Raw genomic sequence first — 72,089 nt, 5'->3', positions numbered from 1 at the left:
AAAATATTGTAGCAAAAGACTGGTCTAGAATCATGTCTTTATGTGAGACATCATGAATCGTGTACCATTTGCTTTGGGTACAGGATCGATTGCATGTGCTATAATATTTGTCATTTCTAAATTTTTCCAAATGCCCAGAGGCATTAAGAAGGGAAAAGGTCTAGAATTGGATATGACTAAAATGATTAAGCAATTGTTGAGGACAATCTGAGGTTTACCAAAGATTGGTTGCTCAGGGACAGTTGGAAGTATAGTGCTAATTTTGGAAGGACCATATTGACATATTCTGAAAAGAGGCATCTCTTATTCAGAAGTGATAGTCAAAATGAGAATATGGAGTTGTCTCCATAGGTGGAAGTTATTTGTGTAATATTAGAAAACTTAATGCAAGAAGCATGTCCAAAGCAATGTACTTTGAATATGAGACTTAGTTTCCATGGATTTGATCTCCATTGGAATACCTTATAATGACTGTTGACAAGTCTTTGTGACTTTGTACATATTCATTACAGGAGGGTCAGTGCATATAAGTTTAAAATCTAAACAGATTTCGATAAATGATAGGAATATGAAATTCTCACATTTTTCGATAAGGATTTGGGAGTGTGAAATTAGAATCATTGAAATTATGTTCAATTGGACTATCCATTGATCCTATGTAAATGAAAGGTCATGGGTATTAGGGTTTACATGGATGTAACCCTAATCCTCCATAATATATAAAGGGGTCCTTGACTCACAAAATTGACACAAGTGTGTGAAAATAAGAGTGGGCCGATTTTAGTGTGCATACATATTCTCTCAAGTTCTTCCAAGGTGTTTTGGTGATTTGTGATTCCATTTGAGGCTTCCACACTATTGGGGCTAAGCTCTTAAAGCTTGAAGACATCAAGGTACATCAAAAGGTATGTCATCTAACTAGAACTTTGTAGTATAGGTGCTTCATAATATGCTAGTTAGGATGAAACCTTGGAATAGTTAATATTTGCATGTATAATAGAGAAAACAGAGATCCAAGGTTTATAGGGTTGCATGTACACCATAAGAGTGTTAGAATGCTCAAAACCCAACACCCAGTACGCTGCGCGTACCAGGATGGTACGCTAAGCGTACACATCACAATTGGGCTTGGTTCTGTTTTGGGCTTTTGGATTGTCGGGCCTCATTTGGTTTATGGACTTGGTTGCATTTTGAGAATAGTGGGCCATTTTATCTGTTTGGTCCATTGGTGTTATGATTGGGTCTTATTGGGCCAAGAGGCCCATTAATGATTTTTGGTCATAGACTTTGGGCCCATTAGCAAAGAAAGGATATTTGGGCCTTCATGAAGGGACTTGGGGTTTGGGTTTTCCCTTTGATTGTGATGTCCTAACATGGGTTAATATTATTATTTAGCACGGGAGGTTACCGACTGTTAGGAGAGCAGCTTTCACATTCAGCAAACTTAGGTGAGTCTTCTCACCATACCGATGGGTCTAAGGCACCAAGGCCGGCCTATTTTATGTAGATTATGGATTGAATAGGCGATATGATAGTATGAAATTTGCATGAAAGACCATGTGGGGGTTCCCATGGCATTTGGTATTAGACCTTGGAGGGTTTCCATGCCATCCTAGTATATCTGCTTGTATAATTTGCATTATGTCTTGTTTGGTAAGAAGACCTTGTGGGGGTTCCCAAAGTAGGAAGACCTTGTGGGGGTTCCCAAGGCAAGAAGACCATGTGGGGTTTCCCATGGCAGATAAGACCACGTGGGGGTTCCTGTGGCACTAGGTGTAAGATCCTGGAGGGTTTCCAGGTCTTCCTTATATGTTGTATGCATGGCTTATGTGATATGTGTAGCTTTATAGCTAATTTGATATGTTTTATGTGGTTTGTGTGTGGGGTATGCTCTGGGGACTCACTAAGCATTAGCTTACAGTTTGTGGATTTGTTTCAGGTACATCTGAGCCCAAGGGCAAGGGCAAGGCGTGATGGCACGGCGTGCACTCTCTCACCGATATTTTATGGGACACTCTGATATTTTGGAAATAAAGTTGTAATGAATATGGTTTTGAAAACAATTGTAACTGGTTTTGTGGATGATGAGCACACATTTTGGATAATTAAAAATGAAAAATTTCTTTTGAAAATTTGGTCGTTACAACTTGGTATCAGAGCCTTGCTTTGAGGGATTCGGGCACACCCTCGGGTGTGTCAGGACTCAAACTGAGGAAATGGTAAAACTGTTTTAAAAAATAACATTAAAAGTTTTTTTTTAAGAAATGAAAAGATGAACGTACAACGCGCGTGATCAGCCGAGCCAAGTAAGTAGTTTCCCCAATATGTTAGCCATGTTATACTGATATTTGAGCTTTGTTGAACCTGCTATGTGTATGCTTTGAAAATTATATACGGTTAGGAGCTTATAGCCTCAGAATGATCGATTTGGCCTTATTTCCTGTTCCTTGTTTGGTTGTGGTCCTAGGGTAGAATCTTTTATTCGAAAGTCTATTTGATCCTTTTCTGTGTATAATTTGCATGCACAAAGGCAACCTGTCATGATTGGTTTTATTGATATGAGTAGAGTAAATCTTAGGACAGCCTGAGATTTGATGTATGCGGTAGCTTGTGAGATATGGTTTGGTTATGGAACAAATTGGAGTTATCAGGTAGAGAATTAGGGAAAGGTACAGGTAGGTGTGGAAGGTAGTATTAGGCCCGTACTACTGAAAGCTCAGGACCTGTACCCGAACCAATGTTAGACCTGACAGCTCTAAGGAGGACTGGTGTGGGAAGATCCCCTATATATATGTCCTGATTATTATGGTTTATGTCATTTCAATTCATCATGGTGATGACACGATTTGGGACAGGGGGATCAGGATCCGGATCCGGATCGGGCAGCAGTGTCGAGCCCATGGATGAGAGGCTGCGCGAGATCATTGCAGCAGAGGTTATGAAGGGCATCCTTGACGCTACCCCAATGATCTTTGGGACGGTCAATGAGGGTATTGTGGAGATCACGGAGGAGAGGCTCAGGTCATTCAGGACCGAGATTGCTGCGGGCCATATCGGGGCCCGAACTCCCTCATTCCGGGAGTTCAAGGCGTGTGGAGCGTCGGAGTTTTTCGGGGTCAGGGACCCGATCGTTAGCCGACGTTGGGTGGAGGACATGGAAAACGCCCAGCGCATGAGTTCTTGCCCTGAAGCGGCAAATGTGGATTTTGCTTCCTGTATGTTGAAGGACAGAGCCCGGGATTGGTGGGGAGAGGTGACCAGCCAGGTGGGAGCAGCCGGTGTGGCTGAGATGACATGGGTCGAGTTTGTTCGGCGATTTTACTTGGAGTTTGCACTAGCTATTGAGGTGCAACGGCTTGTGAGGGAGTTTCATGACCTTCAGCAGACCACCGAGACTGTGGCGGAGATCACCGCCAAGTTCCGGGAACGAGCCTTGTTGATCCCACAGTACGCTACCGATGAGGACATGAGGAGGACACAGTATCATTCCATGCTGAGGGATGATATCCGGGAGTTTGTGAACTTCACAGGGTGTAAAACCCTGAACGAGAAGGTGGAGAAGGCCCGTGAGCGGGAGATGGAGTTAGACCTCTACACCAAGCGCAAGCCTAAACAGGCACATGCAGCAGTAGGTCAGGCTAAAAAGCCTAAGACCTCGGATTCATCTAGTAGGGGTCAGCAGGGCCGCGGCCGGTGTGCCAAGTGTGGGAGGTGTCATTGGGGAGCTTTCCGGGGGTCGAACCCGGTGTGTTATACATGTGGTCGGCCAGGCCACGTGAGCAGGGACTGCCCCAAGAAGGGCTTGATATGTTTTCACTGCAACCAGAAGGGCCATAAAAAGCCCGACTGTCTGAAGTTGCAGGGAGGTGGAGGAGCAGTGGAGGTGCCTGCACCTGCCACTCTGAGGATCACCGATAGCCACCCGCCCGACGTTGTGACTGGTACGTGTCTATTATTCTATGTTCTCATTAATTTTATGACTTATGTTTACTATATGCTTGTATAGGGACCTTTTTGGTCAATGGTGTTGGATTAATGTCTAAGTCCATAACTATAATTGGTAAGACTTGACCCGACTCGACATGGTCCATTTGGGTTGCATGGCATCATGCATTTGGATATACTATAATGAGAGAAATAACACTTAAGGTTGGTTAATATATTATAAGTTATAATATATTAATAAGGTTATTTAATTAGTATTGATCAAGAATTAATTAAGTGATCAAAAGGAGACTAATTAAATATATGGGTTGATTGTGTAAATCATTCATTCTTATATATGTGGGCTTGTGATCCAAGATTCCTTATGTTGGACTAAGTCCATGGGGTGACCCATGGATACTCCATGGAGGTTAAAATCCATGGAGCATAAGGAATGGGTAAAGTTATGAGTTACATGGGGTAACCCTAATAGCCACCATATAAAAGAATCCCATGGCTCAAGAAATTATGCACTAATGTGTGAGTGTGAGGGCTAGACGATTTCAAGGAGTGTTCAAGTTTCTCTCAAGTTATTCCAAGTGTATTTGGTGTTGTGTGAACCATTTGAGGTGTCACACTTGGGGCACTAGGCACTCAAGCTTCATGAAGACATTCTACGTCAAAGAGGTATGTATTCTATCTTGTTATATTTATTATTTTGTATGCTAGATTAGGATAATACCTTGGATGTTCATAATTGTATGTATAATAGAGAAAACATAGATCCAAGGTATTTAGGGTTGCATGTACACTTAGGAGTGTTAGAATGCTCATAACCCAACAGTGGTATCAGAGACTAGGCTTGTTTTCTTGTTATACTTGCAAAAGTAGCTGAAAAATCGAGTTGGATGCATATATTCGATTGTTTTGGCTGGAATTGGACTAGGAACATAACCCTAAGATGTTTTTGGACTTATAAACTTGTTTTTGATGTGGTAATGTTCATGCTAATCCAATTTCTAAGATAATTGTCATAATTTCAAGATTTGTATTAGTTTGTATGTTCATGCTAATTTCTTGAAGATTGATGATTTAAATTATCTTGTTCTTATGAGGTTCTTAGATTAATAGAAAAGTTGTGTGAAATAGTTGTTTTCAATCCATTTTAATCCAAGAGTTGATTCCAAAGTGTGTTTTTGTAACTTGTCCTCAAGTTATATGAAAAGTCACATTTAAGAATCATAAAACTCATAAAAGTTGGCAAAGGTTACAAAATGAAGAGTCTAGTTCTAATTAAATGGTTTTATGACTCCATAACTTGTCCTCAAGTTATGGAGGTTCAAGAGTCTCTTCATTAAATTAAAAAAAAAGTGTAACCTTAATTAGTTCCATAAGTTACAATAAAAAAAAAGTTATTTTTTTTTATTAATTAGTTTAAAGTCTTCCATAATAGAAGGGTAACTGCCTATCTCATTCTCTGGTTGTGTGCGACCATGTATTCGTCTGATTTTGCATTGGTAGAAGCCTGTACTATGAAAGGAATTATGCATGATAGAAGGGTATGACCCATATTTGTGTTCGGTTAGCGTTGAGAGGGATGTTGATTGGGTTCCTGCAAGTTAGTGGATTGATGGTTGGGTATCTTTAGGACCATGTGGTGCTGGTTGTGAGTCTTCAGGCCATTTATGGGATGACGGCAAGATCGGCATAGTACCCTAAACTTATCGTTTAGTGTTTAGAATGTGTCACGATGTATCGCGAATTAGTGGTTGTATGATTCCTATTGGTGGGACCTGGTAGTTATTTGATTGAGGCTCTTAGGTCTAATATCGTTAGTCTTCTTGGCATGTTTGGGTGTTAGTGCATTGTTGGGAGTCAGGAGACTTAATGACCAGCTGGTTTGGATCATGTAGGCAGAAAAAGGTTGTTGGGAGTAATAGTTATGCATCAGAAGTCTAGTGTGGAGTGATTGCATTATGAACCTCATTTTCTTGCGGGGTGATTATTAGGATTTTGGTTACCAATGTCTAGTATCAGTTCTGAAATCTCAAGTCATGAAGTTCGTCGTAAATGTCTCGAGTGTTTTTTTAGGTGGGGATACACTAGATCTGATGAGGGATTTGGATACAACGTGATATTCTTGGATTGACCATCTTTATACTCGTGGGAGTAGCAGGTCGGTGATAACTTGTCGGAAAGTCAAGTGTGTATATAAGGTTTTCGGGCATAATTTCCGGAATTTGGAATTTGGTGAAATTCACGATCAAGATGTTTTGAGTATTCTTTCTGCATGGTTGGGTGGTTTTCCTAGTCAAGGAACTGGGGGCAGGTGCGACAGTTGGATGATCATCAACCCTAGGGTATGGTTTCGTAAGTTTAGACTGACGGGTTCCCAGTTTCGGGGAATATATTATTAGATTTGGTTAGTAATTGTAGTACTGAGAGTTCTTGTTTAAGTGGTTTTCTCTAGAAGTGGGGTCATGCAGTTAGGGAGAGAAGGGAAATTTTGGGGTTGAGCGTTTTCAAGTTATTGGGTTGTTCGTTGATAGTTGTGGGTTCCCAAGTGGTCTCTCAAGTTTCTTTATAAGATAGCTTCGTGTAAAGGTGGTTAGAGGGAGCTTATGTAATATATTGACGTTATTTCAGAGATCCTAACCAAGATGGATTTCGAGGACGAAATCCAGTTTAAGTGGGGGAGAATTGTAACATCCTGTTTCGAGAAGTTTCTTATTTCAGTATTATAGACAATAAATGGATCAAGTAAAGGATTTGGGATTCAAGGTAATAGGTTTTAGACCCTATTGGATGTTGATAATACTGTTTAAGCGATCCAAGCCCTTAGTTGGTGTTTTGGAGTCAAAGGGTAAAACGGGAAAAGTGATGTTTCAGACTTATTTCTTGGAATAAGGATTTTATTTCGGTATGTTTTGAGTTAAAATTAATTAGGTAGGGTTGTAGGGCTCTTCATTACATTTCCGTGCATATAAAGAACGCTGAAAACGGAGTAGAAACGAAGAAGTTATGGTTGTTTGAAGTTAAGCTATAAAAGGGAGTCTTGCAATACGTTGGACATACACGAGGTAGCATGTTGGGCGTACTAGGCTAAAGGAATGCGTTTTTAGGGTGTTATGTTGGGCATAACTTATGGTACGTTGGGCGTACTGCCGCAGATTTAAAACCCTAATTTCTTGGTTTTGAGTAGAGCCGGCAAAAATCGACCCAACCTGCCAACCCAACCCAAAATTAGCGGGTTGGGTTGATATTTTCAACCCATTTAACGTAAATGGGTCAACACGTCTAACCCATTTAATTAAATAGGTTGGGTTGGGTAAAAATTATGAACCCGTTTTCAACTCGTCAACCCATTTAACTTTAATATATATATATATATATATATATATATATATATATATATATATATATATATATATATATATATATATATACTCTCCAAAATCACTATGAAACTAAACATTTTTAATGTTATTTGAACAATTTATTTGTATTTATGAATTAGGATTGTGCTTTTGTCATAATTATGAAGTTTTATTTACGTTTTATAATTTAAGTGGTACAATATTTAATTATATAATTTATTTAATTGATTTTAAATGGGTTAACCCAAGTTTAAACCATTTATTTAATAGGTTGGGTCGGGAACTACATAAACAGGTCAACCCGGTGACAACCCAATTATCTAAAGGTTGGGTTGGGTTGGAAATATCAACCCATTTAAATTAACAGGTTGGGTTGGGTTGAAATTTTCAACCCAATTATTAAATGGGTTGAACCCGAACCCCACCCAGGTCGACCCATTGCTACCTCTTGTTTTGAGCACTATTTAAGGTCTCTAACCCCTTGGGGGTCCTTCCTATCATGAGCCTCCACCCTTTAGATCCTCTAACTCGAAACCCTATGTAACACCCCAAGTCCATGTATTCCTTGTGAACCTTAGTCTATTGAACATTTGTTTCATTTGGCCCTTGGTAGAGAAAAAGTGATTAATGGGTACGCGGGGTGTACTAGAGTGTACGCTCAGCGTACTCATGTGCATGCTTTGGACGCGGAGGCCACCTAGTACGCTGGGTGTACCGGAGGGTACGCTGGGCGTACTAGGCCCAGAATGGAAACCCTAATTTGAGGTGTGGCCCTATATAAAGGAAGTGATGGCCTCATTCTTGGCCACCATTCCCAGACTCCAAACCTTCCTAACCCTAAATATTCGTCTTCTTAGCTGGAGAGTGCATTGGAGAGCTTGTGAGCATATTCTTGTGATCTTGAAAAGGAGAAGGAGCTTTGGATAAGAAGAGTGAGAGTCCAGGCTTTTGGATCTGAGCTTAGCAGTGAGGAAAGCTTCACATAGAGGTATAAAGCTCCAAGCTTTCTCACTATTTCGTTTTGTGCATTTTCATGGAGTATTTTAGGGTTTTGTCCCAAAATATGGAGACTTTATGTGATAATGAGCTCCAAAGACCTTGATCTACCCCTTTTCAGTGTATGTTGTGGACTTGAGTGATAAAAATCCAATCTTGGACGTTAGGAGTAAGCCATGCATGAGATATGAGCTTCATGAGAAAAGATGATGGATGTTTTGAGTGTTAGAGACCCAATCAGCCATGCAAAGGCTTAAAGTCACTGACTTTATGGATTAAGAGACATTAGAGAGTCCAGATCTAAGATATGAGCCTATGTCTTAACTGGTTAAGACCAAAAATGTGAGAAGAGTGGAACTGGGGCGTACGCTGGGCGTAAACCCTGTACGTGCGGCGTAGGGGTCGAGCATCCCCGATGCCTGCATGGCAGTCGAGTACGCACAGCGTAGAGATCGAGTACGCGTAGCGTACTCCCTGCCGTTGACTTTTGTTGACTTTTAGGGTTTGGTCAAAAGTGTGGACTATTAAGCCTATGGAGGGGTAAAATGGTCTTTTCACCCTTTTATGAGTGTAAAAGGGTTAGTCTAGTTCTTGAGAGCCAATATTGATTAGGGATAATTATTATGTGCTAGGCGGAGGTTAGACTGGTGGGCAGAGTTCGAGATTCCGAGTTTGAGGTTTTCTTTTGCTAGCTTACGAGGTAAGTCTTCTCACTATACTTACCTTGAGTGGTAATTTGATGTGTGACCAGAGGGTCTTATGTGAATGAGCTGTATATTGAGTTATCCTGATATTTGTTATGTGATATATTTACTGTGTATTATATTGAGCTGCTGAGCTGAAGGACCAGATGGTCCATCTAAGTTGTGGGACCGGAGGGTCCCACTGAGGCACATTGACCGGAGGGTCTTATTGAGTTATAGCCTCGAGTGGCTAATATGTTGTGTGTGGTATTTTGGGGAACTCACTAAGCTTTATGCTTACCGTGTTATGTGTTATGTGTTTCAGGTAGTTCAGAGGATCGCGGCAAGGCACCGGCATGATTGTACACACTGGCGGGAGATTGTTTTTATGATTCTGTGATTGTGTTTTACTTGTTGACATTTGAGACATATGTGATTTTGAGAATTATGAAATGAGTTTTATTGTGTTTGATAATGAAAAATTTGTTGAAAATTCACGTCGTTACACCCTAGCCTCCTCGCACTTATTTTGAGCCTTAACATCATTTATGAGGTTATTTCTCCATTAGAAGGTGGAATCTTGAAGAACAAGGTGGTGGCAAAGTGTATGGAAGAAGGATTCAAGCATAAATCCAACAAGATTACATCATTCATGGACCTTTGTGAGTAAACATCATATTGATTCACATCTAAAGGTTGGAGACTTGGACTTAGTGGATTAAGTTGAGAAAGATGCATTTTTGGTCTCTTTGAGACTTACAGACTAGATCTTTGTTGTTTGTGTTGGATTAATGTCTAAGTCCATAACTATAATTGGTAAGACTTGACCCGACCCGGCATGGTCCATTTGGGTTGCATGGCATCATGCATTTGGATAGACTATAATGAGAGAAATAACACTTAAGGTTGGTTAATATATTATAAGTTCTAATATATTAATAAGGCTATTTAATTAGTATTGATCAAGAATTAATTTGGAATTAATTAAGTGATGAAAAGGAGACTAATTAAATATATGGGTTGATTGTGTATATCATTCATTCTTATATATGTGGGCTTGTGATCCAAGATTCCTTATGTTGGACTAAGTCATGGGGTGACCCATGGATACTCCATGGAGGTTAAAATCCATGGAGCATAAGGAATGGGTAAAGTTATGAGTTACATGGTGTAACCCTAATAGCCACCATATAAAAGAATCCCATGGCTCAAGAAATCGTGCACTAATGTGTGAGGGTGAGGGCTAGACGATTTCAAGGAGTGTTCAAGTTTCTCTCAAGTTATTCCAAGTGTATTTGGTGTTGTGTGAACCATTTGAGGTGTCACACTTGGGGCACTAGGCACTCAAGCTTCATGAAGACATTCTACATCAAAGAGGTATGTATTCTATCTTGTTATATTTATTATTTTGTATGCTAGATTAGGATAATACCTTGGATGTTCATAATTGTATGTATAATAGAGAAAACATAGATCCAAGGTATTTAGGGTTGCATGTACACTTAGGAGTGTTAGAATGCTCATAACCCAACAGTGGTATCAAAGCCTGGTTTTTTTCTTGTTATACTTGCAAAAGTAGCTGAAAAAATCGAGTTGGATGCATATATTCGATTGTTTTGGCTGGAATTGCACTAGGAACATTACCCTAAGATGTTTTTGGACTTATAAACTTGTTTTTGATGTGGTAATGTTCATGCTAATCCAATTTCTAAGATAATTGTCATAATTTCAAGATTTGTATTAGTTTGTATGTTCATGCTAATTTCTTGAAGATTGATGATTTGAATTATCTTGTTCTTATGAGGTTCTTAGATTAATAGAAAAGTTGTGTGAAATAGTTGTTTTCAATCCATTTTAATCTAAGAGTTGATTCCAAAGTGTGTTTTTGTAACTTGTCCTCAAGTTATATGAAAAGTCACATTTAAGAATCATAAAACTCATAAAAGTTGGCAAAGGTTACAAAATGAATAGTCTAGTTCTAATTAAATGGTGTTATGACTCCATAACTTGTCCTCAAGTTATGGAGGTTCAAGAGTCTCTTCATTAAATTAAAAAAAAAGTGTAACCTTAATTAGTTCCATAAGTTACAATAAAAAAAGTTATTTTTTTTATTAATTAGTTTAAAGTAGTTTTAATTAAAACTACTTTAAACTCATAAGTTATGGAATTAATTAGTTTTGAATAGTTTCAAAACTTGCCCTCAAGTTTTGGAATTTGAAAAGTTTTCACTTATGAATACTTTAATTCCAAGTTAGCCCTTAGAATTTTAAAAGTTAAAATTCAACCCTTATACTTTATAATATTATAAGTTAATAATATTTATATATATGTATAAGAGTAAAGTCAGTCTTACCGTTAGTAGGCCTCATTCACGAAGCCGGTCTATAAGGGGGGTATAAGGTTACTGCCTATAAAATGGCAGTTTAATGGGTGTCCACTCTCACCCACCGCTTCCTTGACTGGTGGAGGGTCGTTAGCCGAACGGGTAGGACAAGGACTATAACTCTCCTTTCATTAAAAGTATTAATGATAAATACTAAGTAACTAAACTCTTATTAATACCCAATCTTAGTTACTTAGGAAAATGTGAATTTGGTGCTAACCCATGAAATTACACTTTGCACTTTGCTTAAGTCGTTAGTGGAGCGTGTGTGGTTAACCGGCCACTAACCTGGACTTAACAAGGTAGGCAAAGGGTAACTTAATATTTATCATAGTATCGGTGGAGCGTGTGTGGTTAACCGGTACACTGATTAAGGGGTAAATATTAAGGGTACCAAGTATATTTGCATGGTTATTCACACCTTGTTTTGTGATCCTCGGCATCCCAGTCACAAAACCTGAAGGGCACACTCGAGATTGAAACATGCCTTTGAACAGTTCAATGAATCTCAAAGATCTAGGACTTTCAAATCCAATTAAAACCTAATAAATTATTTCGTTTTTCATGGTGGAAATTGGTGAATCGTCATTCACCTACCTTCAAATATTTTATAGCTTGGATTACGGCATCCCTCTTCTAAGTTATAAAATAGTTTGTTGGGTCCTAGCCTTAATATTTCATATTGGGTGTCATATTAAGGACTTTAAATCAACTATCTTGAATATCTCCCAAAAAGATGTCTGGTCTAGACATTTATGATCTTCCCAAATCTCTTGAAACAAGCTTTCCTAAATGAAGATGATGTCCCATGGATATCATACTTCTTTCACCTCCTCCAGTTATTCTCCCTAACCCACAAGTTCCTAAAAAGTTTAAGGTCACTCAAGCCCTATTGGCAAGGCAAGGTCTAGGTGTGATCACATCTTGGAGATGTAGTCACATATTGACAAGTCGGGAGAGTTGGGTGTCAAAGTCTTGAGAAAGTTGGTGGCTCAACTACTTTCTAAGTCACATAGTGAGTTCTTTTGGGAATCCTATGAAACAGACTAAGACAAGACCCTTAATGATCTTATCTATTTGCTAAGATCAACTTCCTAAAACGCTATGGACATTGACAATGATGACATTGGATATCCAGTAAAGCTCTCTCTTCCCAATGGAAAGGGATCGGCCATAGTCAACTCGGTTGACCCAATGGTAAAGAGAGAGGCGAAGTCTGAGATAGTCCCATTATCAAGGGTCCATAGGTAACTATTGCCAAAGGAAGGGGCATTGGTTACGAAGCTGCCAAATTTACCTAAGGATGTTAAAGTCAATAAGTTTGGCTCTACTTCAGGTAAAGTCCATTGTCTAACTCTATTAAGTACATGCTGATTCTGATCGCGAAGATGGATTTCAATCGCATGGTTCGGTGATCAGAATTTTGGGCTATTACTTAAGAGTTATGATATTTATATTGCTTAGGAATAGATAACAACAAGGTTTTCATATGGATTGTAAGGATAAGTTTTTCCGCAAAGTTTTAAAATAAAAGAAAAAGGTTTTGATTTTATTTATTTTAAGTATCCTTACAATGGTATTTGTGAAAAGTTGTTGCTTATAAGATTCCATTGATAGCAATATTGGAAAAATGGATTTGATTCTTTCGGTTGTGGTAGTGTCTAATATTACCAAATAAGGAAAGATTCTCATCACCTAAGGTTCAATTGGACCGAAACTTGGAATCATGCAAGTTGTATAGTATGATGAATGAGAACTTTCAGCTTGGAAAATTAAGACTAATTCCTTATGTGAATAAGGAAAGGACTAAGGGATCGAGTACATATTCTTGTGCACTGGTCAAGTCCACCACAAAAGATCAAGAAGACTATTCGTCATGATTTACTTAAGTTCAGTAAATATGGTTATACTTATAAGTTTAAGTATAAGTCTGTAGCATTGGAGAAGTTTCAATGTGAGACAGAACGAATAAGAAGAATCAAAGTATGGCAGAAAGATAAAAGTTTCTCAAATCTGAAAAGATGGGAGAGTACTTTAGTATCATGTTTATGATCATCTTAATGATTAAGATACCATATCACAATTGGTCCTCTAAAGTCATCTTAGTGCATTCTTATGACTAAGAAGAGGAGTCATGAATTGTTGAAATGGTTAAATCAAAAAGATGAGTCATACTTCGTTCCAAAACAATTCTTAGAGTCATACTCCAAGATTGTAACTTGAGTGACATATCTTAAAGAGGGTTTGTTAACACTAGTCAAATGTAAGAGTAAAAGGTTATCTACTCTTGTACATTTGAAATTGGTAAGTTGTGATGTTTTGGATAAAACAGAGACCAACTTAGGCCAATTGTGTAAAGTGTTAGTCTTGATAAAGAATCCGCACTATCTCTTGAATATTTGACAAGGGAGTCTTATATGTCAAGAGGATAGTGGGAGTCTTAAAGCTCTTGAAAGTTTCAAGACTTAATCAAGAATAAAACCTAAAGTCCTTCACTAGCACACGACTTGAGGTTTATAACCTATCGTGTTGAAATTTTTGTGCCTATTCAAGTTGGCTTTGCATAGGAGTTCTGAGAGTTCTCAATTGGTTGCACAACTACTTGGAAGCAATGGCAGGCACCTGAGCTGCCAAATGGCAAGAATTTAAGATTGCACAAGTTTAATCAATATGAGTTTGGATTTGTCACTAACCTTGTCTTATGATTATGGTTTTGACAAATTCACATGGATAAGAACACATACACTATTAAATCTAAGTGTCATAAGGTTTCTCTTCGATTCATGAAAATGATGGTGAGGAAACACTTTCACTAAGTAGATTTTAGCTAGATAGCAATTGTGATATTTGCATTCTCAAAGTCGTTAGTGGAGCGTGTGTGGTTTACCGGCACACTAACATGGACTTGTGAGAAGTGGCAAAGGTCTAAACAATTGAGACTATGTTTACAGCATCCCTTTTCATAGTTCTAAAATTGTTTAGACACACATGTGAGCTATCTAAGAGAGGTGTATGATTTTTTATAAAGTTTTATCAAAACAATCTAGTATCAGAAATCTGAACTTTGGTAAGAAAGTCAGCTGATTTCTGAGTACATGTCAAAGCTAGTGTGAGCATAAGTGTTATGCTAATAATCATCATGTTAGTGGGAGCATGATAATTATGACAAAGGTTGCAAGTTAGCAATGTTAATTATAGAAAACAAAAGTTTCAATTCGTGAGGTTGCAGGGGTTGAAAAAGTTGTTTTGCTATAATTAAGGGAGAGGAAATTATACTTCATTTCAATTCTAAAAGCTTAGATTGAGATTTTAATCGTATTTAATCAAGGATATATATATGAATTTCATGTTGGAATGGCTCAACATAAGGAAATTCTATATATGGGTCCATTATTTGCGTTCTAAAATTCGATTATGATTACGGCATCCCTTTTCATAATCTGAATTTTGAGAACTTGGCAAATTGAAATGGAAATATTATATCAAAAGACTGGTTTAGTCTTTATGTGAGACATCATGAATCGTGTCCCATATGCTTCGGATATAGGATCGATTACATGTGCTATATTCATCCTTTCTAAAATTTTCCAAATGCCTGGGGCATTATGAAGGGAAAAGGTCTAGAATTGGATATGACTAAAATGATTAAGCAATTGTCGAGGACAATCTAGTCATGTTTTGTTTGATTCAGGTGCTACCTGATCGTTCATGTCGCTTGCGCTCAACAAGAGGTTTCAGGATGCGTCGAGAACTTTGGATTCCCCACTCGAGGTGGAGATTGCAGACGAACGCATTGTGAGTGCTGCGAGGATGTATTAGGATTGCGTCTTGAATGTGTTGGGCGAAAGGTTTCGCATGGATCTAGTTCCGATACCGTTACAAGGGATTTACATTTGATTAGATGTTTGAATGTATGACTAATAAAACTCCTCTCCGCACCAGAATCGAAGAGAATGCATGCAAAAGAGTTGTCAAGGAGGAACGTACCCGTAACAACGGTAGGATCAGCAACTGCTTCCTCCTGGCCCATCACTAGAACTCTCCCTGCATTGCCACCAGTTGTTGCCTTGGGGCAGTTTCTCCTGAAGTGCCCAGCCTCTCCACATCCATAACAAGTTTGACCAGCGCCCGCTCCCGGAGCCTGGTTGGTTGGTTGAGCTGGTGTCTTGCAGTATCGAACTGTGTGTCCTTTCTTTCCACAGTTGTTGCAAATCAACTCACGGCAGGGTCCGTGATGGTGAAAGTTACACTTGTTGCACAGGGGTAGCTTTCCAGCATAACCACTGGTAGGATATTGGGTGGTTGGAACAGCAGTGGGAGCAGCAGCAGGAGCAGTAACAACATGAACTGCCACTGTTTGTTGTTTCTTGGAGGGCTCCTGCGAAGACTGACCCTTTCGTTTGTTACCAAACTTCTTCTTCTTCCCACCGCTTTCCTTTTGTGATTCAGAGACAGCTGCCACTTCATCCAGATCGATTCCATGGTCGATCAAAGTCTGTGCCAGATCCTTGGCGCTTTCAAATGTGGTCGGTCTAGCAGCCAAGACATTTCCCTTGGTGGGTTGTGTCAGCCCCCAGATGTACCTCTCGATTTTCTTGTTTTCCGGGGTGACCATTCCCGGACAGAGAAGTGCCAGATCACAGAATCTAGCAGTGTAAGCAGCAATGTCAGAACCCTTCATCTTCAAGTTCCAGAGTTCGTGCTCCAACTTTTGCACTTCGCCCCTCGGGCAATACTCAGCGAGCATGAGCTCCTTCAATCTTTCCCAACCCATGGCATTAGCCACTGGCAGGGTTAGGGTTTTGACTCGACCATTCCACCAGGTCAAGGCTCTGTCGGTGAAGGTGCAGGCGGCGAACTTCACCTTGTTTGCTTCAGAACAAACGCGAATTTCGAAAATGGATTCGATCTTCTCGAACCATCGAGTTAGGGCGATGACACCTCCATTTCCGTCCAAGGACTTGGGTTTACTGAGTTTGGCTCTAGCGAAAATACTCCTATAGTATTTTATGTGAGATGATTCTGGTAAGTTTAGGCCTGCTGTAGCACCACAGTCACTCCCAAACACATGTTGGTCATGTCTCGACTGAATATAGTTGATCATGCTATATTCACCCTAGACATGATTACATAACTGCCCAGGTTTAACCTCAGCGTTCCAACATCCAAATACTTTTGTTCTTTTCTACTAGCGACACGAATTTTGTTATGTACGCATGCTCGTATACTTTTTATAAAAATACTTTATATTTTGAAAGTATACTTTTAGCGTAGAGCACTTAGGCCCCTTAGTGTTTATAGTTGTATACCACGTAAGGTTCGGTATACTAGTTCGCTATAAACAAGGGCTCTGATACTAATCTGTCACACCCCGAAACCGATGGCGGAAACGTTCCGGGGTGAAGGACGTCATGTATAGCATCACAACCAATGAATAACAACAATCATGGCAACACAACCATTACAGTGAATACTTAAGTAAAATGTTTACATCAATTCTGAAACTTGTTTGAATTACATCATATAACTTGTATGAATATAACATTAAACTCTTATTGCTTCAACTCTTCAAAAACCCAGCAGGCACCTGTCTACTGATTTCCTGAGAATACAAGCAGTTTAAAAGAGTATCAGCATAAAGCTGGTGAGTTCATAAGCGGTGGTTTGTAGTGAAAATCGTTGATGAGTTCGGAAAATATTTGAATAGTTTCAAGAAAATCCGATATTTTCCTTAGTGAAAACGTAGTGTTATCAGTTCTGTAATAAACCATGAATATCTGTATGTTTCCAAGAAAATCCGATATTTTCTTTAGTGAAAAGGTAGCGTTATCGATTTCGTATAAAACCATGAATGTTCGTTACAGAAAACTGTAGTGATGTGCGAAAATATTACCTCATGTGACTAGCTAAAACTAATCATGAAGTATGAGTATTTTGCATGTGAAACCATTGGATAATCGGTTCTGTTTGAAAAACACTGGCCTTAGCCAGATTACGTAGTGTGTATCAGTTTTATTTAGTAAAAATAAAACTGTTGAAGAGTGTTAAGTTGTAAACTAAGGGTGATTTATACATATTGTGAGTCGTATAACCATGCTTGATATGACTAGAGACCTTTCCAACGTTCTTCAGGCGTCGAGTTAAATGACATTTGTACATCTCAGGAGTGCCCGCCTAACTGTAGCTAGCAGTCCAGATGTGGGATTGTCAGTCCCGAATAGATCTATTCACAAATCTCACGCTCTCCCTCCAGGAGACTCTGGTTATATAGTGGTAGGATTTATCCCTGTACACCTAAAGGTAAAGTAGTGAAGTAGCGCCTCACAATATCGTACAATCTAGTTTACATGTAGTGTAGTAGCGTTCTACCGTAGTGAAAATCCGTATGTATACCGTATATAGTGATAATTTCAGTTATGAATACCATGATAAAGTAGTGATGTAAACTGTAAATGGTTTCTGTTTCAGCACATATGTTTAGTAGTGAAAGTTTCTATACTTGATATGTTTTAGAAAAACCCCAAACTATACCGATTATAGTTTGCATGTATAATGTAGTGAATAGCGAATCCGGAAAACTATGCAATTTTAGTGAAAACGCCCCTTATGCTCAACACAGTACAAAAGGGTTAAAGTATGAGATTTGCATAAGTTTTGAAAACATTTATGTTTAGCTTGTATTCCCCCCTGAAAACATTGAAAATATGGAAAAATGTAGGGGTATGAACTCACGGTTCTTGTTGTGAAATCGTTGACTGAATGAAGATCCTTGAGTTGTTGCACGTGACACTTAACGAAATCCTATTATCAAATAAATACATATATGTATCTAAATTAGAGATTTCGATAGATAACGTGTTAGAGGAACACTTGAATTTGGTTGAGGAATGTTACCGGGACTTGATTGAATCGAAGCAAATGAGTTTTCATCCAAAAGCACCACCAAAAAGGTGTTTACGGCCGTGATCTATAGTTTACGGTTTCTGAAGGCTCGACGAGTTTACGGCCATAAACTCAAGAACAGAGTTTACGGTCTTTGAAGGTTGGACCGTAAACTAAAGAACAGGGTTTACGGTTCTTGAAGGTTAGACCGTAAACTCAAGAAAAATGGTGCTGATTGCTGATTTCGAAGATATAATCGTTTCCAGGCGTTCCCAAGTGACTCCAAACGTGGTTTCTCGATGTTTTACGAAGCTTGAAGGCATTTTGAGTGTTTACGGTTAAGATTCTTAGAGAGAGAAGGAGAGAGTTTTTGGCCAGAAATGTTCTAATGAAGGTGGAGGCATCGTATTTATAGGGGTGTTGTGGGGGGTCCACTCTTCACTGACCGTAAACAGGTTTACGGTCGTAAACGAGTTTACGGTCGTAAGCTAGTTTACGGTCGTAATCCTCACTTAGACCGGAAATGTTGATTTTTCGAGATTTTTAGGTTTCCACGCGATTTTTGGTTCCAACTCGTAAATAATTTAATTATATACATAACTAGATTATTTTCAAAACCAAGAAGTTTGACGGAAAAGTTAACAAATTCGAAATTTTATTAACGAAACTCGCGTAACGGAAACGGACAAAGTTTCGGGTTGTCACATCATCACTTGTGATTTGAGATGATTTAAATGAGAAATGTTATGTTTGAAAAATGAAAAATTGTTTTGAAAATTTACGTCGTTACAAGTTGGTATCAGAGCCTTGGTTTGAGGGATTCGGATGCACCTTCGGGCGTATCTGAACTCAAACTGAGGATTTGAGAAATTTTTTCATAAAAGAAACAATTTTTCTAAAAGAGTAAGAGGTTTTGAGAAAAGTAGAGCGGAGCAGTGTGTACGATCAGCCAGCGCCCGAACGGTGATTTCCCAAAATACCCTTACATTATGTGTTAGGAGATATTATGTGATATGCTATGCATGCTAGAGTAGGTTAGGTATTCATATCTAGGACTAGAGTGGCCTGATTTGTGATGTCTTAGCCTAGGAGATTACTGCTACTATGAGTTACTACGAGAGTGAGTAGGTAGCAGAGAGGAGCTTACGAGAGGTCTACTGGAAATTGGCCTGTGTGTGATGAGATGTAGAGTACTTGTGAACTGGAATCCTAGGAGGAGGACTTGGGGTGAATATCGATGTGGTGTGGAAGGTAGTATAGGGCCCGTACTACTGGAAACACCGGATCAGTGAGCAGTCCAAGTAAGAATCCTTAGGATACTAAGGAACAAGTAGGATTGGGTGATTGAGTACGAGTATACTCGAACTAGTCTCTGATTTCTTTTATGTAGTGTTTTAGAGACATCATGGTGGGTACGCGCTGTTGGATTATTGTCTAAGTCCATAACTATATTTGGTATGTACTTGACCCGACCCGGCATGGTCCATTTGGGTTGCACTTCACCGGCACAATTTATATGGATAGTCTTTTGAGAATAGTATATTTATGATTTATATTAATATATTATAAGTTCTAATATATTAATATGGAATCATATTATTTAATTAGTATTGATCAAGAATTAATTTAGAATTAATTAAGTGATCAAAAAGAACTAATTAAATATGGACTCTTATATATATGGAATGGGCCAAGTTCATTTAGGTTGGGCTAAGCTTTCATGGATGGTCCATGGAGCTTTTAACCCATGGATCCTATGTAAATGAAAGGTCATGGGTATTAGGGTTTACATGGATGTAACCCTAATCCTCCATAATATATAAAGGGGTCCTTGGCTCACAAAATTGACACAAGTGTGTGAAAATAAGAGTGGGCCGATTTTAGTGTGCATACATATTCTCTCAAGTTCTTCCAAGGTGTTTTGGTGATTTGTGATTCCATTTGAGGCTTCCACACTATTGGGGCTAAGCTCTTAAAGCTTGAAGACATCAAGCTACATCAAAAGGTATGTCATCTAACTAGAACTTTGTAGTATAGGTGCTTCATAATATGCTAGTTAGGATGAAACCTTGGAATAGTTAATATTTGCATGTATAATAGAGAAAACATAGATCCAAGGTTTATAGGGTTGCATGTACACCATAGGAGTGTTAGAATGCTCAAAACCCTACACGCGCCACACTCCAAAGAGTAGTGGTGTTAGCGATGATGAGATTCGCATGATGATTCATGATGAGGTGGCTGCAACCATTCGAGCTGAGATACCAGAGATGTTTGAGTCTATCAAGACCATGTTGATTGAGACATTTGATGAGCGGTACGCTGCTCTTACCGATGCTGCTGTTATTGCGGCCACTACAGCCGTTGCTGCTGCTAGGCCACAGGGGGGTGACTCGTTGCTGTACCGGGAGTTCAGCAACACGAAGCCACCAGAGTTTGATGGGACACAGGATCCGATAGCCGCGATGAGGTGGATCTCTGACATTGAGGGATGTTTCTAAACTTTTTCTTGTCTGGAACATTTGAGAGTACGGTTCGCACTGAACCAGCTTCTCTTGGGAGCGAAGGACTGGTGGAAGTTTGTGACGGCAGATTTTACCCCTGCAGAGCTTACCGCGGTGACCTGGGAGAGGTTCACCACTATGTTCAGAGACGAGTATGTTCCCCCGGTGGAGAGGGAGCGTTTGGCCCAGGAGTTCTTGTCCCTCAAGCAGGGGACGGAGTCTGTGACGGTGATCACACGGATGTTTCATGAGAGGGCGTTGTTCTTCCCTGAGCACGTGTCTACTAAGCAGGCACGTATGAGTCGATATTTGAGCATACTGAGGAGAGACATTCTGGAGTTCGTGGCGAACTCGATGTACCGAACATTTGCCGAGCTCCAGGAAAATGCTCGGAAGAGGGAGATTGAGCTAGAGACTCAGGCCAGGGAGAAGGCCGAGTCTCAGAGGAGGGACAGACGGCCGGTGCAGTCTCAGCCGACAGCTAAGCGGGCAAAGCCCGCCGATACGAGATCTGGAGGCCAGAAGGGCTGCACTTGTGGGAAGTGCGGTAAGGGACATGATGGAGTTTGTCGAGCAGGTGCTTGCTACAAATGTGGCAAGGAGGGGCATATAGCCAAGGATTGCCCCAAGGGATTTATGGTTTGCTTTCATTGCAACCAGACTGGCCATCGGAAGGCCGAGTGCCCATAGCTACTTCAGGGATCATCACAGGGATCTGCACCTGCTGCTAGAGCTACCGAGGCCCGGACAGCGAAGGACGAAGCGCCGAAGGCTCGCGGGAGAGCCTTTCAGTTGACAGCGGAGGAGGTCCGCGTAGCGCCCGATGTCGTGGCTGGTATGTATTCTTTTATTTACTTATACTGAGTTTGAGATATTGTGCTTATTTTGTGGTATGCATAGGTACTTTTCTTGTGAGTTCTGTACCTGCTTTGGTGTTATTTGACTTGGGTGCGAGTCGATCTTTCGTGTCATTAGCGTTTAGCCAGCACATCAGTACCCGACGAGAGGCGTTGATTCGACCTCTACGAGTTTCTATAGCTGACGAGCGAGCGGTTTATGCTACTGATGTGATTCGAGGATGTGTACTCGAGATTTTTGGTGTTGAGTTCCCAATAGATCTGGTACCGATTGCGATGGGTGATGTCTGTGTCATCGTGGGCATGGACTGGTTGAGTCGATTTGGAGCTGTTATAGACTGCGAGCGGCAGTTGGTGACCATACGAGACCCTAGTGGGGGAGTACTTACGGTGTATGGCGAGGGTACCCGGTCTGGGTCAGCATTTTGTTCGGCTACCAGAGCGAGACAGAGTCTACAACAGGGCTGTAGAGGGTTTGTAGCCTATGTGATGGATACACGAGTTACCGCAGAGAGGCCGAGTTCTGTCGGTGAGGTACCGATAGTGCGAGAGTTTCCGAATGTTTTTCCCGAGGAGATGCCGGGTGTGCCTCCCGAGAGGCAGGTGCAGTTCCGCATCGATTTGGTTCCAGGGGCAGCACCTATTGCCAAGGCACCCTATCGCCTTGCACCACTGGAGATGCAAGAGTTATCCTCACAGCTTCAGGAGCTGTTGGGGAAGGGATTCATCCGACCGAGTAGCTCGCCGTGGGGAGCGCCGATCCTTTTTGTCAAGAAAAAGGATGATTCACACCGGATGTGCATTGATTACCGGGAGTTGAACAAGTTAACAGTCAAGAACCGTTACCCACTACCGAGGATCGACGATCTGTTCAATCAGATGCAGGGAGCATCTTGGTTTTCCAAGATAGACTTGAGATCTGGATATCACCATATAAGGGTGCGTGATGAGGATATCCAGAAGACGGCGTTCAGGACTCATTATGGGCATTACGAGTTCGTGGTGATGCCTTTTGGGCTCACCAATGCACCAGCGGCGTTCACGGATCTCATGAACCGAGTATGCAGGCCGATGTTGGATCGATCAGTGATTGTATTCATCGATGATATTCTAGTGTATTTGAGATCCAGAGAGCAGCATGAGGAGCACCTGAGCGAGATCCTTGGAGTATTGAGATCGGATAGGCTTTATGCCAAATTCTCCAAGTGTGATTTCTGGTTACGAGAGGTCCAGTTCTTGGGACATCTCGTTAATCAGAATGGGATATTGGTCGATCTGGCCAAGATTGAGGTTGTCATGAGTTGGGAGGTGCCGAGATCCCCCACCGAGATCAAGAGTTTTCTGGGGTTGGCCGGCTATTATCGGAGATTTATCAGGGATTTCTCCAAGATTGTCGTTCCCCTCACCAGATTGACCCGGAAGGGCGTTGCTTTTACATGGGGTTCACAGCAGCAGACCTCGTTTGAGACGCTTCGCCAGACGTTATGTGAAGCCCCAGTGTTAGCCCTTCCGGAGGGAATGGAGGATTTTGTGGTTTACTGTGATGCGTCTATATCAGGGTTGGGTGCGGTGCTTATGCAGAGAGGGCACGTGATACCATACACATTGAGGCAGCTGAAGCCTCATGAGACGAGGTATCCCACCCACGATTTGGAGTTGGGGGCAGTGGTATTCGCCCTCAAGATATGGCGCCATTATTTTTATGGGGTTCGGTATACCGTATACACGGACCACAAGAGTTTGAAGTATCTGATGGATCAGCCCAACCTGAATATGCGCCAGAGGAGATGGTTGGATGTGGTAAAGGATTATGACTGTGAGATCCTGTACCACCCGGGCAAGGCTAACGTGGTAGCCGATGCCCTGAGGCGCAGGGCGGAGAGTGCCCCGATTCGAGACATATGTATGAGGATGAAGGTGATGACTCCGGTGTTGGATACTATTCGAGAGGCCCAGGTAGAGGCTGTGAGACCGGAGAACCGCAAAAGGGAGCGCGTGAATGGACAGGTGTCCGAGTTTGTGACGGATAGCCGAGGGCTCATGACCTTTCGTGGTCGGATTTGGGTGTCGTATACGGGCGGGACACGTAGCACTTTGTTGCAGGAGGCGCATAGATCGAGATTTTCGATCCATCCCGGGGCCACTAAGATCTATTTTGGACCTGAATAGAGACTACTGGTGGCCCTGTATGAAGAGGGATGTTGCATGGGTCGTAGAGAGGTGCTTGACCTGTCGCCGGGTTAAGGCCGAGCACCAGCGTCCGCATGGCAAGTTACAACCATTAGAGGTTCCCCAGTGGAAGTGGGAACAAATTTCTATGGATTTTATCACCAAATTGTCGAGGACCGCGAGAGGTGTTGATGCAATTTGGGTGATTGTGGATCGGCTAACGAAGAGCACTCACTTCCTTGCTATTAGTGAGAGCTCTTCTGCAGAGAGGCTGGCAGATATATATGTGAGGGAGGTGGTGTCGCGGCATGGAGTGCCGATCTCGATTGTGTCAGATCGATATGTACGTTTCACTTCCAGGTTCTGGAAGAAGTTCCATGAAGAGTTGGGTACGAGATTGCACTTCAGCACTGCTTACCACCCCCAGACGGATGGACAAAGTGAGCGGACGATTCAGACACTTGAGGACATGCTTCGAGCATGTGTTATGGACTTCGGTGGAAGTTGGGACACATACCTACCTTTGGCTGAGTTTTCCTACAACAACAGCCACCATTCGAGTATTGGTATGCATCGCTTTGAGCTTTTATATGGGAGGAGGTGTCGGACCCCCATCTGTTGGGGAGAGGTAGGGCAACGAGTGATGGGTAGCACTGAGATAGTGCTTAAGACGACTGAGCAGATACAACAGGTCATACAGAGGTTACTAACAGCCCAGAGCCGTCAGAAGAGTTATGCGGATAGGCGGTGATCCGAGCTCGAGTTCCAGGTTGGAGATTTCGTACTCCTGAAGGTATCTCCTTGGAAATGAGTGATCCGATTCAGGAAGAGGGGCAAGCTGGGGCCCCGATACATTGGTCCGTTCAGGGTGACCGCGAGGGTGGGTAAGGTAGCATACCGTCTGGAGCTACCCGAGGAGTTGAGCAAGATCCATGATACCTTCCATGTATCCCAGTTGAGGAAGTGTATAGCCGATGAGACGGCGGTTGTGCCGCTAGAGGATATTCAGGTGGACGCGAGTTTGAATTACATTGAGACGCCGATCGCGACCTTGGATCGGAAAATCAAGGTTCTGAGGAACAAGGAGGTGCCTCTGGTTCAGGTCCAGTGGCAACATCGGAGAGGGTCCGAGCTGACTTGGGAGTCGGAAACAGAGATGCGGGAGTAGCATCCAAAGTTGTTTGCAGAGTAAGACTTCGAGGGCGATGTCTGATTCTAGTGGGGGAGAATTGTAACATCCGGATTTCCAGGTATCATAAGTTGAGTATTTATTTTTGAGTCAAGGAGAGGGACTCGACGAGTTGACGCCTAGACTCGTCGAGTAGGATCGCGACTGCTGACTAGGATTAATGAATGGACTCGACGAGTCGGCGAGTCGACTCGACGAGTCCGTGCTGTAGACAGAAACCCTAAATCTTTGGGCATGTGCCCTATTTAAGGGTCCTTATGGCCTTCAATTGTGGCCACTAATACCCTGGAGAAACCCTAGCAAGCCAGAGAGCTTAGAGAGAGAGAGGGCTATTTTCACCACCATAGTGCATTCTTGCAAGGAAGGAAGGAAGATTCAAGCTAGGCTGCTTAGAGGGGGCTCAAAACTTCTTCTATTTCATCAAGGGCTTCTGTTTGAGGTATGAATCCATGCCTATTTTCGTGTATATAGTAGATTTATGGAATCTAGGGTTTCTTTACCCTTTCTTTAGTTGGATTATGGAGCATGTGAAGTCCTATTGAGGAATAGACTTTAGATATGGACCTTGAAAGGTCCAGAGTGTCCCAACAACCGAGCTTTATGATGTTACATGAGAGTATTGAGCCTAGGGCTCCATTTTTAGAGCTATTTCATCAAATAGAGCTTTATGTGCGATGCATGAACGTAAAGTTCAAACCTTTACGTGACTTTTGGGTGTTAGAAGGTCAGATCTATAGGTTAGAGAAACAGATCTGACCTCAGAAGGTCGTTTGAGCATTCTCATGGAAGAAACTCGCCGAGTCCATGAGCGGACTCGACGAGTCGGATCGTGTTGCACCACGATTCGTGATCAGTGGTAGCCCGTTGAGAGAAAGGTTAACTCGACGAGCCGAGTGAGGCCTTAGGAGGATTCAGAGGACACGCATGGACTCACCGAGTCACCCGAGTGCACTCGACAAGTCTGGTCAAAGTTGGACCGTTGATTGAGGTTGACTTTTAGGGTTTGGTCAACATTTGGACATTAGACCATTGGAGGGGTAAAATGGTCTTTTTCCCTTCTGGGAAATTATAGGAAGGGATTAGTCTAGCCTATGAGAATCGTTGTTAATTAGAGATAAATTACTTTATGTGATTAGGCGGAGGCTAGATCGGGGATATCGAGCACGAGAGTTTACTAGACATCATACGAGGTGAGTTTTCTCACTATACCTTACGTAGAGTGGTAATTATGTGTGACCGGAAGGTCTTATGTGCTATGACGAGTATGTGATATATATTTCTATGTGATATGTATATGTTATGTATGTATTGAGTAAGAATGGTATGGACCGGAAGGTCAGTATGGTATGGACCGGAAGGTCAACAGTGTATGGACCGGAAGGTAGATATGGTATGGACCGAAAGGTCGACAGAATAGGACCGGAAGGTTTACTCAGTTTGTGGGACCGGAAGGCCCCTGAGACACATTGACCAGAAGGTCCCGTAGAGCTACAGCCTCGAGTGGCTTATGTGCTGTATGTAGTATTTTGGGGAACTCATTAAGCATTTATGCTTACCGTGTTATGTGATATGTGTTTCAGGTACTAGCGAGGATCGCGGGAAGGCGCCGACATGATCTGTACACACTGATAGAGGATTATGTATTTGAGATTCTGGGATATGTTTTACCGTGATAACATTTGATACACTTGTGATTTGAGATGATTTAAATGAGAAATGTTATGTTTGAAAAATGAAAAATTGTTTTGAAAATTTACGTCGTTATAATCAAAGAGGCTCAGGTCGAGGGGGTGAAGAAGGAGAATTGGAGGTTAGAGCGGATTTGGGGGCAATACCCTTTGTTTGTTAAGGATAGTCGTGGTCTTTTGACGCAGTGTGGCCGAGTGTGGGTACCGATGACTGGAGGAGTGAGGCAGAGGATATTAGAGGAGGCACACAAATCCAAGTTCTTTATACATCCAGGGGATACGAAAATGTATAGAGACTGGAGACTGAGCTATTGATGGCCCTGCATGAAGCAGGAAATCGCCTGGTTTGTGGAGCGGTGCTTGACCTGCAGGAAGGTCAAGGCCGAGCATCACCAACCTCATGGAAAGGTTCAGCCGCTACCCATTCCCATGTGGAAATGGGAAGAAATCACTATGGACTTCATCACGAAGTTACCAAGGACGGCGAGGGGTGTGGATGTCATATGGGTGATCGTAGACAGACTGACGAAGAGTGCCCACTTCATTCCTATTTCCGAGAGTATATCCGCGGAGAAGTTGGCGGATATTTATGTACGAGAAGTGGTGGCTAGGCACGGGGTGCCAATGTCGGTAGTCTCTGACAGGGATGTCCGGTTTACATCCAGATTCTAGAAGAAGTTCCACGAGGAACTGGGTACTCAGCTACATTTTAGTACGGCGTATCACCCCCAGACTGATGGCCAGAGTGAGAGGACGATCTAGACACTGGAGGACATGCTTCGAGCATGCGTGTTGGATTTTGGAGGTAGTTAGGATGCATACCTCCCACTAGCAGAGTTTTCGTACAACAATAGTTATTATGCCAGTATCGACCGAGCTCCATTTGAGATGTTATATGGCCGGAGGTGCAGGACCCCGATTTGTTGGGACGAGGTTGGGCACCGGGTCATGGGGAGCACCGAGGTAGTGCTCAAGACTACCGGACTGATTCAGCAGGTACGCGACAGGTTGCGAGTCGCGTAGAGCCGTCAGAAAAGTTATGCTGACCGACGGCGATCAGATCTCGAGTTTCAGGTGGGGGATTTTGTGTTGCTGAAGGTGTCGCCCTGGAAGGGGATTATCAGGTTTCGAAAGAGGGGCAAGTTGGGGCCTCAATATATAGGCCCGTTCAGGATCACGGCCCGGGTGGGCAAGGTGGCATACCGCTTGGATCTACCAGAGGAACTTAGCCAAATTCACAACACCTTCCACGTGTCTCAACTTCGGAAGTGTGTCACTGACGAGTCCGTCGTTGTCTCGTTGGACGATATTCAGGTGGATGGGAGCCTGGACTACATTGAGAGGCCGGTTGCCATCTTATATAGGAAGACGAAGGGTATTCGGAACAAGGAGGTGAAAGTGGTGAAGGTGCAATGGCAGCACCGAAGGGGCTCCGAATGGACTTGAGAGTCGGAGGAGGATATGCGGGAGCATTATCCCGATCTATTCGCAGCTATGGACTTCGAGGACGAAGTCTAGTTCAAGTGGGGGAGAGTTGTAACACTCCAAATCAGGTATGACCTTGTAACCCTTGCAGTATTTCTATTATATCATAAGAGACCCTTAAGTACGCTGGGCGTACTTATGAGTACGCTTAGCGTACTTGGCAAGGAGGATTGCAGAGAGGCAGCACGTACGATGGGCGTACCAGGAGTACGCTGGGCGTACGTGCCAGGATGTTCAAACCCTAAAATCCGGACTTGAGACCTATATAAACACCATTAACTCTTTTGAGCCTCACCCTTAACAACCTCCTTCACCTTCAAACGCCTCTGAAAACCCTAATATCATTTGTGAGTGCATTTTGAGCTTCAAGAGTGCATTTTTGGTCCTTTTAGTGTTCATCCAAGAAGAAGAAGTTGTCAAGGAAGCTTGGAGTGTCATTTGGCTTCAAGAACCTGCATATTGTCGACCTTGAGGAGCTTCTGGAGGTATAAAGCTTGCACCTTTCCATTTAAATCACTAGATCTAGCTAGGGTTTTCTAGTTTTGTCCCTTTGGTTAGTTTTGGACCTCCTCTTGTGACCTAAGCAACTCCAAAGGATGGAAATGACATATCTGAGGTCCCTTAGTCCTTTTTCAACACAAAAATGGAGTCTTGGTGGGTATTTTGACCTCATGCATGGGTTAAGAGCTTTAAAAAGGTCTTGATGAGGGTGTTGGGAGCATATGGGACATGCAAAGGCATAAAGTTTCCAACTTTATGCCTTAGGTCGTCTTAATAGGGTTAGATTTCACTTTTGGACGTAAAAGAATCGAGTATTAAGCACTTAATGGAAAAAGTGCTTAATCTGTTAGTACGATGGGCGTAACCCAGTGTACGCTGTGCATAAGCCCCAGGACCCCAGTACGCTGCACGTACCAGGATGGTACGCTAAGCGTACACATCACAATTGGGCTTGGTTCTGTTTTGGGCTTTTGGACTGTCGGGCCTCATTTGGTTTATGGACTTGGTTGCATTTTGAGAATAGTGGGCCATTTTATCTGTTTGGGCCATTGGTGTTATGATTGGGTCTTATTGGGCAAAGAGGCCCATTAATGATTTTTGGTCATGGACTTTGGGCCCATTAGCAAAGAAAGGATATTTGGGCCTTCATGGAGGGACTTGGGGTTTGGGTTTTCCCTTTGATTGTGATGTCCTAACATGGGTTAATATTATTATTCAGCACGGGAGGTTACCGACTGTTAGGAGAGCAGCTTTTGCATTCAGCGGACTGAGGTGAGTCTTCTCACCATACCGATGGGTCTAAGGCACCGAGGCCAACCCATTTTATGTAGATTGTGGATTGAATTGGCGATATGATAGTATCACATTTGCATGAAAGACCACGTGGGGGTTCCCGTGGCATTTGGTATAAGACCTTGGAGGGTTTCCATGGCATCCTGGTATATCTGCTTGTATAATTTGGATTATGTCTTGTTTGGTAAGAAGACCTTGTGGGGGTTCCCAAGGTAGGAAGACCTTGTGGGGGTTCCCAAGGCAAGAAGACCATGTGGGGGTTCCCATGGCAGATAAGACTACGTGGGGGTTCCCATGGCACTAGGTGTAAGACCCTGGAGGGTTTCCGGGTCTTCCTTATATGTTGTATACATGGCTTATGTGATATGTGTAGCTTTATAGCTAATTTGATATGTGTTATGTGGTTTGTGTGTGGGGTATGCTCTGGGGGACTCACTAAGCATTAGATTACAGTTTGTGGATTTGTTTCAGGTACATTTGAGCCCAAGGGCAAGGGCAAGGCGTGATGGCGCGGCGTGCACTCTCTCATCGATATTTTATGGGACACTCTGATATTTTGGAAATAAAGTTGTAATGAATATGGTTTTGAAAACAATTGTAACTGGTTTTGTGGATGATTAGCACACATTTTGGATAATTAAAAATGAAAAATTTCTTTTGAAAATTTGGTCGTTACATTGACCTTCCGGCAGGTCAAACATTGCTCCACAAACCAAGGCACATCTCTCGTCATACATGGCCACCAGTAACTATGCTTCATATCGAGATACATCTTGGTAGCCCCTAGATGAATGGAAAACCTCGACTTGTGGGCCTCCTCCATCGAAATCCATCTGGCGCCACCCGTATACGGTACCCAAACCCGCCCATGAAGAGTCAGAAGCCCTCGACTATTGATATCAAAGGCTGAAATCTGGCCGATCACCCACCCATAAAGGTTGTCGATATCAAACGTCGTGGTGACCTATGGCCACGTCGTGGGCACTGGGTTTCCAGCAGCTCCAAAACTCAGATCTGGTCCGAACTCTGGTCTAAGTGGATAAATTTTCCAACTTTATCCATTAAGACACCCAAAGAGATCAATATCTCAACCCTAGGTCCAAATAAAGACAAAATCCATAATGTATTAACCATTAAGCCCTTAATCCGAAAAATTCCTTAACCCCAACTCTTCCAGAAGCTAAAGTGGGGTACCAAAGGTCCACAAAAATGATTACTTGATGGAAATGCATAATCCATTCATGTCCTTAACTCAACTTAGGTCAAATGGCAAGAAAATGACCTATAACTTTTGCAAGATTCACAAATCACAACCAAACTTCAGATCCAAAAGATATGATGTTCAAGGGACAATAGAGAGCAATAAAGTTGCCAACTTTATTCTATACATTAACCCAAATCAACTCTATGAACCAAAAAGGGACCAAAACAACCTAGATCTAAGAGAATAACTCAAAAGATAGACACTTGGATCCTTACAAATGGTCCAGAAGGTGAAAACCAAGATCATAAGGTGTTGCTTGCTTGATCCTTGCACCAATTCTTCCCCACTTCCTTTCAAAAGCACTAAAACCACCCAAAATATAGCAAACCACCAAGAGGGAAAAGGATTAGGGTTTTTATGAGTTTGAGGGGAATAGAAGCAAAGAAATGAACCCTAGAATTGAGTTAGAGGGTCTTAAATATGAAAGGAACCCTAAAGGAGTCATGGGCTTGGGGCTGATCAGCTTCCACGTCGTGGCTTTCCTTGGCCACGCCGTGGTGATCCAAAAATATCACGTGACCCATTAACGATTGCCACGTCGTGTCCTTCCTTGGCCACATCGTGGCACAAAGATTCCTTCAAAACTCCATCTTTGGTACTTGCTACAATTAAGTTTAACCAATTTGGACATGGGTGTTACACTTATAGAAAATTCGCAATGATGCTTATAAGAATCTCGAACTTACAAAGTCAAGACTAAAGATTTTCGTGACAAGACCAATAGCCAAAAGTTCTTTGAAAATGTACACAAAATATTTACTTTACCATTTGTGTCTTAACTTGTTTTCGAGTAAGCTTTAACCTCGTTGGGTGAGCCCAGTTATTGTTACTGATATAGAAGTTAAAAGCAAAAAAACAAATAAGATATTCGAAGCGAACAAGCACCGATTGAAGCCATTTTATGAAACTTCCAAGTTAAAAAAAGGAGGTTCACATTTTGGAATGACCTAATTAAGAGGATTGAAGAAATCAAGGGGCCATGTCGAGCCAACGACATTAAAAATGTGCTAATCAGGAGGAAATCCAAGTCGTTTATGTTTTTTTTTCAATATTTATTTAAAACAATTTATTTACATCTTTGTATGTTCTAAATGAGTTTTTATGCTTTGTAATGTCTTAGAATTATTTTTAGGAGTCAAAAATACATTTTGTTGGTTTGTTGAAGACAAACAAGTAATGTATTAAAAAAAGAGTCATACGCAAACAAAAGGTTTACACAGGTCGTTTAAAGTTTATTATTAATTTATATGGTCGTGTAATACAATACAATGGAATTTCTGAATTTTTTTTGCAAAACATTGTCCATGTTTTTTGGCCTACAAATTACACGTCTTGTGTAAATTAAAGTATATTGTCACATATGGGGCTATGGGAAAGACAAGTGTTGCAGAATTCGGTCTTGGCAACCTCTAGCCCCATTTCGACTCCTTTGCAAACCCTAATCCATTTGAGAGCATTTTTTTAGCTTGGTGTGTGTGTTTTGGTGAACTTGAAGGAGAAGAAAGAAGAGGAGATCATCCTAGAAGTGTGGAGCACCTTGGATCCAGAATTACATCATCTTTGGACACCCTTTGGAGGTAAAAAGCTCTGAACATGATGAAGTTATGCTTAGATTTAGTTTGACCATGAAGTTTGTGTTCTTTTGGTCCCATTAGTTTGGTATTTTGAGTATGGGTTACTCTAATCCATCTAAGTTGTCCTTTCAGATGTTTTGGAGTGTTTAGAAGCATAAAAATATGGTCTTGGTCATTATTTCCCTTCCATGCACGAGTTTGGATGCCTTAATGGGTTAAGAGGCCAGGGTTTTTGGTATTTAGCACTTAATAGCCACGCAAGACCATAAGGTTTCCAACTTTATGGTTTAGGACGTTAGTGGTGGTTTGGATCTGGAATTTGGGCAAAATAGCTTAAGGTTTAAGCTCTTAATAAGAAGGAAAAAGGGCCAGGCGCGTACGCTAGGCGTACCAAATGGTATGATGCACGTACGCGGTCAACCACCCCTTTTTGGTCAAGGCATGAGTACGCCTCGCGTACTCAGCTGTGTTGACCAGGTTTCACTTTGACCAAGTTAGACTAAGGGTATTTTGGGTTGTATTTGAGATTGGTCACTATTTGATGAATAGGTGACGGGGAGCTGATATTCGGAGCAGAGACCTATTCAGCTATTTGTTCAGATTGTAAGGTGAGTTTTCTTTACTGTACTTGTGGGTCGAACGCACCAATGCCGACCCACTGAATCATGTATCCTGGTTAAAAGATGTTGCTATGTTGTATTGAATGTTAGAATTGAGTCCTGATATGTAGCATATTTTCATACGGTAGTGATTTGTAGGTCTGCATGTTTGCTTGTTAACTGGTTATATGCTATCTGTTATGTATATGTCGACATGTTATGGTTTGGGTTGAGGATTTACTTCTATGTGTGTGAGCCAATAGACTGGGGGTATTCCAGTCCGATGACGGAGTGAACCGAGGGTATTCCAGTCCGATGACTGATTGGGCCGAGGGTATTCCAGTCCGATGACTGATTGTACCCAACATGTAATGTTGTATATGTTATGTTGTGTGGTGGTACTTTGGGGGAAATCACTAAGCTTTGACTTGCATTTTCAGTTTATGTTTTACAGTACTTCAGAAGACCGTGACAAGGCGAATGCGTGATTATACACATCCTTCAATGATATTTTTTTGGAGATTTTATGATACCCTGATCTTGGGAATGTTTGTATTTGACACTTGATTTGATATGGTTTTGGTTTGAAAACAATGGTTTCTTTTAAGTTAAAAATAGAAAATCGTATCGTGTTTTTGGGAAGTTACAAAGTCAACTATTGATGATGGAACAACACTAGGTTGAGTCACACGGAACAACGTGAGCTCGCGAACCATTTGTTTGTAGGCATTATATATGTACTAAAGTATCTAGTATTTTTAGAAAATTCACTAAACTTTATGCTTACCATTAATTAAATGTATTTAGGTAGTTCTGTCGACCGGTTAAAAAGCTTGGTGCAATTGTACCACATTCATATCAATGTTTATTTATTTATTTTTTTGTTTGAGACTTACCCGGTTTGAGATCAATGTTTATTTATTTATTTTTTTGTTTGAGACTTAGGTGCTGTTTGTTTTTTCTGAGGAAAAATGTCTGCAGTCTGCGGACCACATATGTAGACCTCTGCAGTAGAAGAGGCGGACCAAACGTCTGCAGTCTGAAAAAAGAAGACTGTTTGTTTTTTAACATCTGCGGGCTACTAAAATAAACTGAAATCTAAATAAACTGATTTTTTTAAACTTCAAAGTGATTTTTTAATATTTTTATGACTTTATTATAAATAATTAACGAATCGAGATCAACTTTTATGTATTATTGTATAAAAAATAAAAATAAAAATGGTATGAATTAACGTATATATTTGATAAAAACCAACAACTTTAGTTGCAAAGTTATAACTAAACATTACAATTAGTGATCGAAGAATTTGATATATAAATAGATGGAAATAAACTTCGATTTTTTCAATTATATCCATTAAAAACGTACCATAAATATTTTCTCGAGAAATTGACGATATTGTATTAAATAATGTTTTACAAAATTTGGCAAAAAAATATAAGAATATATTATGATTTTTTTCATATTTATATAAACAACTTCAACGACTATTATATTGTAATAAATCTTTATTTATAAATTTGTCAAAAATATCATGTTTGTATCGTCGAACGTTTTTTTTATGTTTTGTAATTTTTTTTTCAAATTGTTTATCATTAATAAAGTTGGAAAAAATATAAATTAAAAAAAATAACTTAAAAAAAATAAAGATATATATGTTTTTTTAGGCTAGAAGATGTCTGAAGATGTTAGAAGACTATGGTCCACATCTGCGCCAAGAAGAGGGTGCGCATACATTTTTAGGTCTGCAGTCTTCAAAAAAACAAACAGTCTGCAAAGGCTAATGTCTGCGCGGCGCAAACAGAAGAGGCCACGCAGATCTGCAGACAAAAAACAAATACTACCTTACCCTCTTTGAGATCTTTCTGATACATTTTATTATCAAACAATTTGGTACCTACATAAAACTTTTATGGGAAAATGGATTTGATGTTTTACTCCTTATTTTAAAAAAGGAAAATCCTTTTGAAAATTGGGATGATAGACTGTTCCACCCCTTCTCTTCACATCGATTTTTTTTCTTTCATTTTAATTTATAATTCACATTCCACCAAAACTTATAACGTACTCAATTTTTTTATATAAAATAAATACAAAGTAATTAAAATTATACAGAACTAATTAAAGTTACTATACAAACACATTTTCATACAACTTTTTATGCAAGATGTAAAACAAACAAAGCTTAGAGAGGGAGCAACCCGCTGCTATTTACTCGGAAGTGTTAAGATATCGCTCAAAACAACACAATTGTTGATCTATTTAATACATATAACAACGTTTTCATTATATATTATACCTCCTTTCATTATTGTCTTGACAACCCAACAAGATAATAACTTTTTCATGTGTAATTATTTTACAAATCTAAATAAAATAATATTAAAATTATAGTAATTGAAACAAAAAGGAGACAAAATGTGCATTGTCCACCGCCAAAATTAATAAAAAAAATTATTTATAAAAACAAACAAAAACAAGACCATACTCCTCTCAACCATAACTTCTCCTTCCTCTCTCTCTCTCTCTCTCTCTCTCTCTCAAACACACACACAGAGATCGTTTTCTCTCTCACTAAAATGCATTCCCAAACAAACTACTTGCCGGAGCTCCTCTCAATACACCACAGGTAACCACATTCCAAAATGGGGAAGACCTCGAAATTCTTCAAATCCCTCCTCGGATTCAGGACCACTGAAGCCTCCACCACACAATCTTCACGTTCAGAGCCTAAACAACCAAAGCCGGCAAAGCGACGGTGGAGTTTTGTGAAATCGCACAAAGAGATTCCGCAGCGTCGACTCCGGGACACTTCCAAATCTTTCGACGGAGCCTCACTCCATCATTATCATCGTAATCCAACCGACAATGAAGATCCCAATAAGCACGCGATTGCGCTTGCAGCGGCCACCGCCGCAGTAGTCGATGCAGCCGTAGCAGCAGCTCAGGCGGCGGCGGAGGTAGTACGAATAACTAGAAGAACCACCGGCTACGGTGTTCGTGAAGATTTTGCAGCCGTAAAAATCCAGTCATGTTTCCGAGCTTATCTGGTGCGTAAAATAGTTTTATTAAAAGTTTATATTAAAATAGGTTTATTAAAAGTTTATATTAGTAAAAAATAAAGTTTATTTTAGTATTAATAGTATAATTTTTGGTTATTCCTAAAATTGAGAACATAGCATAAAAATAAGAGAATTTTATTTTTAAAATTAACGATAAAATGTCTATGTTCACGTTTAGAATATTTTTGTTAAATGTATTATGATTAATTAAAAATATCTAAACAAAGAAAATAAGAAATATCCAGACAATGGTAAATAATGCAGTAAAAGTTGTACCTTAGTTTACGTGGTACCACTTTCTGCATTGTGATGTAACAATGTAACATGCAGAAGGTACCACTTAAGATTAGAAACAAGTTTATGTGATGGCTTCCAAAACATCTCCTTTTCAAGAATTTTAAAGAATTTGATCATTTAATGCAAGGACAAACATATGTTTCACTATGCTTTTGGATAAAAAGGTGATTATGGTTCGATTTATTGGATTTATATCCAAATATAATGATTTTATTTATAAACAATTATAAACATGAAGTAAATTGTATATGGAAATCTTCCAAAAAGTCCATATATTCTCGGAATAAAGCCATGACTTCTTATTTTTTAACAAAAAAGTACAAAACAAACAGTTATTTACAGCAAAATGAAAAAAATCGGCAATTTTTATATATTTGGGACTGTCAATAATCTTAAAAAAATTCTATTTTTTGGACCTCGGATAAACTCATGATTTTTTTTTAATAGAAAAACATAAAGAGTATTATCTTAATTTTATTGTATGCTTTTTGTTTGACAAAGATATTATCTTAATGTATTATGTCTGTTTGACAAAGAGTTTGTTTTTTTGATAATTTTATTGTATTTTTTCTTAATATTTACTTTGTCTTGCAGAAAGTTTTGTTTTATTATAATCTTATTGTATTATTTTTGTTTAAGAGAGGATATCATCTTATTATATTCTTTATTTTTACCCTAAGATACTATCCTTGTCAAACAAAAAGAATACTGTGAGATTATAGTAAGACATGATCTTTTATTAGACAAAGATAATACAATAAGATTACTGTAAGTGAAATAAGTTAGTAGCCAAAATAGAATTAAACAGATTGAATATAGTATGATAATACCCTCTATCAGACAAAGAGAATATAGTAAGATAAAAAAAATATAGTAAGATAATATCTTTTGTTAAACATAGACATATAGACAATACATTAACATTACAATAGGATAATACATTCTATCGATGAGTGATAATATAGTAAGATTATACTAAGACAAAATCCACTGTTAGACAGAGATAATACAAAAAGATTACACTGAGTTGAGTTAATATTTTTTTACGAGACAGAGAATACAATAAGATAACTATAAGACAAGAAGTAAGAGATATACCCTTTTAACGACAAAAAAATAAAATTATATATATATATATATATATATATATATATATATATATATATATATATATATATTAAATCCAAGGGACCTTATGAATAGTAATCTTTTTAGCTTTAGGTTTTTCCCATAAATGTTTGATGAATTTGACATTTTTAGTCCTCGAAGTGAAAACTTTTATATTTTTAAGTTTTGATTAAGTTTTTGTGCCTTTAGATTTTTGCCACAAATCTTTAGTGATTTTGACACTTTTCGTCCTTGCAGTCAAATCTTTTATATTTTGATGTATTTGCCACAAATTTTTAGTGACTTTGACACTTTTCAACCTTGCAGTCAAAACATTTACATTTTGACATAAAAAACACAAAAAACCTCCTTTAGACTTTTGCCACCATATTTTTCCAGCTTTGGCAACTTTCACATTATAGCCACAACAATTTTCGTTTTTTTCCATCAATGTTCTTTCTTTTGGTTCTACATTTTTGACATCTAATTTTAGGGGTTGTCGGTTTTCTCCCTTATTTGTGGTGATTTACACTTTCGACACATCTTTTAAAGTTTGTCGATATTTAACTTCTATGACATAGTCCAAAAGCGGCGGAGCCGCGTGTCTTTTTCTAGTTACAATGAAATAATACACTATGTTATGTATAGAGAATACAATAAATTTATACTAAGATAAAATCGCTATCATTTTATGTTCAAGAAATATCATGACTTTATTGTTAATGAGCCCGGCAAATAAGAAGTTTTTTGAAGATCACCCGCTAAAATCCAAAATATATAAATGATTTCCGGTTCTTGTCATTTTCTATAAAAATTTCTTGATTTTGTATCTTTTTATGTTAAAAATGAGAAACTATGACTTTATCGATAATGAACTGAAAACATTAATGCTTTTCTAAATACTTCCAAACTGTATAAACATATATTAAAATTTTTAATCAATGAATTACTATAATTGTTTGAGCATTCACAATGCATTAGGTGAATAAAAAGATTGGATGAGTTGGAATGAGAAGTTGAGATATAATGGTTAAAACTCGATAGTAGGATGACAAATTGTCATATAATGAACAGAGTTAAATAGTGAATGAAAAAAATATGATGATGGCCAATATTACAGTCTATTGAACTTTATATATAGTTTTAATGGACTATAGAAATAAAATAATGAAATTGTATGAAAAGTGGTGAATGTCCTTAATCCATATGCATAAAAAAATATATATATTTTCATTCTATTCATTAATATCGATAATGCGTGTTTCACTATCTAGGAGATTTCCAACGAACCAACATATACTAAAATTATCTCCTGACTAATTTAATAAACTAAGGACATTTTATTTTCTGGTATTATTGTAACACATGATATATGTCCCATGAACTTAATGTTTTTTGTTTTATTAAGGTGGCTGGTGAGTTGTCATATTCTTCCTACTAAAATCGACTCTCCCTTCGTAAACCACCTTTCAATTTTGTATGCTCATTTTCTGATTTTAACTATATCTTATCTTCCCACAATTAAATGCCCAACTAATTTTAGGCGTATCTTTGTTGACGTGGCATTACATTATTCCTTTGACATGTCAACTCAATAATATATTTTCATTTAATTTTGATTTAAAAAATGTATATATTATTTTTAACTTATAATTTTGAATTATTTTATAGGCTAGAAGGGCATTAAGGGCGTTGAAAGCACTAGTGAAGCTTCAGGCGGTGGTGAGAGGTCACATTCTGAGGAAGCAAACCGCCGATATGATGCGGCGTTTTCAGGTCCTCCTCCGTGCTCAGGCACGTGCCCGTGCACTCCGGTCCCACTTATCCGATTCAACAACCAAACTCCCCTCTTATTTACACCACCATGTATGTACCTTTTCCCCTCCATATTTTTAAATTTTTTTTTCGAACTCCAAATAACAATTTAAATTTTTGGCTTAAAAGATAATAGTAAAAGTTATTGGGTAGGATTTTGTCTCACTATTATCACTAGTTTTTATCCTGGTCAAATATATGTCAAACACATTATTAATTTTGTTATTTTAGAACGGCAAAAACACAATATTATCCGGTCATTTTTATTTTTGTACATGAATGTGATGTGTGCCTTGTATTTGTAGGAACATGCGACTCTGGAAAAATTCGAACAAATTCCATGTAATAAACACGATCATCGTTCTATATTAAAGGTATGTTATTTCAAAAACAAGACTCAATTTATTTAATGCAATTTCTTGAAATTAACCCAATCATCGAACAAACACAGAAGAACAACTCAAAATCTTACAATCGAGATGTAATTACTCAAGAAAACGACAAAATTGTTGAAATCGATACGATAACTAAAGGAAAAAAGCTCTTTCAACATGACCAAATCAACTTCGTGTCTAGTCAAAGTTTGACTACTTCAAGAGGGTCAACGGTTCAACCCACAAGTTCGAGCCCATGTGCATCTTGTGAAGTTAATTCATATGAGGGTTCAAGAAGCTATGTTAGCGGGTACTCTGACCACCCCAACTATATGGCTAACACAGAGTCATCACGGGCTAAAGTTAGGTCACTAAGTGCTCCAAGACTAAGGAGTCATAACGAGGTTTCTAGTGGAGCGAAAAGGGATCCGGGTTATAAATACGGGTCAGGTGTGCAATGGGTTCCCACAGTGCGCGATAGTTTTGCACGGAAGGCATATCCGGGCTCGGGCAGGCTTGACCGACTTGGGATGCCGGTTTATGATATAGAGGAAACTGAATTTTGTGTTGGATATTGGAATTGATACTTTTTATAATGGGTTGGTGGGTTTAATATAATGGGTTGGTAGGTTTAAGTTAATATGTATTTTAGTGTCTAAAAATACAAACAACAATCGTAAGAGGCTGCTTCTAGACAAACCATATATGTTTGTCTCACAAGAAAGTGGGATTAATTATTAATAGATTTTACTTGTTATTCTTTGTAGATTTGTTTTTGGGTTAATGTTGAAATTAGCCGAAGCCACCCAATTCAAGAAAAAAAGAATAGACCACAAATAAAGCCTTCAATTGGTTAAATATTTTGCTAAAAGTGTGGATAAATTATTAAATTTTTAATAGCCATATTTTAGAAACACAATCCAAAACAAACCCTAATCTTTCTCCCGTTGCTGAATCTGCATAAGATTCCGGTAATGGGGGAGTTAAAAAGTCCCAATCTCACCACCATGCCACCATCCTCATCGCCATCGCCATCATTAAAATCACATAAACAACCACCACCGCCGCCTCCGCCGGAACCACCAACCACCGGTCTCGCACGATCGTCCTACAAAAAAGGCAAACACACCAAAGTATTCCGAGTCGTTCGCTCTGTTTTCCGGTCGTTCCCAATTGTAACACAAGCCAAAATCCCACTCTTCCCCAGCGGCCGTCCGCCGGAAGGTCACCGTGGAACAAACTGCGTCACCGGAACGCTGTACGGATACAGAAAAGGGTGTGTCGCCCTTGCGATTCAAGAGAACACCAAAACGTTACCGATCATGATTCTGGAATTGGAGCTCGAAACGAACGAGTTGCAGAACGAAATGAATGTGGGAATGGTTCGAATCGCGTTAGAGTGCGAGAAACAGCAGGAAAAGGAGAAGGTGAAGCTTCTGGAAGAGCCGTTATGGACGATGTTTTTCAATGGGAGAAAAGGTGGTCGTGGGGTGAAGAGGGAACCAACGGAGGAGGATTATTACGTGATGGAGACGCTTGCGGCAGTGGCAATGGGTGCCGGAGTGTTGCCGGGGAAATCTGAGGTCGAAGGTCCTGACGGTGAGATTGCATACATGAGGGCACACTTTGACCGGGTGGTGGGGTCAAGGGATTCAGAGACGCTTTATATGTTGAGCCCTGATGGGAACAATGGGCCTGAATTGAGTATTTTCTTTGTAAGGATATGATCTTGAATTTTTTATTTTTAAATTGAAATTGGATCGTAATCTTTTTGTTTATGGGTGAATTTGGGTAGGGTTTGTAAACATGTTAGGGGCGTTTAAGAACTTTGATGTCAGAGTAGGAAAAATATTTAACTTTCAATTGATTTGTGAAAATTAATATGGTTTTGATTGGGTTGTCGTTAAAACTCCATAAACTATAGCTTTCAGTTTCAAATGATCCTTGAATTTTTTATATATATATTTTTTATTTTTTAATGCTATATAAGCCATTGAACTATGAAATAATCTTATAAACAAGAATAATGTAGGACCGGTCTTACAAATGGTCTTGCAAATAGTTCCAAATACCACCTTTCATTTAATTACATATCATTTATTTATTATGTATATAGACATGAAAATATATTGTAAAATATATAAAACAATTTTTTATTTTTAGTGGGACCATTTTAAAAAGAATATTAATATTGAATTGATGTGGGGTTTAGTTGCAAAAGCTGATATTTCATGTTTGAAAGACAAATGACATTGCCCTGGTGTGAATGGACTAACATGTTAGAAGTTAAAACAGAGGTGTGGATAACCTAAGATGTTAGAAGGTAAAGTTGAAATGATAGTAGTCAAAATCTTGTCCATACAGATAACTAGGATTTTACCCGCCACGCATTGCAGCGGCAGTAATCGGTTTAAGTTGAATTTTAACGATTGTATTGATAAAAGTTAAACAATATTGCATCTGTTGGTAGATTAATATAGAAGGTCGGTACCACTAAATAACTCCAGTTTATAATGTCGAATGAAATGTATTATATGTAACCAAACTCATATGTAGGAACGTATATAAAATAATCATGAAAACGTTAACAAAATTTACATCAAAACGTAAAGAAATTTGAATTTATATCGACATATATAAAAATAAGCAAGTAAGATTATTTTATTAAATTTAACACATAGAAGTTCAAATAATAAAAAAACGTATTATATGCGATCGATTGACGTAGGAAGCATATATAAAAATAAGCACAAAAACATAAAAAATGTTACCTCGGAATGTAGACGAACTCGAATTTATACCAATATATACATAAACATATTTTTTTATATTGACGAATGAAGGTTCTAAATGTACGACAAAATGTTCACAACCTATAATTTATACCGAGTCATACATTAAATAAAACACGCACGTTAAAAATTAGTTTTTTTAGTTAAATAATAGAAGTTAATAAGGAAAACCAGATTATACAAAATTCAAAGTCGAAGGGGTCAAAATGATATTTCACAAAGTTTAAATCCAAATAAGTGAAGACGCATTTTACAAAGTTTAAAGCTAAGGAGACAAAATGAAATTTTACAAAGTTGAAAGTGGTAATTATAGAAAAATCATATTATATGTACTACCAGAAATAAACACAAAAACTTAGAAAACAAAAGAGAAAAAGTGACAATATACAAAGTGTAAAATCGATGGGTAAAAATGACATTCTAAAAAAAGTAGAGGGGCGTAAAATGTTATTTTATAAAATAAGGGTCAATAGCAAAAAAAAAAACATAGAAGAAAAAGGTTTAAAAACTAAAAGGGCTACCGTCTACCGACATTAGTTTTTAGAATAGATATAATGTGACATTGTGCATACTTCCACTTCTTTTGTCTACTTTTAGAGCATACGGTACGGGACCATAACGCCGTGGAGGTGCCTATGTGGCACTTCCATAACGCCACAAATACCGCCTCTGCTTCTCGTTTTGGTGTTGCTCATTGCTGGCATAACAACCCATAACGCCATACTCTTTCTTTCCTCTGTTTTATTTTTCTTTTTTTACTTCACCTCCGCTAGGTTAAGACTGGGAATACCATCCCCTCTAGAAGTCATGAAGAGTTGTTGGTGACGTGACAACATTGTGGATGGGTATGGGTATGACCCATACACAATGCTCTTACACAAAGTTACCATCATCCAAGAAACAAATATCCTTTTATGGATCTTAGGGATATTATATCCAAGATCTCAGGAAAACCGTTTTAATAAACACATATTCATTATTTAAATAAATCATGTATTAATATACTGGCTATTGTTTATTAAAATATATAGAGAAATCATTGTAACATTTACATATTCATTTCCATAAAAAGGACTTTGCATGAGTTATATGATGTTTATGGAACATACAACGAAACAGTTTGTGCCATTTGAGTTTGTATAGGGTCCATTATAAAACTGAGGAACCCACCGCAAAAATGGTTTATCTCTTTTGTATTACTATTTTGCAATCAAATTTAGCAATGGTAATGCAAAATTGTATTTTTTTTACTGTGAAATCGGCCTAACTAGGGTATAAAAGAGGTATTAGTTTCATTGTGTTTCATACAAACCCAGATACTTTCTTTTGAATTTGGGGGTATAAAAAATGTCGTCAATATCATATGAGAATGTCGATATGGTTAAAGTACTAGAATACACCTTACATGGTATGAAATGCAATTTTATTGCAAAGACGATGAATGAAGTTGTCACTTGTCATAAGGACTTTTAGGGCGTGTTTGGCACAGAACTTTTGGAAGCGTTTAGGAGCTTCTAGCTTTTAGCTTTTGATAAAACGCTCTAGTTTAAACAAAAAGCTTCGTTTGGCAGTATGAGCGTTTAGCTTTTAGTTTTAACAAAACGCTCCGATTCTAAAAGCTACTTCATGTAGCGTTTAACAAAACGCTCCTGAGCTTTTGAAATCAATTTCCATAATTACCCTTAAAAATATATTTATATATTTATTTATTTTTAATCAAGTGTCATTTTATGTAATTTTATATATTTCAAAAGCTCCCAGCTATTTTTGCCAAACATTCATATAACAAGTAAAAGCTACAGCTTCCCACTACCCGCTTCCAGCTAACAGCTACTTTTGCCAAACACGTTCTTAGCCTCTATGAAACTTTTATTTTTGTATAATTTACCTTTGTATTCAACAAAAACAAATTGAATAACAATTTTAAAATCGGAATTTACCTATGAAGCTTTGACTTTTATGAGGTGCATTTTATTCTCAGCTTTGCAATACACCACCATTCGTGTTCAACTCTTTATTACTTTCTGCACACAATCAACTGGTACTGGAGTTACTACAGCAATTGATAGCCGTTGGATCGCAAGCCGAATCAAATATATAATCCAGACGTCTTCCTAACCGTGGTTGAGATTTACGAGCCCACAAATCCGAATTTTGCTTCACATTTTCCGAATCACCAGTCTCAATTTCTCGATTCCAATCATGTGCAGATAAATTCGCGTTTTTGCAACTCGTTGTAGAGTTCGTCAGCACCGATTCAGAAGAACTCGCACTAAACGAGATGCTTAGTGTAAGATCAGGAGGAGTCGAGCAAGAAAACTGACCAATTTGACGTCCAAAACTTGAAGATTCACCATATTTGCTTGATCCGAATATCGATAAGCTTAGAAATGACGAATCTGGTGAAGATCCGAGTTTCAAATCGTTGGTTCTGTCAATCTTACGCTTTTTACGAGATTCAAAACGAGTTACCGGTGGTTTAAATCCGCATCCTTTTGCGAACCTGGCAAACCCTAGACATTCTTCACCATCAACGCTGGGAATGGAATCATCCATTCCTAGAGCTAAGTTTGTTATACAAGCAATGGAATCATTTTCTAGTCTACTTTTTTCACCATCGGAAATGGAATCAGTGTGTGTAGTTTCATGAACAGTAATTGGTAGAATGTGTGGAATGTTTAAATCCATCTTCTTCTTCAATGAGCAATTCCAATGATTTTTTATAGCATTGTCAGTCCTGAAAGTACACAAGATTATTTATCACCTTGTTCTTTTACAAATTTGATTCATAATTTGTATTACAATGAAACATTCAAGCATATATATACCTTCCAGGTAGAAATCTAGCTATTTCTGCCCATTTGTTCCCGAATATCTGGTGATAATATGTTAAGCTTGATTCCTCTTCTTTACTCCATGCTTCTTTTTTTATAGCAGGGTCTAAATGATTATGCCACCTGGATCCAAAGTACATTGCTATTTTATGACTTTAGCACTGTAAAAAAAAGGTCCAGTTATGTCATTACATCACTTTTACCTCTCCCTGCACTGTTTTCCAATTCGACCTGGTAAATCCTTTGCAATAACTGACCATTTCATACAACCATGAGCCTCAACCATTTTTATAATATGGTCTTCTTCCTGTAAAAATATAAACTTATAAAAACAAATAAAATGGCATAAATCATAATAACTATATAATGAAAGAAATGGCGAGCGTTTACCTCTTTTGTCCATGGTCCTTTCACAATTTCAGGATTAAGAACCTTTTGCCAACGATGTAAACACTGAACATCTGTCCTTCCTGGTATGCATTCAGCTTCACAACACACACACACAAAAAAAAATCAAAATTAAACAAAAAAATAGTTTAATTCCAATAAATTATGTATGATAGAAAGCTCACCTATTTTCTTCCAGTTCCTTCCGTTGTATTTCTTGACTACATCGGTTAACAAATTATCCTAATACAAAAAATGTATAGAAATACAGTGTTATGCTTCTACTTTAGGGGATGTTAGATAAAACTGAACCATTTAGTACTGAATGATTCGTTCAAAGGCTGTATCAAACAGCCTCTTACAGTACTGTATAATCTTTATTAAACCACTACATAAACTAAAGTGTGTTTGAAGTGTATATAGGATTTAGGACACGTGGCTACTAAGTAAGTATCAATGAACCTCATCATCTGTCCAGCCTGCTTGTGATGAACGTTTAGTTTGATTGGTGCTACTGCAGCTCGATACAAATGGATACAAATAACTGAATAAGTGAGGTAAAAGTCAATTGAGTACATAAGTATGGTTTAGTAAACTGTAAGAGTAACACAAGAAGCTTTACCCATGGCTATTAATAGATCTTGGTGTGTTAGCATCACAACTACTATCAGAAACTGATGAGCTCGATGTGAATCCAACCTCTTTTGGAGATTCAAATGTAGGATTTGCCTTCTTCACTCCAATCATCAATTCTATCATCCCAATTGAGGTATGCTGAACACACAACACGATCACATTCAAAACATGGTAAAAGATCTCAGAAGACTATAATCAAACAAACTAATCACAAATCCCAAAATAGACATGCAATACTCCAAGCAGGAGGAACAATAATCAAAACCAATGTCATCGCTAGTTAGAAATCGGTTCATGTAAATGCGACCAAAAATCGTACATTTTTCTCAACAATCAAGCGTGAAAATAGTAAATTGGCAAACAATTTGACTCAATCGGTTGATTTTCTCCACTACTACATAGATTAGAACTATTCAATCGATCCGCATTGCAAGTAGATAATCGATTGCAAAACAAATAAATTCACTACAAGGAAATCCTACTAAGGGTTGATTTCTGGGTTTTGAATCAATGATAAGTTGAGAGATACCTGCGTTAAGCTTTGTAACCGTCAAATTAAAAACAAAAATTCGAAAAGAAGAAAAAATAGAAAGCTGTGTTTGTGGATACAGGAAGACATGCATAGTAATCAGCATTGAAAAAAATTTGAAATGTAACCGACCTTTGTTAGGGTTTTACCGGAGATTTAGGAGGGGAGAAAGAGTGATGAAAAAGATACGAATACAGAGAGCCCAGATTCAGATGATTATGAAAAAGCGGGAAAATGAGAGAGCGAAACCGAGATTGTAGAGAGTGAAAGAAGGAAGCATTAAAAGCGTAGGATCTGTGCGGATTTGAAATTACTTCTTATATATTATTGAAATAAATAATAATAATAATAATAATAGACAAACTTTAGAAAAATTTATCCTTACAAACATTGAATATTACTTTAAAGAATTAGGTGACATTTTTAAAAAATTAAAAAACACTAATGACAAGTGGAAAATAAATAATTAAAATTACAAGAAAATATCAATAACTATTTATTAGGTTGGGTTGCCTTTTTTTTTATAATTTGAATTGATAAGTTGATATGATTCCATCTGACTCAAATTGATATTGGTTTTTTAATTTATAGATCTAAATAACTCAAATAAAATTAAAATCTTATACAAATCAATCAAATTAAATTTCAATTGGTCGATATTATATACGGTTTATAAAGTTAAAAGATCAAATTTATTTTCTGACATACGAAAATCTATTTAAAAAGTTTTGTATGTCGATTAAATGAATTTAGGACCTAATACAATTCAAAATTTCAAATTCTCCGTCACAACCTTTTCTAATCAACTATGTTAAATTGTTAAAGTTATTAAAGATATATCATAAAAATAAATATATAAATAATTGTTATTCGATGTAATGAACTATTTGTTTATGGTTTTAGTAATTTAAATGAACTAATTTAGAATTCAACAATTAATTCCTATTTTGCTAAAACCAATATAGAAATCTGAATATTCGACTTGTACATTTGAATTATACCAATCGAGTATTGGCCAATTAATTAGGTTTTACCTGAAACTAGAACAATCATACATTTTTTTCCTTTTTGCAATATAAAGCTTGTTTTTCTTTATTTTTAAGATCAATTTTGAAATTTGTAAAAATTTCAAAATATAATTCTTTTAAAATTTTTTAGGTTCATAAGTTTTTTTGTAGCTCAGTTGGGATGAGGTCAGGAGTGTTTTACCACACACTCACCAGCCCCGCGGGTAGTGGGGGTTTCACTTTTGTTGGTGTTTAACAAGGGGGAGGTGTGTTTGTGCTTGAGTCAATGGAGCGTCAAATATGTGGTCGCCAACAGGCCCCATAGACGGTGAAAGGTCCGTCACGAAGATTCGCCCAGACCACTAACAACTAACTCGACGGTTCAAAAAAAAACACAATGAATGTCATTCTCTTGAGACTTTGCTAACGGACCTAATTTTGGAGTTGGTCAAAAAATTAAATATAATTAAGAAATGTGATTTTTGGTGAATCTCCCCTGCAAAGGAAAATTCAATGTCTAGAAGACGTAACTATTTTCTTATGTTTATTTGACTATTCTTAGTTACATTTTTCTATCTTATCAACATTTTGCTATTAATCAACTTATACTTCCAAATTCTTCCAAACTTTGTACTTATATATGTTTAAAATTCAAACGTAAATTCCAAAGCCATCTCATAATCATTGAAAATTCTATGGAAAATAACTCACTTGCATGCCTAACTTATGCCATCTCTCTTCTATATAAACCCTTCTAACAAAATACAATTTTAACTCACACTTAAACACTACATATATACCATAAACACAAAAACATGACTCCTGCTAAACTCTCTCTTATTCCATTCACTATTCTTTCAATCTTCTGCTTCTCTTTCACTCAAGGAGCCAACTTCGATGTCATAAACCAATGTCCATACACAGTGTGGGCCGCTGTCTCAACTGGTGGAGGTAAACAGCTTGAAACAGGTCAATCATGGCAAGTCACAGTTGCACCAGGAACACCTAAAGCTCGTATCTGGGGAAGAACAGGTTGCAACTTTGATGCAAATGGAAGAGGGAAATGTGATACAGGCGACTGTAATGGAATGCTTGAATGTAATGGTTATGGAGCACCACCCAATACCCTAGCTGAGTTTGCTCTTAACCAATTCAACAACGATGACTTTGTTGACATATCTGTCATCGATGGGTTTAATATCCCGATGGAGTTTAGCCCAGTTGGTGCTTCATGCAAGACTATGAGGTGTGCTGCTGATATAAATGGTCAGTGCCCTGAACAATTGCGAACTAAGGGAGGATGTAATAATCCATGCACGGTTTTTAATACTGTGGAGTATTGTTGCACCATTGAACGTGGTAGCTGTGGACCTACTGAGTATTCGAAGTTCTTTAAGGATAGGTGTCCTGATGCTTATAGCTACCCTCAAGATGATGAGTCTAGTTTGTTTACTTGCCCTGGTGGAACTAACTACAAGGTTGTGTTTTGTCCATGATCGAAGTCTTTCTATGTAACTTTCAACTTTGAAAGAATAAGTTAAATAAGGAGGGTGTCACCTCATCCGGTGTGTCTTTTTCTAGGTTGTTATGAAAGAATAAGGATGGTGTTATCCATATTAAATATCTATTATGAGAAAGTCTAGAATATGTAATTGATATGTATATGATTGTCCTATATATTTATGTTTTACAACCTATGAAAATATTTTAATTATCTGAATGTGCTACTGAAATTACAACTTACAAGGGATTAATGAAGATTTTGATCAGCCAATTAATCGACCCAAGAAAAGTAAACTTTCAACATCTATTTGTAATCCAAGAAAAACGACATAAACAACATCTATTTGTATCCTTTGATAACGATCTTGTTGAGATATATACCACCAAATAATCCATTGCAAAAAAAGGTCAACTTTTTCGTTAATATAATATATTCCTAAAGATTGTAATATTTAAAGGATTAAATCTTGAAAGTGAAATACACTTTTAATTAGATTGATGCTATAAAAATAATACTATATAGTTACATCTCTTTTTGTTGAAACGATATATTTATTAACTAAAAAGGTGGATTATGTAATTCATATTACATAATGTTTAAAAGCCAACGCTATCACATAAAAAGGTGATGCATTTTTAGTTTTTTTACTCTGGTTTTTCTAGGCAAATATATTTTTATAATAGAGATAGAAATTTTACATTGAAAGTACTTACTTTTTAAACCAGACAATCCATTTTTACAAGTAATTTCTTTTTAACATAATAAGTAGTTATACACACTCTCTCAATTGAGGGTTTTTAGCCGATTAAATAATAAAACCTTTTACATTTAGACATCAATCAAGAATACGGCATAGCCATGATGGCATCAAGTATCAACAATTAAGTCTTCCTTCAACCGCTTCCCTTGAAAATAAAACTATATACCATCAAAGCATCCATAAAAAAGTAAGAATGAAAGGTATGCTTTCCAAACTATCAACATGGCACACATGCTCCACATCATTTTTTTCCTCTCTTTCTTTTCCACACTTCCCAAATTATATAGAAAAAGTCACCCATTTCCACACCCTTTTGGTACAAGTAGGCAGGGTCGGCCCAAGCCCAGGGCGAGCTAGGCCACGACCCAGGGCATCAAATTCTAGTGGGGCATCAATTTTTCAAAGCCTATTATAGTATTATTGTATATTTGGGCCATTTCTAGTCGGCTAGTCCAGTAAGAGATCCATCCCATGTCAAGACGTCTAGGTCAGCCGACTGAGACCTAATTAGCGCCAATTAAAATCAATTTCACATGGTGCCTCTTCGATTTAAACACATGCCTAATAATTGAAGATGAAGAACACGAGGCGTCCCTTCTGGAGAATGGAGATGACGATTAGAAATTAAAATCATGATCTAGTCCTCTATCGATCGTTCTACTCGTCCATTCAGCGCTTCTCTCGCCCTCTCTCTCGATCGCTTCTCCTATGTTCGTCTTTCTTTCTTTTTAAATCCTGAATCGTCCTCTCCTCTACCACTCTAATTATGTAATAGTTTATCTATTGCTCTAAATATGTTGTGTTAAAGTGAAGATTCAAAGGTGTGATATTGTGATTGAATGATTTTGTCCTCCTAAAGTCCTAATCCAGTAAGTTTTTTCTTGTATTTCAAATTTCTTACATAACCTAATTGAAATTTCGAAAATATGATAGTGATTACCAGTTAAAATTTATGAAATTTCAGTTTTCTTATATAGCTTGCTGGTTAAAATTTATGAATTTTCAGTTTCGAAAATCCTGAATTTCCAGTAGAGAAGCGGAATTATCGATCAAGCCATCAAGGTTGCAGTCTACACTAAGCTTCATTAATTTTCTAGGTATTTTTTTTATTTATTGTAACTGCTCTGATTTATCATCAAAGTAACTTTGATTGTTTTTATATAATCTGAAATCTGATAACTTATATCAATTTGACAATTTTTGATTATCATAAGTTATATCTATTGCTGCTGAATGTGATATGTTATGTCAATTTCTGAATTAAGTTATGTCAATTTCTGAAAATCTGATATAGTGATATGCGAATTCTGATTTTGATTTTTCTGATTCTGAATGACTGGATATATATAGTCTGATAAAGTGATAAGTTTTTTTTTTAATTTTGATTTTTGAAAATCTGATGTATTTTTTTTTCTGAATAATGATATAGTTTTCTAAAAAACTAAATAATCTGATGTATATAATAAAAAATTAAATTTTGATATGTAAATTATGATGTTGAAAAAGTGATGTGTTTTTTATTTTTGAATAATATGATGTTAATTTAATTTCTAAAAATCTAAAAGATATTATTTTTTTGTTTAAGTTGTAGATACGGATTGTTAACTTCAAGTTGTGGATATACGGATTGCAGAAAATATTGGAGTTGAACCAAAATTTCCTATCAAACGTGTTTATAGTAGAAAAAAACAATTTGATGAAGTTCCAAATACCAAAAGAGAACAACAATCATCTCAAGAAAATTTTAGAACTGATTATTTTATTGTTATAGTAGATATGGCTCTAACTCAATTGAGAAATGGATTTGAGCAAATGCAAGGAGGCATCGTTTTGTTTGAGTTTTATGTATGTTTTTGTTTGTATAACCTTGTTTTGGTTTGAGTATAAAATTTTATCAGTTTTGCTATTTTTTTTAATAAATAAAGGCATTAATTTAGAATCTCGCCCCGGGCATTGAAAATCAATGGACCGCCCCTGCAAGTAGGTGTGCGGTACCACACACCTGAGGTGGTGTTACCGCTAGCTACCATGCTTCTCGCATGTTCTTCTCGTGGTTATTTCTATCATACCGTCCATGTAACGCCCGCAGATCTGGGCTAGTCAATATAGAGACAATGAGCATCAAAAATGAGTTTTTGATGGAAGATTATTTAGAAGGAATAATCTTAACCAAGTGGTAGTATATGTTACAAGGGTTCCGTACATATAAAGAACGCCAAAATCCGAGTTATAACGAAGAAGTTATGACCCGTCGAAGTTTTTCGGCAAAACCGACACGGCACCGGGAGGCGTAAATAGTGAATTTACGATGGAGGACTTTTTAGCCTTAGAAATCTAAACAAAAGTTGTAGTATACGTTAAACCAAGAGCGTCCATAAAAAGAACGCCCAAATCTGACTTCGTATGAGGAAGTTATGATTTTTCTAAGATTTAGCTTAGCAGCGCACGGCCCGAAACTCGAATTTTAGATCGAGTGATTTTTGGCCTACGCAACCTAAATTAGAATTGAATATCTCATTAATAGGAACTCAACGGTAAAAAGACAGATGAAAACGGAGTCCGTATGAAGGAGTTACGAATTCTTCGCGGTCATTTAACAGTCTAATCTTCTTGTACTGTTAAATTTAAGATCGGTCGAGAATTAGCCGACAGAGTCAAAATAAAAGTTGTAGATCTTATTTTTACCTACGCGTGGATATAAAGAACGTCGAAAACGAAGCTCGTATGCGAAAGTTATGAATTTTTGAAAATCGGCTGATTTCCACCCTATGTGCGATGCCACGTGCCAGCACCAGGCGAAACCTTGGAGCCTACGCAACACTACGACGTGGTGAGAGGCACCACGACGTGTTGACGCCCCAGGCAGCCTATAAATAGAGGTCTCGGGTGAAGCTCATTCCTCACACCTTCAATCCCTTCTTTCTCTCTCTAGAACCTCTCTCTAACCCCCCAAAAAGCCTAGGGAACCCCTAGCACGAGGCAGAAGCCCCGGAGCGCCCGACGGCTCCGAAAAGAAGAGCCTTCAGCTCAAAAACTCTGCTTCGGCGGAGCCCGGTTTTGAGAAAAATCCGCTGTAAGTGAGCTACGCCTACCCTATCCTTAGTATAGCTTATGTTTTGATATAGTAACATTATTAGGACCTTAAAATAATTATTTGGGCTATTATTATGAGTTATATAAGAGTGTTGCTTAACGCTTATATAATAGTAATAATAGCTAGACTATTAATTAGTCTCGTCGAACCTTAGACTAAACTCTAGTGGTAATGATACTAGGTTTTGTCGAAAGAAGTTGTTTTAAGTAAACGAAGCGCTGTCCGAGTACCGAGTCACCACCTTATCAGGTGAGTGCATAGTTACTTTCATCTTACACATAGATACGAAGTATTTTATATAAATTACGTGTTATGTGTGCATATTATTTGAATACTTGCTGTCTATGCTGGATAAATGATTTTATACATGTTTTAAATGATTTAAACTGTATATTTATTTTATATCTACAAATATGTTGGGATAAAGCATGGGTAGATGAAATAGTTGGTGTGCGATGAAATAAAATGATGAGAGATAGGTGATGATAATTAGGTAAACAGATGATGATGAATAGGTGATGTAGGATGAAAGGAGATACCATAACCTTAACCGATAATGTGGCGATGTAGTCATCTACCAGAGTATAGATGGTGACCACGGACTATTCTAGACAACCCCGTGGAAACACCAGCAGGCTCATAACCTGTAGGTGATGAATTACGAGTTCAGGCGATGTTGTAACTACGTATTCATGTGATGATACTCTAACCCTTACTATGAATTACGAGTTCAGGTGATGTTGTAACTACGTATTCATGTGATGATACTCTAACCCTTACTATGAATTACGAGTTCAGGCGATGTCGTAACTACGTATTCATGCGATGACCCGACCCTTACTAGGCACGTATGGAGGGAGTAATCCCCGAATCATTGTTGTCTATGGGATGTAGGAGATGATCCTTAGGAAAAGTTCTTAGGAACGAACATATAAGGAAATGCGATGTAAAAAGATGAGTGGTAAATACGATATAGGAGATGACCCTTAAGATAGTTCTTTAGGGAATATTAAATGAAGAAAATGGGGATGGGTAATCGTGTTAATTGTTTGACATGTATTATGTGAAGAAACAAATTAACTATATTATTGTGGGTTGAAAACCCTATGTACTCACCAGGTTTCCCAACCTGACCCACTCAGTTTAATTATATCACAGGTGTCGATATAAGGCTACACTACAATGAGAGATTAAGGAGATGTAAATCACTAGTGATAATGAATGTAAGTTCTGTTTATGCTTATGTTTCTGTATTGACGATGACATCCCAAATGTTTTAAAATGAATAAAAATACTTTTCTTCGGAAATGCTTTGATAACGTATTTATCATGTTTTACTGGGAACAAATTCCGCAACATTTTTATTAAAAGAGGTACTCTGCTTTTTATAAAGCATAAACAAAATCGGTCTTTTCTGGTCGTGAAATTGGGGATGTCACAGTCCACACTAAACACCACAACATCATGACATACTTTTCTAAAAGTCGTTAAAGTAGAAAGGTTCAATAAATAATTAATAGTTGTTAGAATCGTAACCACATTACCCTAATAATTCAGTACTTTTTTTCCCAAACCTCCTTAGCGAACTCCCAAAGGATAAAGAGATGCTATTGGGATTCAACCTCCAACCAACAAAACATACAAGAAAGGGTGTTCATTTCAATTCCCTTTCTATCCAATTTGCTTGTGTAGCCAACATGTCTATACCAATCCTCTAGCGCATGACATTAACTTTAACCGGGACAAATTTATTCCGATAAGTTGGACCACTATCAAAGGCTATATCCAAATAATATCTAACCGATTTTAACAACTCCCAACTCAACAAACCTGGATAATATATTAAAACAATACTTTGAAAATAAATCATTTTCTTCATCTTGTTCCCTTCACTGATCTTTCGATTCATGTCTCCAATCCCAAATCCAACCTCCAAATCGATAATATGAAGAAACCATATGGTTTCTTGTGTTCTCCATAGGAGACGACAATACAAGGAATCTTCTTGGTAAAGAAATCAATTGAAACTAAGTTTCATTCCAAAAATCATTTATGTTCGTCGTTAAATGCCTTTACACCATAAAATAATCTCTATATATCAAGATTCATATTGTAACATCCCAAAAATCAAGACCAAAAATTTCTTTTAAAACATTACCAAAACATAACATTAAATCATTTCAAACATACTAAAAAGGGTTATACGAAAAATCAGAGTATTTTTCCCAAAACACATATTCATTTTATCAGAGTAAACATCCCAGGCTAAACTTCTTGGTGTGTGTCATGCGATCATCCCGAGCTCTTCATTCCGCTACCGGGAATACCTGAAACCAAAACTGAAAACCGTAAGTACGAAGCTTAGTGAGTTCCCCAACCTACCACATACCATACATATCTACTGATCCAAACATGCCATACATAACTCTGAGCACATAACAACATACTGGGCCCCCGCCCGCTGCATTGGGCCTCGCCCTCCATCGGACCCCGTCTGTCATCAGGCCCCGCCTGGCATCAGGTCCCACATGGCATCGAGCCCCGCTCGGTATACAAATCTGTTTCCCTTAGGCCCCGCCTGTCTCTGGGCCTCGCCCGCCATACACATACATACGATCAAATAACATACTGAAACATACATAAACATTCCCTAACCATACCTTGATCTAAGGTCTCGCCTAGCTTGGGCCCCGCCCCTGGTCTGCTGCTTAAGTAGTGGAACCCCGTCCACACTCCTACTAGTAGTGAGATACGGGCCCCCGCCCACACTCACATCCTTCCTATCATGGGCCTCGCCCCTGCTCTGCTAATATTGAGATATGGAACCCCATCCATACGCAGCTAGTGATGAGATACGGGACCTCGCCCACACTCACCTCCCTACCAGGCACATACAAGTATCACAAAGACAACAAGTATAATCTAACGCACTACATAAGAATCTTCCTCGGGATTACCCCGGCATCGGACCCCTGGCCCGAAAACATACTATTATCTAACGTACTTTGGGCTTGCCCCGATATCGGACCCTCGGTCCGGATCCTATCATACCGATACATGCAAGAATCACAAATACATCTAGCATCCTAACATTCCTCGGGCCTCGCCCGACATCAGGTCGTAACCCGGAACATATTTCAATAAGTGCCTAGGGCTAACCCCCGGGTCTTCCTTCTTGTCACACCCCCAAACCAGACGGCGGAAACGTCCGGGGGCGGAGGACTTCAATTGTAGTATCACAACACATGCATCATAGTAATCAAAGTACAAACAACCATTGTATTTAAAAAGTATAAGTATTTACATGTGTTCAATCATTGTATATTGAACCAAAATAGTTATACAAAAGAAGATATGACTCAACATAACTCCATCTTCTCAAAAAGCTCGGGGAGTACCTGTGTATTATTTCCCTGAGAATACAAGTAATTTCAAAAGAGAGTATCAACATAAAGTTGAGTGAGTGCATAAGTGTTTATGTTTGAAAGAGTATCTCTGTATCTTGTATATGTAAACTGTTCCAGAAAATCCTATATTTTATGTTGTATATGAAAAGTAGTTTTATTCCCATAAAACCGTTCTCTTTGTATCAATGTTTTGTATTTGTATTTCTTTATGAAAACTTGTAACTGAGAGTGTGCCTGGCTCCACCAGCTGTTATTGAAAACTGTATTGAACCATTGTAGTTTGTATTCTGTAAACTGGTACTTTGAAGGTGTACTTTCGTTTAGTTGTTTATACATTAACGTATTGTTAATATCTTTTTAATGAGATATTATAACCATACTATGACGGATGGCCTGAAACAAACGCTTTGTGGGCGTTTAAACTGTTGATAACAATTGCCACTCATTGGCGTGTATGCCTGACTGTAGCTAGCAGCCTGAGTGCGGGGTTGTCAATCCCGATATAGATCTACACACAACTTGTTTCGATCCCCATGCTGGAGATTCTGGTTATAATGTCAGGACTTTACCTTGGTTGTCTAAAATGAATTAACCTGAATTGAATGTCTCATAAAAAGCATATAAACGTTACATGTATATTAGTTATGAAAACCCAATCATTCTGAAATAAATGATTGACAGTATGTTCTTGAATTAGTATTCCGAACATGTATTTGACAAGTGTAAACCCTTGATTTGTTCTGAATCAAAATCCTTGTTTCTTGTAAAACAGTGTATTCTAGTATACTTGAATCATGAATTATTGCTCTATGTATCATAAATTATACCTATTATAATTTATATGTACTTTCTGAATCAGTATTTAACTATGTTTTCATGTAATCCCTTGCTCAACATGTTTACAAAGGTATTTGAATTGATGAAATAACTTTTATATTTATATTTATATACAATTTAATATATAAGTAAAATTTAAATGACACTCGGACAAATAACCGGTACTATAAGCCCACATCCAAACAAGGAAAAGGACCCAGAATGAGTTATCAGTCCTAAGCCTTTTAAATCTTATATATATATATATATATATATATATATATATATATATATATATATATATATATATACACACACAAATATGAACTTTGGGGAAAAATATAAGTTTATAAAAGAGTTTAATGTTTTGAGTATTTTTGATGATTTAATGTCGTTTTATCATGATTTGAAATCATGATTTTATAACACAAAGTTCTTGTGTTATGCTTGTATTCCCCCCCCCCCCCCTTAAAACAATAGAAATTATGAAAATACGGGGGTATGAACTCACTTGTTAGATGGGGATTTGGGCAGCGTTTCGTTTCCCGGAAAGGAGTTTATTTGACGAGAAACCAGCTCAAATTGGGCAGAGTTTCGACTGGAGAGAGGTTAACTTCTCAGGAATCTTGGGGCTTCGAGGCTTGCTTAGGGTTTGAGACTTGATACCGGGGCTTTAGGGGTTGTATATAAGTTTGTGGAAGTGAAAAATATGAAAAAGTGTCAAATTTGGGGTGAAAAGTGTAAGTTTTTCGGAAGCCCTCGCATGCCTTATATAGGCCGAAGCCTCGGATCCGAAGCAAAGGGAGGCTGCCGCGTGTCGGACAGGTGGCGAAGGAAGAAGGCTCGCTTCGGACAACTGGCTCGCAGGTGGTGGCTTCGGACTGGACCCCACTTCGGTCCAATGGGAAGGCGCCACGAAGGTCCGAGGGGTGTCCTAGGGGTGTCCGGGGGTGTCTCATGCGAGGCTGTCGGATCAGGAGAGGAACGAACTTAGGTCCAATCAGAAAGTGCCACGCAATACTTCGATCCAATCAGTAGGTGACACGTGGAGGCTCGCATGCGAGGGTGACGTGGCAGGAGGATGACCATGCGATTTTCTCGGTTTTTTAGCCAAAAACTTCTAAAATTCATAACTTTTGCATACGATATCCGTTTTTGACGTTCTTTATATGAACGCGTAGGTAAAATTATACTCTACGACTTTCGTTTAGACTTCGTTGGCTAATTTTGACTTTATTTTTAATATTATTATTTTTAACAGACCGAGACTGGAAAATCCGTTAAAAATTCATAACTTCTTCATCCGATGTCCGTTTTCGTCTGTCTTTTTACCGTTGTACTACTAATGATGAGACATTCAATTCTCGTTTAGGTTGTGTTGCCTAAAAATCACTCGATCTTTATTTCGAGTTTTTAGTTGTACACTGTTATACTGAAACTTAGAAAAATCATAACTTCCTCATACGAAGTCAGATTTTGGCGTTCTTTTTATGAAAGTTCTCGGTTTAACATAAACTACAACTTTCATTTAGATTGTTAAGGCTAAAAAGCCTTTTATTGAAAATTCAGTTTTTACACTGAACAGTGTTTTGTCGGTTTTGTCGCGGATCTTCGATTGGTCATAACTTCTTCGTTATAACTCGGATTTTAGTGTTCTTTATGTTTTTAGAAACCTTGTTACAATCTCTATCACTTGGTTCATCCCAATCGAGATTGTTTAATAATTTGTTTTTGAGGGTCAATTATGTAAATATACACAGTATGCTAAAATTTCTCTTTATTATTTTAAAAAGAAATACAAATTGACCTACATTATTACATAGGTTTGAAATAACGGTTTGTTACACTTCTATATGCAAGCATAAGCATAAACATAAACATAACATAATGGGCCGGCATTGTGGCCGTAGACCCATGCACACAGTGAGGAGACTCACCTCGCACTGCTGAAAACTCGCTGAACACCCTGACTGCTAACCGGAAACTTCTGAACCGCTAACCCTTCAGCTTCCCGAACTATCAATACCCAAAACAACATTTAGACCATAATAATCCAAAAGTCAACCCTGGTCAAACTTGGTCAAAGTCAACGGTCAAAGTCAACTTCCAGTTGACTTGACTCGCCGAGTTGTTCTACCAACTCTCTGAGTCCAGCTCCTCAAATCCCAAAACAACCCCGACTCCACTCGTCGAGTCTAGCGAGAACTCGACGAGTTCTCCTTCATCTAACACTTCAGGACTATCTTCAACCGACTCGCCGAGTTCATCCTTGAACTCGTCGAGTTCATCATCATCGCATGAATATCTAGGCCATGACTCGCCGAGTCGTATGAACAACTCGTTGAGTTCATCTTCATAACTAAGAAGATTGCCTTGGACTCACCGAGTTCCTCTTCGAACTCGTCGAGTACTATGATCTTCATGTCCATTACGGACCCAGACTGGTTGAATCCTTTACTAACTCCACTCACTATTCCGAATCATAAACATAATGGTTTGGGTTTGCGACCCGACTCGCCGAGTCCATGAACTGACTCGCCGAGTCCACCTTGTGACATCTCTATTCTGTCGATTACAGTCCATTCCAACACCTTCAGCCTATAGATCTGGACTCCTAATGCTAGCATTGCACGTAAAGTTGCTAACTTTACGTGCATGCAAGGTGCTATGAAGCTAAAACTCTTAATCCAAGCTAACATGAAGGTCTAGGACATAAAATGGAACCATAGCTGGATAAAGCTACCCACTCAGAGCTCCTCAAGCTCAAAAATGCTCAGATCTGAAGTCCTTTTTCGTCCTCAAAGGCTCAATACTCAGATTGGCCTTTGAAATGGCCCAAAAGTGGGAAAATACAAGCTAGAAAGGGAATCTAGATGATTAACAGCCAAGGTATAAGCTTTATACCTTCAAATGATTTGAAATCCCACCCAAGCTCTGGATCTACTATCTCTTCTTGCACCACCAAGGTCCTTCTTCCTTCTCCAAGCTTCAATTTACTCTCAAGGCAAGAACTAGCTCAACAATGGAATTGGGTGGCTAGGGTTTCGAGTTCTGGACTAGAAAGGCTGCAAATGAAACCCTAGGGGAGAGAATAAGATGCTTAAATAGGGCACCAAGTCCCGAAATTAGGGTTTCCAAACCCAGACCAGACTCGTCGAGTCCACTTGCCGACTCGCCGAGTCGGTCACTTAATCCGCGACACGGAACACGCTCCGACTCGTCGAGTTCCTCCTTAGACTCGACGAGTTGACCCCTTTGACTTGGGGTTTTTCTTTCCTTTTCGGGTCTTCTGAATTCTGGGTGTTACAACTCTCCCCCATTTAAAATAGACTTCGTCCTCGAAGTCCGCCACGGTCAACTACCTTACAATCCGCTTACAGCTTTACGCACTACACCCATTAGGTCCATTCCTGGATATATCATCCTCGGAATAATCTGATCATTACTACCTTCGAGTACAACACCTTTACCCAACCGGTAGCCCTACCGGTACTCCCAGTGCGCTTACACCGATACACAAGGGGTTCACCCCTTTTCCTTGCACTGCCACTGGCCTTTCCAAGGCAACTTCCTATAAGCAACGATCTTTCCAATCTCCATCAAGAACAAATCTTCTGCTTAAACCGCAATCCTGGCCACTCTCAGTGCCGACAATCATATCAGCACTCACGAAATATCCCCTCATACGATGCTCCAATACTGAAAACTCCACCCAGCATGTGAATTCAGACCATCCTCGGAGATTATCTGATTCCGCAGTGAGCAACTTAGCATTACCCGATCAGCTCACTGCCTTCTGCACCAAACACCTTATCATCAATCCTGCCTGAAGTCCTGCCGACTCCCATCCGCCTTCCGGATGAACCGAGACCACCCTGATCCCAACCGATCCACCGTTACCCGAAATACCGGTCCCCCAACGGTTACCAAACGCGAGAACATTCCCTCACTCGCTCCCAGCGACTCATGAAGATACCGCGACTACCTGAACTGCTCTACCAACCCGGCCACTCTGGCTCTAGAAGATCTAGGATCCCCGATCCCCTACCTTACCCTAAGGTCTCTACCAGGTCCCCCCTGTTGCTAAAAGAACACGGGCCTCGCCCACGGGTCCCACCCATCTATACTTCGGAGCGGCCTCTCCTACAGGTCTCACCTATCTAGGGCTATGCAGGCCCACTCCTCTTCTGATCTCACCTAGCTAAACTTTCCCGATTCTTATCATGCTAACTCGAAGATACGGGCCCCCGCCCACACTCCGCGAACTAGGAGATATGGGCCCCCGCCCACACTCCGCGAACTAGGAGATACGGGCCCCCACCCACACTCCGCGAACTAAGCTGCTAATGAATGCTACGGCTTACCCGCAGTCTTACATCACATTCCCTCACTGACTTGTTGCTGAGGAATGCTGCGACTACCCCGCAGCCTTATATCCCGACTAATCTCGCACCTGCCGAATGCTCTCCGACCTGGTTTCACCGAACCAGCCATCAACTACTCTCGAAGACGCGAACTCGAGGTTGGGAAGTTTTCCCCAACTTCCAACCTAACTGCTCCTCAATCCAAACAGCCACTTGTGTTGCTTCCTTCCTCACCAGGACTGCGGAACCACCTCAATCTTGCACTTACTTCTATCTCTGGCCCCCACGAGTGGCTCTCCCCCACTTCGATTCGTCTAGCTCCTCACAGCTCACAACTTGAGAGAATTACCAATTTTCCCTACCATCCTCTGGCCACTTCTGCTGAAAACCCAAGCTTACCACAGCTGGGAATCTAACCGATCTATCCCCTAGCGACGCCTTCCCGAAACTAGCGAGACACTACCTAGCCCCACACATGCATGCTACAGTTACTGCATCCAAAGAAACCTGCTCTAAAGGAGGCGACCTCCTATTATCATTCTAAAATCCAAGGTATGCAGATGGCATATAACTCAATCACAAGCAGACCACAAACTTCCGAAATATCATTATCAATACCGATGCAGAATCATAACAATAAGATCATAACATAAGCTGATGGGGAAATGAAAGAAGATATGTACCTGACGCATCGGGCTGCTCACACCTCATCTGAAACCAACTGATACGCCCTGCTCCTCGCTGCAGGCGCCTCCGCCCGGCCCTGACGGTCATCGGTGATCCTCAAGGTTGCAAGGGCAGGTGCAATCACCTGTCCTGCTGAAAGCAAACTCGGACACTGGGCCTTCTTGTGGCCCCTCTGACTGCAATGAAAACATATCAGGTCTGATCCCTGAGTGATGGTAGCTGTACAATCTCTGCTGAAGTGGCCATTCCGGCCGCACTTGAAGCAGCCAGAATCCCCACCACTACCACTCCTACACGTACCCTCGTGTGTCCTGCCACACTTCCCGCATCGGCTGCGGCTCTGATAATCCCTCGATCTCGAATCTGACCCCTTGGGCCTTTTGCCCGAACCTGTGGCTACCTGAATCTCATCCGACTTCCTTTTCCTGATCTGCTCCAGATCAATCTCCCTCTCCCTGGCCCGAGCAATCATGTCCTCCAGCGTCTTGCAACTGGACCTGCTCACAAACTCCCTGATATTACTCCTCAAAATATTGTGGTACCGAGCCTTCTTCATCTCCTCGTCCGCCACATACTGCGGAACCAGAAGGGCTCTCTCCCTGAACTTGGCAGTGATCTCCGCCACTGTCTCAGTAGTCTGCCTCAGATCCTGAAACTCTCGTGCTAACTGTTGCACCTCAATCATCGGTGCAAACTCGGCCCTGAACCGGGTCGAGAAATCACTCCATGTCATCGCGTCCAACGCGGCATCATCCCCGATAGCATGACCAACCTCCTCCCACCAATCCCGTGCTCTGTCCTTCAGAAGACAGGAGGCGAGTCGAACCTTGTCCCCCTCGGGACACCGGCTAGAACGAAAAGTGTAAGGGTCGAATTGTATTTTTGTCTCTTCGAATGTTTTGTTATGTATTTTACTAAGGTGCTTATTGTTCGAAGCGTTAGTGTATATGCCTTAGTATATTTTTTGTATGCTTTCGGTTCCCTATAAATAGGGATATTTACTAGAGTTAGATAAGAGTTTTTACAGACCTGTCTTTGTACTCGGTAAACATACGAAAGCGTAATAGAGCTGAAACAAGATCATATTTACATCTGGTGTTCAATCTCGCATTCTTAATTGATTTCATAATCTGATTTGTTTTAAACTCGATTCTTTGATTCATCAATTGGTATCAGAGCAGGAATTACGTCTGTGATCTGATTTTCATCCATTCAAAAAGTTTTTGAATCAAATTTTTGGTTCAAAAGTTTCCGCGCTTTTTGATCGTGAAAATTTTGTCTAGATCTTAGATTGTGATTTGATTCTGCATTTGAATTGTTGAATCGAGTGTTCTTCTAGCAATTCCGATTTGATTCAACTAGTTTGTTTTCAAATTTCCAAATCTTAAGAATTTTCAAAATCAACTTCCGTACAATAATGGCGAGTTTCAATCTCAATTCGATGACCTCGTTTTCTCATCTGTTAGGATCATCAACCAAAATTCCAATGCTAATCCCTGAATACTATGATCAGTGGGCTGATCGTATGCAGGATTATCTGAATGGTCTTGATGAAGAATTATGGTCATGTATCACTGGAAATGTTAATGTTCCAGTGACTGTTCAAGTAATTGGTTCATCTACTACAAGTTCTGTTGTTGATAATCAAACTGATCGTCTGAAGAAACTGGAGAAAAGGTGTATAAGAGAATTGCGATGAGCTTTACCTCCAGTTTTGTACAAATATGTAAGGAGTTGTACAACTGCAAAGGAGATCTGGAACAATCTGAAAGATAAGTTTCAAGGAAGTGAGAAGACGAAAATCAATTCAGTCAAACAGTGTTTGGTTGAGCTGAAAGATTTCAGACAAAAAGAAGGTGAAACAATTGAAGTTTACTATGATCGACTGAACGAGTTAATCTATCGTTGTAATCGCTATGGAATTACCAGGACTTCAATGGAATTCAATCTCATTTTTGTGATGGGTCTTCGAAAAGAGTGGAGAAGCGTAAGCATGATAGTGAAGAATCAACAAAGTTTTGATACATCAACTCTCAATGATTTGTACAATCAGTTGAAGACACACAAAACTGAGGTAAATGAAATTGCTGAGGAGACGAAGCTGAATTTGGGAGGTCCATTGGCACTTGTGTCAAAGATATCTGAGAAAGAAGCTGAAAATGGTGATTCTGAGGAAGAAGAAGGATTCATCATGAATTCGGATGATGAGGCAATTGCTTTTTACTCGAATAATCGTGTTAAGAAGTTTTTTAAAAAGTCGTTCAATCCGAAGACTAAGCTTGTTGAGGTAAAAGGAAGTGCTTTGAGTAAAACTGTTGTTGAGGAGAAAAAGAAAATTGAGAAGAAAGATTCGAAAATGTCTGAAGGAAAGATCGAGAAAAGGCTGAAAGGTGATGCTGGAATAGATTGTCATTATTGCAACGGAGCCAATCATCTTGCGAATGATTGTATGCTTCGAAAGAAGGATGAGAGGAAGAATAAAGTTAAAGATGAGGCATATTATGCAGAGAAGCTTGAGGAGGTTCGTGCAAAAGCCAAAAACTTGTCATTGGTTGCAAAAGGTGAACATGAGGATGAAGATGGAACGTATCAAATCTGGTCATCCGGATCAGACAATGAAGAAATGAGGAATCCAACACATGGAGCAATGTATGCGAAAATTGAGGAGGACTCAGATGACGAGGAATTCGAAGTGAAAGGACGACGCTTCGTATCCAAGACAGCAGACAAATCCCCAATGACAACAAAGGTACGTTAAATTCTCGAATCTTTTAATATTCTTACACATGCTTATGATTCTGAACTAATATCTTTAGATGAGACGGTTACTTATTTTGATTCAATTGTTGTGTCTGCTAGCAATGAGGCCAACAAGTTGTCAATGGAGTTGTTAGAGACCAAAAAGCGATTAGAAATGAAAATAAGTAAAATTGATTGTTTGGAATTACAAATAACAAATATTATGTGTGATAGGGATACTTTATCAAGTGAGGTTAAACTTTTGCTAGCACAAAGAAACATTTATTGTAATGCTGCTAAAAGACTTTATGGAAAATTAACTGATTTACATCATTAATGTGAAATAAGTAAATAGCAACATAGAAAATTACTACCTTTTCTAGCATACGAAAGAGCTAAGGTAGATAATATTTCGTATGATTGTGAGCAAATTATAGCTGATTTTGACAAAGTTCCTGATGATAGATATAAATATGGAATTGTCAAAATTGATGAATGTCTTGATGCGAATGAATTAGTTAATATAGTGAATGATACTTTGACTAAGTCTGAACAAATTCAAATTTTGAAAAAGACTGAGAATTCAACATCTGATTCTCAATCTAATTTTGCTGATATTGAAGATAATTCTGACAATATTAGTGAAATTAGTGAACTTGAGGATGTTGATTGTTCCCAGTTGTCTGTTGTTAATGTTGCATCAACATTTAAAGGAAAAGAAAAAGTTAAGGATTTGATGGTTGAGAAAGAAATTGATATACCTTCAACTTCGAAAGTTTGTGATATGAACTTCGTGGATATCAAAGACAGTCAAACTGATGATAGCGATGATGAAAATGAAGAGAAAATTTCGAATGAAAAGAAATCTTCAAAGGAAGAAGAAACTCCACGAATAGTGGTTGATCAGGTGTATGGTGATACACAAAAGTTCGAACAAGTAAAGACTGAAAAAGGTGAACATTACCTTGAAACAAATACTGTGGTTTATCCAAATTTCAAGTGTACAGATGATGTCATTTTTTCAAATCAAGTTTTCGTAACAACTGGAAATGTTGAGAATATCAAACCAGAATTAAAGAAATTAGTTGAGGACGATAATTCAAAAATAACTGATGAAGGTTTTTTCGCAAATCAAAGCACAGTTGAAAACAACTTAACAAAGAATTCGTACATATTTCAACGTCAAAAACCACAAAGAAAATGGGTTGAAAAATCAAAAATTGAAAAAGAGAATTCAAAACAAGTTGTAAAGGAAGAAGAAAAAGTTGTCAAACTAAACTCCAAGTAATTCAAAGATCAAATTGACAAATATTCGAAGGAAAACAACATTTCAAAAAGACAAGCAAGAAAGAAAATATTTTGGCAAAATGTTGAGTCTCAAAAGATGTCTGAATCACAATCACCCAAAAATGTTTTCAAAGCTAAAAATTCCTCTTTTTCAACAAAACCTCAACATTCATCTCAATCAAATCATTCAAAGTCTGAAGTGAATAAACAACCAAGGTTTTCGAAAGTTTCAGAAACTAATATTCCAAGAAAATTTTCAAATAACTCAAATCTAAATCAAAAATTTCTTCAACGTCAACATTTTAAATCAACAGTTGATACATCATATGCTCAATCTTTTACAACAAATCCAAAAGTTGATTTTGTTCCTCAAAAGCCAAATTTTCCTAATCAAACGAAGAAAGAAACTATGAAAATTTCACGAGAAAAAGGAATGACTTCAAGGAAGAACATTGATCATTGGCTTGAAGGCAAAGGAAAGATGTATCAGTCGAATACATTTTCAAAGGAGCAAATTCATGAAGCATATGAGAAGTATGTGAATACTTCATCAAATGGCAGTTCATCTTCTAAAGATTCGAACATATCAGTCAAAGCTTGGAAACCAGTAATAAAAGGAAAGAATGTTCATTCACAAACTCAGAATTCGAAGGGTAATGTCAGTGAACATTCGAAACTATCAAATACTTATGTTTCGGTTCCTTTAAATGAAGATGTAAACTTAATTGATAGTCTCAAAACCAAAGTTTGTGATTGGGTTAAAAGTTCTTCATTACATTCGAAATTGAAATCTAATTTCCAAGGACCCAAAAAGCCTTGGGTACCTAAATTTTTCCACTGATTGTAGGTACTATGTGACGAGCAATATGATAATAAATGGTACATCGATAGTGGTTGCTCTCGTCACATGACTGGGAAGAAGGAGAATTTACGTGATTTTCGAAGTCTAAAAAATGCTGGAGTTGTGAAGTTTGGGAACAATCAAAAATGTCAAGTCAAAGGATATGGGAAGATCACTAACGGACAATTCACAGTGAATCGTGTTGCATATGTTGAAGGTCTTCAACATAACTTGATAAGTGTTTCCCAACTAGTTGTGGGCACTGGCAATCAAGTTCTTTTTAACGAAGAAGGAAGTGTTATTTCGAATGTCAACACAAAAGAAGTGTTACTGAAATCCAAAAGGAAAGGTGACATGGTCACTTTGGACATCAATCCAATAGTAGGGAAACCTGCTATATGTCTTCTTTCGAAAGCGACATCAGACTTAAGTTGGCTTTGGCATCGAAGACTCTCTCATCTCAATTTTTGAAACATCAATAAACTAGTGGTACAAGATTTGGTAAGAGGTTTACCTGTACTTAAATTTGACAATGATTCTTTATGTGCAGCTTGTGAAGTTGGAAAGCAACATAAACAAGGTCATCCAATTACGATAGATTCGAAAATTTTTGCACCTTTGGAGCTCTTACATATTGATATGTGTGGTCCTTCGACAGTTTCAACTCTCAACAACAAAAGGTACATTTTAGTTATTGTTGATGACTTTTCCAGATTTACGTGGGTTTATTTTCTCAGGCTTAAATCCGAAGTTGCACAAATCATGATTGAGTTTATCAAAAAGATGGAAACAACATTGAAGAAGATTGTTCGAAAAATTAAGAGTGATCATGGAACTGAATTTAAAAACACGGTCCTTGATTCATTTTTGGTGGACAAAGGGATTTCGCATAACTTTTCATCTCCATACACACCACAACAAAATGGTGTTGTTGAACGAAGAAATAGGTCTCTATGCGAAGCGGCAAGGACTATGTTGGCATATGCGAATCTTCCGCAATATCTTTGGGCTGATGCAGTATCCACCGCATGTTTCACTCAAAACAGATCTTCCATTCATCGTCGTTTTAACATTACTCCATATGAAATTCTCAATAATCGAAAACCTAACGTCAAATTTTTTCATGTTTTCGGATGCAGGTGCTTCATTATGAATCTCAAGGATAATCTTACGAAATTTCAAGCTAAAGCAGATGAAGGGATTTTCTTGGGATATTCGCATAATTCAGTCGCATATCGTGTGTTGAACAAAAGAACACGAAAATTTGAAGAAACTTTTAATCTTACATTTGATGATTACTACATTAAACAAACTACATTGCAGTTTGAAAATCATCCTATTCTGAAAAACATACAAGATGAATCTGAATCCTCACAAACCTTAGATATTGATTATGATTTAATTTTTGGAATTTCAGATCATGTTGTTGATGCTGAAATAAATGCAAATGATAATCATCTCTCTGAACTAACAAAGCTTACTGATGATTCAACATCAACTTCTCCAAAGAAAGACGAAAGTATGCAAAACAATCCAGTGGAGGGGGAGCAATTGGATTCGAATACTCTAGTTAAGGAAGAGCATTCTTTCGAGGGGGAGAATAGACGAGTGAATGCTAATGTTGAGGGGGAGCATAATGTTGAGAGGGAGCATAATGTTGAGGGGGAGCATTTAGAAAACATTGAGAATAATAATGATTTTGATGATGTTTGTTCGATTGCAGGTTCAGAGAATGATGATATATACGAAGATGCACCTTTGGAATTTGATCCAGCATATCCGCCAATGGAAAAATTGGACAAGAGATCATCCGAAGAATCAAGTAATTGGGAATCCACAAGAGGGTGTTTTAACAAGAGCTCAAGTTCATGCAAAGAATGAGGTATTGAATACTCATCAAGAATTTTGCATGTTCAATGTTTTCATCTCTAAAATTGAACCAAAAACAGTTAAGGTTGCAATGGAACACTCAGATTGGGTTGTTGCAATGCAATCTGAATTGTCTGAATTTGAACGAAACAAGGTTTGGAGATTAATTCCTAAACCTGAAAATGTTTCGATTGTCGGGTTAAAATGGATTTTTAAAAATAAAACCGACAAAGATGGAAATGTTGTTCGAAACAAAGCCAGACTTGTTGTTAAAGGATATTCACAACAATAAGGAATCGACTATGAAGAAACTTTTGCCCCTGTCGCAAGACTCGAGGCGGTTCGTATATTTCTGGCTTATGCAGCTCACAAAGACTTTGATGTTTATCAAATGGACGTGAAATGTGCATTTTTAAATGGAGAGCTTGAAGAAACAGTTTACGTAGAACAACCCCCAGGTTTTATTAACGAAGAATATCCAGATCATGTTTATATTTTAGATAAGGCAGTTTATGGTTTGAAACAGGCACCAAGAGCATGGTATGCAACTCTTACTTCATTTTTGAAACAATCTAAATTTAAACAAGGATCTGTTGACCCCACATTATTTCGAAAGAAAGTTGGGAATCATCTAATGCTTGTTCAAATTTATGTTAATGATATTATTTTTGGCTCAACTGACCCTGCTTTATCTAGAGAATTCGAAGATTTGATGAAAAGTAAGTTCGAAATGAGCATGATGGGAAAAATCAATAATTTTCTTGGACTGAATATTCGTCAAAGCAGAGAAGGGATTTTTATAAATCAAGAAAAATATACGAAGAATCTGCTAGAAAAGTTTGGATTGACGAATAGCACAAAGTTACGAGTTCCAATGGCAACAGGCATAAAATTGACACCTTCGTTAGATAAACCTGCAGTTGACATAACTCTTTATAGGAGCATGATTGGTTCATTACTTTATCTTACAGCAAGTAGACCTGATATCATGTTTTCTGTGTGTAATTGTGCAAGGTATCAGTCTAATCCACGAGAACCACATCTCACTGCTGTGAAGAATATATTTCGTTATCTTAAAGGAACAATTTCGTTAGGATTGTGGTATCCTTCGAAAATTGGGTTCTTTGTACAAGCATATTCGGATGCAGACTTGGGTGGATGTAATCTTGATAGAAAAAGCACAAGTGGTGGATGTCAATTTCTCGATGGCAAATTGGTGAGCTGGCAGTCAAAAAAGCAAACATGTGTCTCAATTTCAACAGCTGAAGCAGAATATGTGGCTGTTGCTGCTTGCACATCACAAATTATATGGATTCAAAGCCAATTGCGTGATTATGCAATTAATATGAAAAAGATTTCATTATATTGTGATTCTCAAAGTGCAATAAGAATTTGTCATAATCTTGTGCAGCATTCGAAGACTAAACATATAGCTCTTCGTTATCATTTCATCAAGGATCACGTGGAGGATGGGAATATTGAAGTACATTTCGTGAAAACAACTGATCAGTTAGCTGATATTTTCACGAAAGCTTTAGATGAAAAATCTCTTGTGAAAATTATAGAAGGACTTGGAATGATCGATGGAAATTCTGTTCCATGTGAAAAAGGCGAATGATGAATGACCAGAAATAAATCAGAGGCGCTGAATGAAAGACAAAACAATAACCGTCAGCATTCAGAGGTTACTGTTCATAGTCAACGCTTCGACCCCTTCGAAGTCGTAAATATGTCACTTATTTTAAGGGTTCATTCAGAGGTTACTGTTCATAGTCAACGCTTCGACCCCTTCGAATTCGTACATTTGTCAAAGAAGAAGAAGAAGAAGACCCGAAAACTCGTGATTTCTACTAAGTCAACAGAAGATGATAGTGAAAGAATTCCAGAAACTCCAGAGACAACTCTTCATGTACAATTCAGTTTCTGAGGAGGTACGAACTTCAGGCATCCCTGCAAACGTATCTGATACGGATGCAAATGTCAATATGGGTGATGGAGATGCGAAGAATGAAGCTCAAGGTCAATCTACTTCTGCTTCTTTCGAAAGTATTGTTTCTTTACCACCGACCATTATTCACATTTCATCAACCACTGAGTCTCCTACATTTGAAAACATTCTCAAACAACCATTCACTTCTATTTTTTCTTCTCAATCTACTGATACACCCAACCTACTTCAACTGTTCAAGAAACCGTTCATATGGAAACAGAAACTGATACTGAGGGGTTTGGAGGTACGTTTGAAGAATTAGAATTTCATGAAGAGGAAGAGGCGTTTCCAGATCATATGCTGCTGACCATGAAGCAATTTAAAATTCTGAATCAGAAGTTGAATTCTATAATTCAATCTCAAGCTGATCTGGGGGGTGGTTCGTCTGTTTCAAGTCTGGAGGTTGATTCTTTGTTAAAAGTGTTCGAAGCCAGAATTGTCAGTAAAGTATCGGGGATGATTAAAGACTCTGAATCTCGACTTTTGGAGAAGGTTGATCATAATGATCAAAATAATGAAATTCGTATCAATTCTCGAAATTCGAAGTTTGCCAGTGATGTGAAAGAATTGAAGAATGTCACAAAAGAAATGCATGTTCTTTTTGTTCAAGAAGTGAAGAAAGTAAGGGAAGATGTCAATTTGCAAATTCGTGAACTCCGCGAAGATATGCAAAAAGAGATTGCCACTGTTCAACAAGATTATGCGTCTCTGAATCAAAAAGTTGACATCATTTGTGACGCAGTCACAAGATTTGTTAAATTGTATGAAGATTTGAGACCACAAATTACTCAACTTTCCACATCCGAAAGTTCCAACTTTTTGGAAGTGATCACTTTGTTAATGGAGCTAAAAGATCTATCAGACAAGCCGGTTTCTTCTTCCCTAATTACTCCTGAATTTTTATCACAAAAATTCATACAATTCGAAGCACTTCTCAACAAGCAACTCGCTCCTATATTTCGCATTACAAGCCTTCTTCCAACAACATATGCCCCACCTGTTTTCATAGGGGTGCAAGGGG

General features: G+C 38.6%; 4 protein-coding genes across 4 annotated transcripts; 3 read left to right on the top strand and 1 right to left on the bottom strand.

Moving 5' to 3' along the window:
* Positions 1–35,367: 35,367 nt before the first annotated feature.
* Positions 35,368–40,291, top strand: LOC145120464 (protein IQ-DOMAIN 24-like). The gene is made up of 4 exons (XM_079056287.1): positions 35,368–35,920; positions 39,008–39,202; positions 39,457–39,525; positions 39,603–40,291. The coding sequence occupies exons 1-4, from the start codon at positions 35,516–35,518 to the stop codon at positions 40,107–40,109; spliced, it is 1,176 nt and encodes a 391-aa protein (XP_078912413.1). The 5' UTR covers positions 35,368–35,515; the 3' UTR covers positions 40,110–40,291.
* A 68-nt stretch (positions 40,292–40,359) lies between these two features.
* On the top strand, positions 40,360–41,301 carry LOC145120465 (protein MIZU-KUSSEI 1-like). Its single transcript, XM_079056288.1, has one exon. The coding sequence runs from the start codon at positions 40,500–40,502 to the stop codon at positions 41,250–41,252; it is 753 nt and encodes a 250-aa protein (XP_078912414.1). The 5' UTR covers positions 40,360–40,499; the 3' UTR covers positions 41,253–41,301.
* A 2,780-nt stretch (positions 41,302–44,081) lies between these two features.
* Positions 44,082–46,947, bottom strand: LOC145119841 (uncharacterized). Its single transcript, XM_079055601.1, has 8 exons — positions 46,836–46,947; positions 46,161–46,312; positions 46,001–46,082; positions 45,724–45,781; positions 45,542–45,636; positions 45,355–45,458; positions 45,146–45,274; positions 44,082–45,054 (listed from the first exon to the last, which is right to left on the bottom strand). Exons 2-8 carry the CDS (start codon positions 46,295–46,297, stop codon positions 44,352–44,354), a joined length of 1,308 nt encoding a protein of 435 aa, XP_078911727.1. The 5' UTR covers positions 46,298–46,312; positions 46,836–46,947; the 3' UTR covers positions 44,082–44,351.
* A 1,541-nt stretch (positions 46,948–48,488) lies between these two features.
* Positions 48,489–49,393, top strand: LOC145119842 (thaumatin-like protein 1). The gene has a single exon (XM_079055602.1). The coding sequence runs from the start codon at positions 48,526–48,528 to the stop codon at positions 49,204–49,206; it is 681 nt and encodes a 226-aa protein (XP_078911728.1). The 5' UTR covers positions 48,489–48,525; the 3' UTR covers positions 49,207–49,393.
* The last annotated feature ends 22,696 nt before the right edge of the window (positions 49,394–72,089 follow it).

This window comes from Lactuca virosa, chromosome 6 (assembly GCF_052849685.1).
Source record: "Lactuca virosa cultivar CGN04683 chromosome 6, Lactuca_virosa_CGN04683_v6, whole genome shotgun sequence".
In the NCBI taxonomy this organism is placed as follows: domain Eukaryota; kingdom Viridiplantae; phylum Streptophyta; class Magnoliopsida; order Asterales; family Asteraceae; genus Lactuca; species Lactuca virosa.
The sequence above is the reverse complement of the archived record's forward strand: the minus strand, read 5'-3'. Positions and strand labels throughout refer to the sequence as shown.

Coding starts and splice junctions, on each gene's coding strand:
- LOC145120464 (XM_079056287.1), top strand. CDS start 35,516: ATGGGGAAGACCTCGAAATTCTTCAAATCCCTCCTCGGATTCAGGACC. Junction 35,921..39,007: donor CATGTTTCCGAGCTTATCTG/GTGCGTAAAATA, acceptor ATTATTTTATAG/GCTAGAAGGGCATTAAGGGC. Junction 39,203..39,456: donor CCTCTTATTTACACCACCAT/GTATGTACCTTT, acceptor TTGTATTTGTAG/GAACATGCGACTCTGGAAAA.
- LOC145120465 (XM_079056288.1), top strand. CDS start 40,500: ATGGGGGAGTTAAAAAGTCCCAATCTCACCACCATGCCACCATCCTCA.
- LOC145119841 (XM_079055601.1), bottom strand. CDS start 46,297: ATGATAGAATTGATGATTGGAGTGAAGAAGGCAAATCCTACATTTGAA. Junction 45,782..46,000: donor CAGGCTGGACAGATGATGAG/GTTCATTGATAC, acceptor TTTTTGTATTAG/GATAATTTGTTAACCGATGT. Junction 45,459..45,541: donor AAGGACCATGGACAAAAGAG/GTAAACGCTCGC, acceptor ATATTTTTACAG/GAAGAAGACCATATTATAAA.
- LOC145119842 (XM_079055602.1), top strand. CDS start 48,526: ATGACTCCTGCTAAACTCTCTCTTATTCCATTCACTATTCTTTCAATC.